The sequence below is a fragment of the Nicotiana tomentosiformis genome, chromosome 12 (genome assembly GCF_000390325.3).
Source record: "Nicotiana tomentosiformis chromosome 12, ASM39032v3, whole genome shotgun sequence".
In the NCBI taxonomy this organism is placed as follows: domain Eukaryota; kingdom Viridiplantae; phylum Streptophyta; class Magnoliopsida; order Solanales; family Solanaceae; genus Nicotiana; species Nicotiana tomentosiformis.
In genome coordinates this window covers 117,610,375-117,682,463 of record NC_090823.1, presented here as the reverse complement: position 1 = coordinate 117,682,463, position 72,089 = coordinate 117,610,375, and the positions used below count along the sequence as shown (strand labels likewise).

At 36.0% G+C, this 72,089-nt stretch overlaps 1 protein-coding gene across 1 annotated transcript; it reads right to left on the bottom strand.

Moving 5' to 3' along the window:
* Positions 1-36,574: 36,574 nt before the first annotated feature.
* LOC104116213 (DEAD-box ATP-dependent RNA helicase 20) lies at positions 36,575-42,868 on the bottom strand. The gene is made up of 10 exons (XM_009627027.4): positions 42,667-42,868; positions 41,552-41,808; positions 40,218-40,397; positions 39,907-40,068; positions 39,607-39,761; positions 38,832-38,924; positions 38,555-38,640; positions 38,208-38,434; positions 37,418-37,648; positions 36,575-36,997 (listed from the first exon to the last, which is right to left on the bottom strand). The coding sequence occupies exons 1-10, from the start codon at positions 42,720-42,722 to the stop codon at positions 36,939-36,941; spliced, it is 1,506 nt and encodes a 501-aa protein (XP_009625322.1). The 5' UTR covers positions 42,723-42,868; the 3' UTR covers positions 36,575-36,938.
* Positions 42,869-72,089: the final 29,221 nt, after the last annotated feature.

Below are 72,089 nucleotides of genomic sequence, written 5' to 3'. Positions count from 1 at the left end.
GAGTTGATTTGATAGGTTCTGACATCGAATGTACAAGTTGAAAACTCTTAGTTTCATTAAGCTTAAATAGGGGTATGATTCATGGTTTTATCGTTGTTTGATGTGATTTAGAGGTTCGACTAAGTTCGTATGATATTTTAGGACTTGTTGGTATATTTGGTTGAGGTCCCGAGGGCCTCGGGTGAGTTTCGGATGGTTAACGGATCAATAATTGGACTTAAACAGTTGCTGCAATTTTTCTCTTCTGCTGGAAATTCTGGGCTGAGATCGAGCTCCCAAGATCGAGCTCCCATGATCGAGCTCCCAAGATCGAGCTCCCATGATCGAACTCCCAAGATCGAGCTCCCAAAAATCGAGCTCCCAAGATCGAGCTCCCATGATCGAGCTTGCAAGATCGAGCTCCCTGAGATCGAGCTCCTTGATCGAACTGGACAGAGCTGTAAGTTATAAAAACAGAGGGCATTCGTCCCATTCGCCATTTTTAACAAATTGGAGCTTGAGCAGAGGCAATTTTTGATAGATTTTCAAGGAAAAGACATTGGGGTAAGTGATTCTAACTTAGATTTGGTCTATAAACGTAAATATATCATTGTTCTCATCATTTAATTAGTGTTTTGAGATTGAAATTTGGAAAATTTTAGAAATCTCATAGAAACGAATTTTTGAGATTTCGGTATCGATTCGGAGTCAGATTTGAGTGAAACTGGTATGGTTGGACTCATAATTGAATGAGTCATCGGATTTCATAATTTTTGCCAGATTCCGAGACGTGGGCCCCATGGATGAATTTTTAATTAATTTTGAAATTTTTATTAAAAATGTAGTATTTTCTTATAGAATTGATTCCTATAATTTTTAGTGATTGTATCGAATTATTTTGGCTAGATTCGAGCCAGACAGAGTTGGATAATCGTGGAAAAGACCTTATAGTGGATTAAATTGGAGCAAGACGAGGTAAATATCTTGTCTAATCTTGTGAGGGGGAAATTACCTCATAGGGGATTAAAATTAAATAATTATTGCTAATTGTGGGGGGCTACGTACGCACGAGATGACGAGAGTCTGTGCGTAGCTACTATTAATGCTAAAGTCCGGGTAGTTTAGGACTCAAAGCATGCATTACTTATGTAAATAGTATTCTTTAATTAATTAATATTAATTGATATTAATTGATATATATATATATATATATATATATATATATATATATATGAATATATTGTGAATTGTTAGATAAAGATATTAAAGGAAGAAAATCTCATAGGATTGATTTTCTGTTTAAATCAATTAATTGTTAAAAGAAATTGTTCTCCTCCCGAATTTACATTATAATAAATATACTCTCCTTCCGGAGGCACATAAGAAAATGTCCTCCTTTCTTGTGGAGCAGGCCGAACGCCTCGACATGATAGATGCATCTATGGATCGCACCGCACGTCCCTCGGCAGTGTACACGACACTCTGGATCGGGCCGTACGTCCTCGGCAGAAATCGTGCTTAATAATAATAATTACACGATACTCTAATAATTTATTTCAGCTTGTGAAGCTAATTGATAAATTAAAAAATCCTTGGAATTTAATGAATTATTATTCTTGCTTGTTAAGGAATTAATTGTTACTCATGTAAATGAGATTTAATTGATAAATTAGAAATTATTTGAATTGAAGGAATTTAATTAATATATTGAGAATTGTTACATTTGTAGGAATTTGATTATTTCCGCTGATTAAATAAATTATTGTAAATTCTGTAAATCATGCTGATTTAAATATTCTAGTTTTATTTCAGTTATTATTATTGACCCATAGTGAGTGTCAAAGTCGGCCATCTCGTCTCTACCACTTCGAGATTAAGCTTGATACTTACTGAGTACACGTTGTTTACGTACTCATACTACACTTGCTGCACTTTTTGTGCAGGATCTAAGACAGGTACTAGTGGAGGACCTATCATCACATACCCACGTCATCCCGAGGCATAGTGGTGAGCTGCCTTTCTGAGCCGTTCTGCAGCTACCAGCATCTCTTCTTATATTTACATTCTGTCTATTTCATTTCAGACAGTATTTGGAGTTTTATATAATCTACTAGATGCTCATGCACTTGTGACACCAGGTCTTGGCACACACATTGGTAGAGTTTGGGTTTTTTTTTAATATTTTCTTGGTTTTAAATTTTATCAATGTATGATTAATTTATTAGTTAGCTTGCCTAGCTGTAGTGTTGTACGCTATCACGACCTACAGGTGAAATTGAGTCGTGACACTTTTCCTCTCGTCTGTTTTCCCAACCCCCTTCCCCTACCCAGTTTCATCACCCCTCCCCCCTATTTCATCTTCTTCCCATACAACTTTATCCCATTTTGCTTTTTCTTTTGGGTGCTCAAGATTTGAAATTTCTTAGAAACAATTCAACCATTTTGTTTGAATTTAAGTTTTCAATTTCTTATTTTGAAATTTTGTTGACAAAGTGGCCTTTGTGGTTCTTTTAATTTTTCCAACAAAAGATTTAAAATTTCCCTTTTTCGTTATTTTCTTTTGGCTCATCATTATCGATCTTTGTGAAAGGAAAAAATAATGAACCAAAAAAAAAAGGGAGGGTCGGAGATGGAGTTTCAGGCAAAATTCCGATCGGTAAAATTTTTTGGGTATGTTGTTTGTGTGCATCTATTTGGGTGTTGCAGCTAGTAGTTTTATGGTAACTGTGGTGGAGTTTTCTTTACAAAGAAGAAGAAGGGGTTGCAATGGTGGAGAAGGCGGTGCAGTGGTGGGGAAGGTGGTTCACTGATTGGTGGGGTATTTTTTATTTGAGCGGGTCAGTTCTGTAAAGATGTCAGTTGATTAAAAGGGTACTTTTTAATTCAGAGATGCATGTGTATACACAACATTGAATATTAACTAGGATGGTCAAAAGTAGTGTGTAATTGACATACATTTGAAAGGTTTGGTATGTAAAATTAAACTCGTAGTCAACATGTGTGTAACAGAAATTTGGGTGCAAGGTGGATGGGAAAACTATGTATTTTGTCATAAAATTATATAAAATTATATTAGAATCAACTTTTCTTTGTAATAAAGTATCAGAGAATTTGAAAAGTTAATCGAATAATGACATTAGTGAAATTCAGACTTTTTGATAATTTACATTTCATTTTCTTAAGAAAAATTCCCAAACCTCACTTGTGGAATTCCACTGAGTTTGTTGTTATTATATTACTAGCCATATGATACGCGCATTGCTCGTGTATTCCGTCTCAATAAATATATTTTTATTTAAATTACATAAATTCTATATTAACTAATTACACCTGAGTTATAAAATAAGTTTAAGAAAAAAAATGTGAGTTCCTAAAATGATAATTGTTGACTTTATTTAGCAACTCAATAATGAAAAACAATGACAATATAGAAGTCATCAATCATCTTAGTTGATATTTTCAATCAAGATTTATTCATTGCTAAAATTTCACAAGTTTTCATGCTTATCTTTTACTTAGGTTATAAAATAAAAATTAAAAAAAATTATAAAATGATGAACATTGATCCTATTTAGCTAGCTCATTATGAAAAATTCTTGTATATAGAAATTCTCATATACCTTATTGTGATTTCTTAGAACTTCTTTTGGAATATCTTACAAAAATTATTACTGTTGTGTAACGTAATATTCGAAACAAACAAGTGACACAAAAATAGTTCATTGCAATTCTCCAAAGATTTTTTTAAATAAAGCAAATTAAAATATTAAATCTTTTGATCTTTCAGACATTTGAGAATGCAGATGTTGGCTCTATAGCTCCGAGGAAAGAAAAAAATAAGTAATAATGTAAAGTCTAAAAATTGACCAATGTTGAATTAATATTTTATAATAAATCACTTAATAAATAAAAAATATAGGAACTTATCATTTGTTGGACAAACGCAAAGGAATAACAAATTAATCATAACTCATTTAGAATATATTTTGTCTTCTACTATTTCATCCTTATTACTTTAAGTTTGTAGTTTTATCAATTTGACTCTCAATACTATATTGTAACTAATTTGTTTTTTATTTATTTCTTCTACTATCAATATTATTATGTACAATACAAGTTTTGGAATTACTTATATGATGAATTTGTAAAATATTTGAATTGAATTTTCTATCTAATTAGTTGATTCAAAAACTTATTTTGTTCAAAATATTTATTTTTCATTCTCAATATTAGAGGAAATAGTTTTTCTTCATTCAAATTCTTAATATTAATTAGATCATCTTAAGTTTAATATTTAACTATAATATATTATTATCCAATAAGCATTCTATGTTCAAAGGATAAAAATATCGATATGACATTTCACGTAGAGAATTTTAGTTATTTTTAAAACTTTAAATATTAGAAAGATAATTAAAGTATAAAGTTTTCTCAATGTAAAATCTTTTTGTACAGGATAAAAATATTGACAAACATATGATTATAATAAATTCTAAAATTTAATTATTTTTAACCTCTTTATTAGAGAGTAAAAACCCAAACCCCTCTATGTTTAAGTAAAATGCCAAAATAAAAAAGTGACTACTACCTGAATCATAATGTTTACACACGTTTAAGACACAAAGTTGGGGTGGGATTAATCTACATAATTAATAAGAAAAAATTTACTAATAAGTAAAGTTTTAGTTGATTTCAAAGTTCTAAATATTAGGAAAATAATTAAATGACTATTCCTAGATAGTAGGGAATTAATTAAATAAATATTTCTAAATATTAAAAAAATAATCAAATAACTATTTTGTCTAGTGTACACTTTAATTTTAAAGGGTAAAAAAGACGGACAATATTTCGTTAATGGAGAATAGGGTTTCAACTTAAATTGGAAGATAGTAGGGTTTTACATTTCAATTGGCCGGCCTTTAGAGTAATGGGCCTCACGGTTGTTTAGTTTGGGTTCATTTTCAATTTTCAATCATAGTGAAACATATAAAGATTTTTTTTGATAAACCAAAATTTTGAGAAATATAAAGTTGATATTTGTCAAATTATAAAGTTGATTAGTGTATGTTAATTAGGGATGAATTGATTAATATTAAGTTACTATCCATGCTACAATACTAATGCTATCCAGGCTAAAATATGAATTAGAGAGAGAGAGGATATATATAGGGAACAATGTAAACATTGATGGTTTTTAGTATCACGTCGAATATACATATATATATATATATATATATATATATATATATATATATATTTATTAGTTTTAGGGTACGTGTTTTGCGCGTGTACCTATATTAATGAGTACATAATTTAAAAACATTATGTAAATTTAGGCATGTCGATCACCCATAGTGAAGTATACATGAGTTTTTTCTTTAAATTAGCCACCAAAATATTTGATCACAAATTAGGACAATGTTAAATTTAGGCATCGATCACCCATGATAAAGCATACATGAGTTGTTTTCTTTAAAAGAGCCACCTTTCATCATTTGCAGTTAGCTCTTTTTTTCTTTAAATTTTATTTTATACCTCCACGCATGTTTTAAATAATACTTATGAAATTTTATTTTCTTTAAATTACTTTTCTTGACGCAACACACATGTACAACATGTACCATAAAAATATCGATATGACATTTCACATAGAGAATTTTAGTTATTTTTAAAACTTTAAATATTAGAAAGATAATTAAAGTATAAAGTTTTCTCAATGTAAAATCTATTTGTACAGGATAAAAATATTGATAAACATATGATTATAATAAATTCTAAAATTTAATTATTTTCAACCACTTTATTAGAGAGTAAAAAATCCAAACCCCTCTATGTTTAAGTAAAATGCCAAAATTAAAAAGTGACTACTACCTGAATCATAATGTTTACACATTTTTAAGATACAAAGTTGGGGTGGGATTAATCTACATAATTAATAAGAAATTATTTACTAATAAGTAAAGTTTTAGTTGATTTCAAAGTCCTAAATATTAGAAAAATAATTAAATGACTATTCCTAGACAGTAGGGAATTAATTAAATAAATATTTCTAAATATTAAAAAAAATAACCAAATGACTATTTTGTCTAGTGTAAACTTTAATTTTAAAGGGTAAAAAAGGCGAACAACATTTCATTAAAGGCTTTCGTGCTTTTAATATAGTACTAGTCTTAGGATACGCGCGTTGTGCATACACCCTATCTTAATAAATACATAACTTTTTAAAAATCACATTAATTTTATATTAATGAATAGTGTTTGAGCAATAAAATAGTTACAACAAAAGAGTAAGTTCCTAAAAATGATTATTGTTGATTCTATGTAGCTAACTTATTAAAGAAAGAAACTCTCCTCAATCATCTTGGTAAATATATTCAACTATAAACTTATTCCATCTTTATAAGTTATTATTATTTTTGTGATGACCCAAAAGGTCATTTTATATTTTAAAACTCGAATCTGCGCTCTTAAGCCTTGAAAATCTCATTTTTACCCTACTCAATTTACGTGCGCAGTCCGGGCATATTTCCGAAAAGCTTTTATGTTGAAAACTAATGAAAATAAGAATTTTTGCCTTAAAAGTTAATTTTTGTTGACTTCGGTCAATATTTTTGGTAAACGAGCTCGGATTCGTATTTTGATGGTCTCGGTGGGTCCGTATTAAATTATGGGACCTGGGCGTATGCTCGGAATCGAATTCGGAGGTTCCTAGCTTGAGTTATGAATTTGTGATGAAAATTAAAAGTCTGAAAATCAATTATTTTTAAGAATTGATTGATGTTTGGCATTGTGAGTACCGGCTCCGTATTTTGATTTCAGAGTCCGGTACAGGTTCATTATGATATTTAAGACTTGTCTGTGAAATTTGGTGAGAAACGGAGTTGATTTGACGTGATTCGGACATTCGATTGAGAAAATAGTAACTTTAAAGTGTTCTTGAGAATTTCATTTGATTTGGTGCTAAATTTAGAGTTCTAGGTGTTATTTTGGTGATTTGATCGCGCGAGTAGGTCCGTATGATATTTTTAGACTTGTGTGCATGTTTGGTTTGGAGCCCCGAGGGCTCGGATAAGTTTCAAATAGGCCACGGGATATTTTTGGACTTTGAAAATCTGGTTTTTTCTGCAGAGTCTAGGTTCTGGCATGTCCTTCGCATTCGCGAAGGTCCTCTCGCGAACGCAAAGAGTAAACTGATGAGGCAGGGATTTCTTCTTCGCGTACGCGAAGCCTTGGTCGCGAACGCGAAGCGATGGGGGCGTTACCCTTCGCGAACGCGACAAGCCTATCGCGAACGCGTAGTGTTAGGCACTGGGGAGGGGGAGTCAGCCTTTTCTTCATCGCGAACACGAACACTGTCTCGCGAACGCGAAGACCAGGGAAGGGTAGCCTACGTGAACTGTCACGACCTAAAATTTCCACCTTCGGATCGTGATGGCGCCTAACATTTTACTTGCTAGGCAAGCCAACGTTAGAATAATATTAACCAATTTTTAAACAATCTTTAAATTATTAATAATCAAAGAAACAAATGCGAAAGCAAAATTTGATTGATAGTAAAATAACCCATAAAAATAATGGTATCTAAATACTATCCCAGAATTGGCGTCACAAGTGCACGAACTTCTAGAATAAATACAAATAAAGGTGTGAATAAAATAAAGCTGTCTGGAAATAAACACACAGCTAAAGTACAATAGACGGGGACTTTAGAACTGCGGACGCCATGCAGTTATACCTCAAGTCTCCTCTGGTAACTGAAATCCAAGCAAGTCTATGGTACGCCGCTGGGACCAACTCCAAAATCTGTACAAGAAGTGCAAAGTGTAGTATCAGTACAACCGACCCTAGGTACTTATGAGTGCTGAGCCTAATCTCGACGAAGTAGTGACGAGGCTAAAGCGGTTCACTTACATTAACATGTACGCAATATTAATAACAATAACAAATAATAGAAATAAATCAGGTAACTCATTTATAATAATTGAAACCAACCCAGCAGTCATAATCCATTATTATTTCAATCAATTCTGTTGCAGCGTGCAACCCGCTCTCACAATATATTCACATTCAATTCTGTTGCAGCGTACAACCCGCTCTCCCAATATTTTCCTTTTAATCAAGTCTGTCATATATTTATTTCAATCAAGTATATATATATATATATATATATATATATATATATATATATATATATATATATATATATATATATATTTAAATAAGTCTGTTGCGGCGTGCAATCTGATCCCCCAATATTGACTTTTCAATAAGTCTATTGTGGTGTGCAATCCGATCCCCCAATATTGACTTTTAATAAGTCTGTTGCGGCGTGCAATCCGATCCTCCAATATATCCATTTCAATCAATTCTTATAGAAGAATTTTCCCCAATAAATGCAACAATTAATATAAAATTATAAGACAACAAGCATACAATAATTATAATTTAATTATGAAACAAACAATGACAAATAGCAAATTATTATAGAAATCAGGGAGAAAATAGGCAGTTTAATATTTAATATGCTATATGTCAAATAACAATTAAAACACATAATTCAAATAGCATGTAACAATTAATGCAGGAATTCAAGAATTAATATTTGACAAAGAATAAGAGAAAAATAATTATTATAATAATTAATTAATGATTAAAAATAATTTATGATTTTTCAAGTAAGCAGGCAAACAATTAATTTGACGACGTATAGACACTCGTCACCTCGCCTATACGCCGTTCACATGCAATTCACATAACAAATAATTTAAGGGTTCTATTCCCTCAAGTCAAGGTTAACCCCGACACTTACCTCGCTTTGCAAATTCCAATCAATTACTCGACCACAACTTTTTCTTTTAAATTTGTCTCCAAAAGCTTCAAATCTATTCACAAACAATTCAATATACTCAATACGAATCATAGGAATTAATTCCATATGAATTTATAAATTTTCCAGATAAAAATCCAAAATTCATTAAAAAATTCGGCAGTGGGACCCACATCTCAAATCTCGGAAAACTTACGAAATCCGAACATTCATTCCGAGACGAGTCCAACTATACAGAAATTATCCAATTCCGATGTCAAATGGACCTTCAAATCTAGATTTTTCGTTTTTGGAAAGTTTTACAAAAATTACAATTTCTTCCATCTAAATCCGAAATAAAAGATGAATATAGGCTTAGGTTTATGAAATACAATCACTATATGATAAAGAACACTTACCCAATTCGAAATCGTGAAAAACTCCTTTGAAATCGCCCCTAAGCCGAGTTATAATTGAGGGTTTGTGAAAAATGAAAAAAATCCCGTTTTGGTTCTGTTTTAAGTCACAGGGGTCAGGCTTTCTTCGCGTTCGCGAAGGGCTTGTCGCGTTCGCGATGAGTAGAAGCCCGTGGCTTTCGCGTTCGCGAGTCCTCCTTCGCGTTCGAGAAGGCGTTTTCCCCCTTGGCCTTCACGTTCACGTGCCAATGCTCGCGTTCGCGTATAAGGACAATTGACCTCTCCCCCACCTCTAATGCTTCGCGTTCGCGTTGAGCTGGTCGTGTTCGCGAAGGGTAAAGTCCCCATAGCTTCGCGTTCGCGGTTCAATCTTCGCATTCGCGAAGAAGGAAAATTCAGCCAGCTCAGTTTGCTCTTCGCGTTCGCGAGAGTACAAAGTTTGCAGAAAACAAGATTTCCTAAGTCCGAAATTATCCCGTAGCCTATCCGAAACTCACCCGAGCCCTCGGGGCTCTAAACCAAACATGCACACAAGTTCTAAAATATCATACGAACTTGCTCGCGTGATCAAATCGCCAAAATAACACCTAGAACTACGAATCGGACAGCAAATCAAAGGAAGTTTTTAAGAAAACTTTAAAACTTATATTTTTACAACCGGACGTCCGAATCATGTCAGATCAACTCCGATTCTCACCAAATTCGGCAAACAAGTCATAAATATTATAGTGGACCTATACCAGGCTTTAAAACCAAAAAACAGACCCGAGGTCAAAACACTGATCCGGGTCCGTTTGCTCAAAATGTTGACTAAAGTCAACTTAGTTGAGTTTTTAAAGCTCTATTTCACATTTTTATCTATTTTTCACATAAAAACTTTCCGAAAAAATTATACGGATTGCACACGCAAGTCGAGGAATGGTAAATGGTGCTTTTTGAGGTCTTAGAACACAGAATTACTTATTAAATTTAAAGATGACATTTTGGGTCATCATATTCTCCACCTCTAAAACAAACATTCGTCCTCGAACGGAGTTAGAAAAAGTACCTGAGCTGGAGAAAAGGTGTGAATATTTACTCCGCATGTCCGACTCAGACTCCCAGGTAGATGCTTCTACCGGCTGACCTCTCCATTGCACCCGAACTGAAGGATAAATCTTAGACCTCAACTGTCAGACCTGCCGGGCTAAAATAGCCACCGGCTCCTCCTCGTAAGTCAATTCTTTGTCCAATTGGACTGAGCTGAAATCTAACACATGGGATGAATCACCATGATATTTTCGGAGCATAGACACATGGAACACCGGATGAACCGCTGATAAACTAGGTGGTAATGCAAGCTTGTAGGCTACTTCACCCACCTTTCAAGAATTTCAAAGGGTCCGATATATCGGACCCAACTTGCCCTTCTTTCCGAACCTCATAACACCTTTCATAGGTGAAACCCGGAGCAATATTCTTTCTCCAACCATGAATGCAATATCATGAACTTTACGGTCGACATAACTCTTTTGCCTAGACTGAGCTGTGCGAAGTCGATCCTGAATAATCTTGACCTTATCCAAGGCATCCTGTACCAAATCGGTACCCAACAACCGAGCCTCTCCCAGTTCAAACCAGCCAACTAGCGAACGACAGTGCCTTCCGTATAATGCCTCATATAGAGCCATCTGAATGCTCGACTGGTAGCTATTATTATAAGCAAACTCCACAAGTGGCAAGAAATGATCCCAAGAACCTCCAAAGTCTATAACACAAGCGAGGAGCATATCTTCCAATATTTGAATAATGCGCTCTGACTGTCCGTCTGTCTGTGGATGAAATGATGTACTCAACTCCACCCGCATGCCTAACTCACGCTGTACAGCCCTCCAGAAATGTGAGGTAAACTGCGTACCTCGATCTGAAATAATAGACACAGGCACACCGTGAAGGCGGACAATCTCACGAATGTAAATTTCAGCTAACCTCTCTGAAGAATTGGTAACTGCCACTGGAATGAAATGTGCTGACTTGGTCAACCTGTCCACAATGACCCAAACTGCGTCAAATTTTCTCTGAGTCCGTGGGAGCCCAACAACAAAATCCATAGTGATATGCTCCCACTTCCACTCAGGAATTTCTAACTTCTGAAGCAAACCACCAAGTCTCTGATGCTCGTACTTAAATTGCTGACAATTCAGATACCGAGCTACATGTGCAACTATATCCTTTTTCATTCTCCTCCACCAATAATGTTGCCACAAATCTTGATATATTTTGGCGGTACCTGGATGAATAGAATACCTGGAACTGTGTGCTTCTTCAAGAATTAATTCACGAAGCCCATCCACATTAGGCACACAAATACGACCCTGCATTCGCAAAACCCTATCTTCCCCCACAACAACCTGTTTAGCATCACCGTGCCACACCGTGTCCTTAAGGACAAGTAAGTGAGGATCATCATACTGCCTCTCTCTGATGCGCTCATATAGAGAAGAACGAGCGACTGTGCAAGCTAGAACCCGACTGGGTTCTGAAACATCTAACCTCACGAACTGATTAGCCAAAGTCTGAACATCTGCAGCTAATGGCCTCTCACCAACTGGAATATACACAAGACTGCCCATACTCATAGCCTTTCTACTCAAAGCATCGGCCAGCACATTGGCCTTTCCGGGGTGATACAAAATGCTGATATCATAGTCTTTCAACAACTCCATCCATCTTCTCTGCCTCAAATTAAGATCTTTTTGTTTGAACAGATATTGAAGGCTGCGATGATCAGTAAATATCTCACACGAGACACCGTAGAGGTAATGCCTCCAAATCTTCAGTGCATGAACAATGGCTGCCAATTCTAAGTCATGAACAGGATAATTCTTCTCGTGAACCTTCAACTGCCGCGACGCATATGCAATTACCTTGCCATCTTGCATTAATATTGCACCAAGCTCAATGTGATATGCGTCACAATATACAGTATACGATCCTGAACCTGTGGGTAATACCAATACTGGCGCCGTAGTCAAAGCGGTCTTGAGCTTCTGAAAGCTCAACTCACATTCGTCTGACCATCTGAATGGGACACCCTTCTGGGTTAGTCTGGTTAATGTGCTTGCTATAGATGAAAATCCTTCTACGAACCGACGATAATAACCTGCCAAACCCAGGAAACTCCGGATCTCTGTAACTAAAGTAGGTCTAGGCCAATTCTGAACAGTCTCAATCTTTTTAGGATCCACCTTTATGCCTTCTGCCGATACAACATGCCCCAAAAAGGCAACTGAGTCTAACAAAAACTCACATTTTGAAAACTTGGGATATAACTGATTATTCTTCAAAGTGTGAAGCACACTTCAAAGATGTTGCTCATGCTCCTCTCGACTGCTGGAGAAAATCAAGATATCATCAATGAATACAACCATAAAAGAATTCAAATAAGGCTTGAACACCCTATTCATCAAATCCATAAATGCTGCTGGGGCATTTGTCAACCCAAATGACATCACTAGGAATTCGTAATGCCCATACAGAGTTCGAAAAGCTGTTTTAGGGACATCAGATGCCCTAATATTCAATTGATGGTAACCAGACCTCATATCGATCTTCGAAAATACCTTGTCACCCTGAAGCTGATCAAATAAGTCATTAATTCTTGGCAGCGGATATTTGTTTTTGATAGTGGCCTTGTTCAACTGCCGATAGTCTATACACATCCGCATAGAGCCATCTTTCTTCTTTACAAATAATACTGGTGCACCCCAGGGCGAGACACTAGGCCTAATGAATCCCTGGTCAAGCAAGTCTTGTAACTGCTCTTTCAATTCTTTCAACTCTGGTGGGCCATAAAGTATAATGGAATAGAAATGGGCTGAGTGCCCAAAGCCAAATCAATACAGAAGTCAATATCTCTGTCGGGTGTCATCCCCGGCAAATCTGCAGGAAATACTTCTGAAAATTCACGAACAACTGCTACTGAGTCCATAGAAGGGACATCCGCACTGGGATCGTGAATATAAGCTAAATAGGCTAGACACCCTTTCTTTACCATACACCGATCTTTCATATAAGAAATAACCTTGCTGGCAGAATGATCAGGAATTCTTTTCCACTCTAACTGAGGTAACCCCGGCATAGCTAGGGTCATTGTCTTGGCATGACAATCCAATATAGCATGATAAGGGGACAGCCAATCCATACCCAAGATGACATCAAAATCTAGCATATCAAGAAGTAGAAGATCCATAATAGTCTCAAGTTTACCAATAGTAACCACACACGAACGATAGACATGATCTACTGCAACAGAGTCTCCCACCGGTGTAGATACACATACAGAAGCACTTAGAGAATCACAAGGCACAACCAAATATGAAGCAAAATAGGAGGACACATAGGAATAGGTAGATCCTGGATCAAATAGAACTGAAGCATCTTTATGGCAAACTGGAATAATACCTGTGATCACAGCATCAGATGACTCGACCTCAGGCCTAGCTGGAAAAGCATAAAATCGGGGTTGGGCCCTACCACTCTAAATTGCGTCTCTGGAACGGCCTCTAACTGGCTAGCCTCCACCTCTAATGGTCTGACCTCCACCTCTAATGGCCTGACCTCCACCTCTAGCTGCCTGACCCCTACCTCTAGCTGGCTGAGCAGGCGGTGAAGCAACCGGTGCCGGTATGATGGCACGAAAATCTTGTCGAGATTTGTTACTCGCCAATCTAGGGCAATACCTCCTGATGTGACCAATGTTTCCACACTCATAATACCCATCCTGATGTCGTGGCTGCTGAAGCTTGAGCTGACCCAAATGGGCCGGATAACCACTGTAGTAACTCTGGAATGGTGGTACACTAATAGGAGCTGAATGTGCACTGAATACTGGCTGCCCAGAGTAAGGCATAATAGGACCGTGACTCCCTGAAGTACCGGGAGATGCATGAAGTGCTGAATGAAATGGTCTGGGAGGATGACCCCCTACCAGAATTACCCCTGCCTCCAGACGAGGCACCACTGAAACCACCGAATTGACGAGGCCTCTTATCAGACCTCTGCCCTCTCTCCTGTGCAAGAACCATCTCGATCCTCCTGGCGACATTAGCAGCCGCCTGAAAAGAAATCTCACTTCCGGTTTCCTTGGCCATCTGAAGTCTGATAGGGTGAGTGAGTCTCTCAATAAACCTTCTCACTCTCTCTCCCTCTGTAGGTAGTAAAAGGAGAGCATGACGGGCCAAATCCACAAAACGGGACTCATACTGAATAACAGTTATACTGCCCTACTGTAGACGCTCAAATTGCTTCCAGAAATAGCTGAGAGAACTGCTCCCATGTAGGTGCAAGCAATCCAACTGGTCTAGTCAATGTATAATCTCTCCACCATCTCTTGGCAGAACCCGTCATCTGAAATACAGCAAAATCAACCCTATTGGTCTCAACTATACCCATGTTCCGCAGCACCTCATGGCAGCGTTCAAGATAATCCTGTGGGTCCTCAGAAGGTGTACCACTGAAGTGAACTGGAAAGAGCTTGGTAAACTTATCCAGTCTCAATAAGGCCTCAAAAGACATGGCGGGCCTATCACCGATCTGTGCCGCAACAACTGGCTGAACTACCCCAACTGGCGGGGCTGCTGGAGCCTGAGTCTGGGGAGCCATCTGCTCCGGAGCGGGAGTAATGGGAGTTTGTGCTCCTCCCCCAGCCTATGAGTCGGCTGGTGCCACTGGAAATGTACCATTCTGGGCCACGCCCTCCATAAGACTTACCAAACGGACTAGAGCGTCCTGAAGTACTGGAGTGGCTATGAATCCTTCCGGGACCTAAACTGGTCCAACTGGTAAATCCTGAACTGGAACTTCCTCCTGAAGGTCCACCTGAGGTTCTACAACAGGTACAGTTACTCGAGCTCTGGACTGAGCTCTATCTCGACCTCTAGCACGACCTCGACCTCGGCCCCTGGCCATAGTTGCCACCGGGGGTTCTGGTCCCTGTCCATCGGTAGAGGTATTATGTGTTCTCACCATCTGCAAGAGAATAAGAGTAGAATGATTCAATCATCGATGATAGAATAAATTCGCATGACAGAATAAGAAAGAAGTGATATTATTCCTAAACTTCATAGCCTCTGAGAAATAAGTACAAACGTCTCCGTACCGATCTTTCAGACTCTACTAAACTTGCTCGTGACTCGTGAGACCTATGTAACCTAGTGCTCTGATACCAACTGTCACGATCCGAAATTTCCATCTTCGGACCGTGATGGCGCCTAACATTTCACTTGCTAGGCAAGCCAACGTTAGAATAATATTAACCAATTTTTAAACAATTTTTAAATTATTAATAATCAAAGAAACAAATGCGGAAGCAAACTTTGATATATAGTGAAATAACCCATAAAAACAACGGTGTCTAAATACCATCCCAAAAAATAAATACAAATAAAGGTCTAAATAAAATAAAGCTGTATGAAAATAAACACACAGCTAAAGTACAATAGACGGGGACTTCAGAACTGCGGACGCCATGCAGTTATATCTCAAGTCTCCTCTGATAACTGAAAATCGAGCAAGTCTATGGTACGCCGCTGGGACCAACTCCAAAATCTGCACAAGAAGTGCAAAGTGTAGTATCAGTATAACCGACCCCATGTATTGATAAGTGCTGAGCCTAACCTCGACGAAGTAGTGACGAGGCTAAGGCGGTTCACCTACATTAACTTGTACGCAATATTAATAACAAGAATAAATAATATAAATAAATCAGGTAACTCATTTATAATAATTGAAACTAACCCAGCAGTCATAATTCATTATTATTTCAATCAATTCTGTTGCAGCGTGCAACCCGCTCTCACAATATATTCACATTCAATTCTGTTGTAGCGTGCAACCCGCTCTCCCAATATTTTTCTTTTAATTAAGTCCGTCATATATTTATTTCAATCAAGTATATATATATAGACTTTTAAATAAGTTTGTTGTAGCGTGCAATCCGATCCCCCAATATTCACTTTTCAATAAGTCTATTGCGGCGTGCAATCCGATCCCCCAATATTGACTTTTAATAAGTCTATTGCGGCGTGCAACCCGATCCTCCAATATATCCATTTCAATCAATTCTTATAGAAGAAATTTCCCCAATAAATGCAACAATTAATATAAAATTATAAGACAACAAGCATACAACAATTATGATTTAATTATGAAACAAACAATGATAAATAGCAAATTATTATAGAAATCAGGGAGAAAATAGGCAGTTTAATATTTAATATGCTATATGTCAAATAACAATTAAAATACATAATTCAAATAGCATGTAACAATTAATGCAGGAATTCAAGAATTAATATTTAACAAAGAATAAGAGAGAAACAATTATTATAATAATTAATTTATGATTAAAAATAATTTATGATTTTTCAAGTAAGCAAGCAAACAATTAATTTGACGACGTATAGACACTCGTCTTCTCGCCTATACGTCGTTCATATGCAATTCACATAACAAATAATTTAAGGGTTCTATTCCCTCAAGTCAAGGTTAACCCCGACACTTACCTCGCTTTGCAAATTTCAATCAATTACTTGACCACAGCTTTTCCTTTTAAATTTGACTCCAAAAGCTTCAAATCTATTCACAAACAATTTGATATACTCAATACGAATCATAGGGAATAGAACTTCGCGTGCCAAGGCTTTCGCGTATAAGGACAACTGACCCCTCCCCCAGGCCTCTAAAACTTCGCGTTCGCGTTGAGCTGGTCACGTTTGCGAAGGGTAAAGTCCCTATTGCTTCGCATTCGCGGTCCAATCTTCGCGTTCGCGAAGAAGAAAAATTCAGCCAGCTCAGTATGCTCTTCGCGTTCGCGAGAGTACATTCGTGAACGCAATGAAGGAAATACCAGAAGTCCAAAGTGTGCAGAAAAACAGATTTCCTAAGTCCGAAATCATCCCGTAGCCTATCCGAAACTCACCCGAGCCCTCGGGGTTCCAAACCAAATATGCACACAAGTTCTAAAATATCATACGAACTTGCTCGCGTGATCAAATCACCAAAATAACACCTAGAACTACGAATCGGACACCAAATCAAAGGAAGTTTTCTAGAAAATTTTAAAACTTATATTTTTACAACCAGACGTTTGAATCACGTCAAATCAACTCCGATTCTCACCAAATTTGGCAGAAAAGTCATAAATATTATAGTGGACCTATACCGGGCTCCAGAACCAAAATACGGATCCGAGGTCAATAAATCCAACATCAGTAATTTCTCAAAAATTATTAAGCTTTCAAGCTTTTAATTTTTTAGCAAAATTCCATATCTCAAGCTAGGGACCTCGGAATTCGATTCCGGGCATACGTCCAAGTCCCAAATCACGATACGGACCTATCGAAATTGTCAAAATACTGATCCGGGTCCATTTGCTCAAAATGTTGACTAAAGTCAACTCAGTTGAGTTTTTAAAACTCTATTTCACATTTTAATCCATTTTTCACATAAAAACTTTCCGAAAAATTATACGGACTGCGCACGCGAGTCGAGAAATGGTAAATAGTGCTTTTCGAGGTCTTAGAATACAGAATTACTTATTAAATTTAAAGATGATATTTTGGGTCATCACACGAACGCAAGCACTGTCTCGCGAACGCGAAGGCTTGACAGCCTATACTCTTCGCGAACGCGACAGTGCTCTCGCAAACGCGATGAACACTGTCGCCCATCACTTAACAGAATCCAAACACGGGATTTAGCCAAAAATTTATTTTTCTCAAAAACCAAACGGTGTGAGGTAATTTTTCAATAGTCATTTCTTCCCCAAAGTATTGGTAAGTGATTCTAAACTATTTTTTTTTTAATTACCCATTATATTTCTTGAATTTTCAACCTAAAATCTAGAGATTTCAAGGTAGAATTAGGGGTTATGGTAGAAACTAGGAATTTCGGGAATTTGGAAATTTAGACCTCAATTTAAGGTCGGATTCCAAAACCAATTATATATTCGGGCTCGGTGATGAATGGGTAAATGGATTTTGGTCCGAACCTCAGGTTTTGACCAAGCGGGCCCGGAGTCAATTTTTTGACTTTTTGGAGAAAAATTTGGGAAATCTGTAATTATTCATTAAAGTTGATTCCTTTAGCAATATTTGATATTATTGAGTCATTTTTGAATAGATACGAGTGGTTTGGAGGTGAATTCCAAAGAAAAAGCTGTGATTGAGAATTAAGTGGCCTTCAGAGCGAGGTAAGTGTCGTGTCTAACTTTGGCTTGAGGAAATAAGTATTATGTGTTCATTTGCTACGTGTTTGGTTGTTAAATACGATGTATAGGTGAGGTGACGAGTATCTATGCGTTGTTGTTAAGTCATAGCATGCGAGTGAAATTCTATTCTTGTCTATCTTGTATCCTTAAATTCTATTATCCATGCTTAGTGGGCTATTTGAAATGTTAGGTAACTTATATCTGGTTTCACTGAGATTTGGTAACTTTCGAATATTGATTCAAGGTTGAGGTTACATTGTGCTATTGATTATGGGTAAAATACTGGTTTCTTTGTGATACTCCTATCTATCCATTGTTATTGATTCTGTGATTTGTGAGGAGGAGAGTAAAAGCACGAAGGGTGATGCCGTGCCGTTCTATTTATTTATTTGGTGAGGTTGAGAGTAAAAGCACAAAGGGTGATGTCGTGTCGTTCTATTTATTTATTTGGTGAGGCTGAGAATACAAGCACGAAGGGTGATGTCGTGCCGTTCTATTTATTTATTCGGTGAGGTTGAGAGTAAAAGCACGAAGGGTGATGCCGTGCAATTTTCCTTTGTTGTTTTATTTGCTCAATTCGTTTAAGGATTTTCGGTTTAATTCTATCTTTTCATTATTCTCACTCTTTATATTGTATTCCCCCACTGTATGTCCCCTTCCTATTATTTCTACGTTATTTCTTTATTTACTGTTATTGCCACTAGTATGATTATATTGTTCAGGTTATATGTGGGTGTCTTATCCTAGCCTCGTCACTACTTCGCCGAGGTTAGGCTCGACACTTACCAGTACATGAGGTCGGTTGTACCGATGCTGCACTCTGCACTTTCTGTGCAGATTTTGGTACCGGCTCAGGTTGATCGAGATTTTGCTATTGGTCCATTGTCCGGAGACTCAAGGTAGATCTATCGGCGTTCACAGACCTTGAAGTCCCGGTCTATCTTTTATGTCCTACTGTTTTCTTTCATTCAGACAGTTGTATTTCTTTCAGACTATTACTTGTAGTAAATTCTAGAATGCTCGTGAATTGTGACTCCAGATCCGGGTGGTAGTAATTAATACAGTTTTATAATATTCCGCACTTATTATATTTTACCTTAGTTAATTATTGTTATTTACTGAATGGAAATAAGGAATTAGTTTAATGATTCTCTAACGTTGGCTTACCTAGCAAGTGAAATGTTAGGCGTCATCACGGTCCCGTCTGTGGGAAATTTCGGATAGTGACAATTTTACAAGTCTTCAAGCTTTTTTTTTTTAATTTAATTTTAGTAAGAACACATAAACTTTTGAAGATTTAAGAGTTTTTTCTGAGTTTTTCCAAAGGTATATATTCTTGAGTTCATTCTATAAACACAATCATGCATGGGTAGCTAACTAACAAAAAAACAATTCTCGCCCGAGGAAAAAATATAAATTCTTCTATTTCTTTAATTGATTGAAATACTATAAGAATTGTAAAATAACTCAAAAATATAAATAGCTCAACGACTTTATTAAGGTGCAGACGTATTTTAGATTCGTATCAATTTATGTTCCACGATTGTAAATATTTTGTGGCATTCATATTCCTAGCATTTCAGTAATGAGGCTAATTATATCTCTTTCGTATTCTTCAGCCATGCACACTATCAGATGTACTAAATTTAGTATATCTTTCTCTAAGAAGTTTAATTGTTCTATTTTTAAATATTTAAGGCTCATTGTTTCTATTTCATGTAATTGCTTTCTATTTTTCATAAAATAGCAAATTACATGTCCACCGAAAACGAACATGCTAATTTGTTATATCTTTCTGTATGAAGTTTGATTGCTCTATGCTTTAATATTTAAGGCTCACTGGTTTCTAATTTTATGTAAGTTACTGTTTTATATAATTTTCTCATAAAATAGCAAATTATATGTTCACGAAAAATAAACATTTTAACTTTTAAATTACATACTTGAATTGATAGCTATGAAGAAAATTACAAGAACTTTTGTTACTACAAAGCTGAAGAATGTCTATTATTAAACTTCAAGAATAATCTAAAAGTCAGAAAGTTAAACTCAAAATAAAAGCAAATTTACCTTCGCAGACCTCGACGCTATCAAGAATTTTTGAAAAGGAATATAAAATATTGGCTTCTTTTATAGAAGTGTCCAACTCCTCCTTTTTCTAAATGACTTTGGTTTCAAAATTCTAAACAATATAGGTTGATGAAAGTATTGTCCAGCCAGAAAACTAAAAGAGAGTGTTTAACTGTTTATGGAGAATAAAAATTAGGTATTAATCGACTTCTTTTTACACACTTTGAAAGGAATATTAAAGAATGTGTTTCCTACTTACTATCTTTTTTTGTCCATTTTAACCTATGAAAATTTACCTCTTTAATATGTATATTAAATAATGAGTTTCTACTTAATGTCTAATAATTTTTCCTTTATAACATACGAAAATTTCGACCAGGAATTTTAAATAATGAGTTTCTTCTTATTGTCTTAATTCTTTTTAACTTTTTACCTTGATAAGTTTTACTTTTCCCGCAAGCTATGGGATGGAAGGACCGTTTTTTACGTTATTAATTAAGAAAGAGTTTCCTTTTTATTTTACCGGCAACCTTTTTTTCAAAAAAAAAATAATTGTATTTACAATTTTATCTAATATAGAATACACTTATAGAGGGTAAAAAAAATGAACGATATTTCGCTAAGGAGTTTCGTGCTTTTAATATAATACTAGATTTAGTGTACGTGTGTTACACGTATTTTTCGTATCTATCAATAATAAAGTATATAAAATTTAGAGTAAAAATAATTATGTGTAATAGCAATTGACATCGAGATAGTGCAACATTTATTTAATTAAAAAATAAATGTTATTTATAAAATAGTTGAATGCAGAGTTATTAGATATCTTCTGAACTTGCAAAGATTAAGAATTTAGGTAGGTTAATTATATAATTTATTATTTCCTTTTCTTTTCTTCACATGCTAGGTTCCTTAAATTTTTAAATTTTAATAAAATTTAGTGGCTTAAAATTGAAGATATTCTTCAGACATGCATCGTCATATATTCAAGTCTTTTCAAGTGAATTATTTGATCATTTACTCGTAAAATGTGGCCAGTGGTACATGATACATATAAAAAGTGACAATCAGACCATACCCTTAAGGGTGGCCTAGTTGATTGAGCAGGAAATCCCCAAATGGGATGTCACGACACAATTTCACCTATAGGTCGTGATGGCGCCCAACACTACAGATAGGTAAGCCAACTAATAAATTAAACATATACCGATAAAATTTTAAATCCAAGAAAAATAATAAGACACCAAATTCTACCAATGTGTGTGCCAAGACCTGGTGTCACAAGTGTATGAACATCTAGTAGATTATACAAAACTTCAAATATTGTCTGAAATGAAAATAGACAGAATTAAAAGAATACAAGAAGAGGCACTCTTAGCTGCAGGACGGCTCAGAAAGGCAGCTCACCACTACACCCCTGGATAACGAGGATGTGCGATGATAGGTCCTCCACTAGTATCTGTCTCAGATCCTACACGAAAAGTGCAGCAAGTGTAGCATGAGTACGTAAACAACGTGTACTCAGTAAGTATCAAGCTTAATCTCGAAGTGGTAGAGACGAGATGGCCGACTTTGACACTCACTAAGGGTCAACAATAATAAATAGAATAAATTATAATTATTCAAATCAGCATGATTCACAGAGTTAATAATAATTTTATTCAATTAGCAGAAATAATAAAAATCCTTCAAATGCAATAATTTTCAATCTATTAATTAAATCCTTCCATTTCAATAAAATTTTCAATTTATCAAATAGCTTTACAAGCTGCAATTCAATTTCAATAAATTTCCAATTTATCAAATAGCTTTACAAGCTGCAATAAACTGTCCAAGTATCGTGTAATTATTATTATTATTATTAAGCACGATTTCTGTCGAGGTCGTACGGCCCGATCCAAAGTGTCGTGTACACTGCCGAGAGACGTGCGGCACGATCCATAGATGCATCTATCCTGCCGAGGCGTTCGGCCCGCTCCACAAGAAAAGAGAACATTTTCTTATGTACCTCCAGAAAGAGAGTATATTCATTATAAGATAAATTCGGGAGGATGAACAAATTCTTTTTAACAATTAATTAATTTACACATATAATTAAGCATATGAGATTTTCATCCTTTAATATTTTTATCTACCAATTCATAATATATATATATATATATATATATATATATATATATATATATATATATATATATATAGAGAGAGAGAGAGAGAGAGAGAGAGAGAGAGAGAGAGAGAAAGAGATCAAATAATATTAATTAAATAAAGAATACAATTTACACAAGTAATTCATGTTTTGAGTCCTAAACTACCCGGACTTTAGCATGTATAGTAGCTACGCACGGACTTTCATCGCCTCGTACGTACCTAGCCCCCACAATTAGCAACAATTATTACTTTAATTACCTATGGGATAATTTCTCCCTCACAAGATTAGACAAGAGACTTACCTTGTCTCAAAGTCCACTTTCCGATTACCGCGTCGCGTAAAATTCTCGATTCGACGCCAAAAAATCCGAAGTTATCCAAATATTATACACAATAATTAATATATATTTAATAATTCAAAATTCATCTATTAAATAAATTACCCTATCCAAAATGGTAAAAATTTAAAAATTTACCCCGGGCCCACGTGCCCGGATTCCGAAAATGTTCGGATGAAAACGTTACCCATAATCTCAAGAACTCAAATATATAATTTCTATCCAATTCCATAACCATTTTTGTGGTTAAAATCTCGTTTTTATATAAATCTAGGTTTTTCACCTAAATCCTTGATTTCTAAGATTTACTAGTTATAATGTCACGACCCAATTTCCCATCCGTGTGACGTCGTGATGGCACCTAGTCTCTACAACTAGGTAAGCCTAATACTTTGCGGAATAATAAAATAAAAATATAAATTTAACCAACTATTCAAAAATACACAACAATCCCCAAAACCCGGAACATCGTAAATCACAAACTACATAAGAAAACGTTTAGTGTCTCTATACATCAGAATCTAACAAGAAAGATACAGAAAATAATGGACATGAGAAAGAGTAGAAGGGGACTCCGAGGTCTGCGGATGCGGCAGATATACCTTGAAGTCTCCAAAGTTGTCCCGGCTCACTGATAGTGCGGCCGATAAGGTGCAGCTGGATCTGCACACGAAAAACATGTGCAGAAAGTAGCATGAGTGCATGAGTACACCACAATCGGTACCCAATAAGTATCAAGCCTAACCTCGGTCGAGTAATAATGAGGTCAGGTCAAGGCCCTACCGGAATAAATATAATAAATTAAACAGTAAAAAAAAAATTATAAGTAAGTTTTACGGTAAACAGTTAAAGAAAATTTTCAAAGAAATTTAACAGTCAAGGGAACCCTCGGCTCAGAACAAGGTATACACAATGTGGAATCTCCCGGGATACTGTCCCGTAGTCCCGAATAAATATGCAGTACAGGGGGATCTCCCTGAATACGTCTGTGGTCCCAAAGTAAATATGCAGTGTTGGAGGATCTTCCGGAATACGTCCGTAGTCCCAAAATAAATATGCAAGACAGGGGGATCTCCCGGAATACGTCCGTAGTCCCAATTTAAATATGCAAGATAGGGGGATCTCCTGAAATACCGTTCCGTAATCCCAAAGTAAATATGCAGCGCGAAAGATAGAAATACAACTACATCACGAACTTTTTACAATTTAGGCTAGGTACCAGTCAGGGAAGGAGCGGAAAATTCACTAAGTATGCTGCACATAATTCACATAAACAATTAAGACACGTAGACATGTTGTAATAGACTAAACATGATATCTACACATATTGAAATAACTTAATCAAGAATAAAATAGATTTGTACTCATTAAAATGGTATAACTCAAAATAAAAGGAAAACACGTTGCTGCTCAGTAAGAAAATCGAGTTTTACCAAAACTAGCTCGTGTACGTACTCGTCACCTCACGTACACGGCGCTCACATATCACAATAGTTTCAAATCTTAAGGGAATTTCCCCCACACAAAGTTAGGCAAGCCACTTACCTCGAACCAAGCTCAATCAATCGGTCACAATGCCTTTCCCACGAATATTCGGCTTCGAATGGCCCAAATCTAGCCAAAAGCAATTACATATCATAAATACAATCATAATAGACTCATCTAATTAATGAAATCAACATTTAACAAAAATTCCGAAATTAACTCAAAAATCGCCCGTGGGGCCCATGTCTCGGAATCGAGTAAAAGTCGCAAAATACGAACACTCATTCACTCCCGAGTTTACTCGTACCAAAATTGTTCAAATCCGATACCAAAATCTCGATCAAAACCTTAAAATTCGGTCTAAGAACTTTTCTCAAATTTTCACCCCAAATCCGAAATTAAACGATAAATTCAAGCATACATTAGTGGAATATAACCATAAAGAAGTTAAGAATCATTACCCAATCGATATCTCTGAAAATCCCTCAATCCCTCGTCCAAAATCCGAGCTCCCAACTCAAGTTTTTCATAAAAATGGCATAACCCCCGTTGTTGGAAACTTTAATACTGCCCAGACGCGTCCTTCTTCGCGAACGCGGCCACACCCTCAGTTTGACCCTTCGCGAACGCGGGATCTCCATCGCGAACGCGAAGCACGAAATCTCGCCTGCCTTCAGTTCTTCTTCGCGAACGCGAGGACCATGTCGCGAACGCGTAGCTTCGAGGTTCCACACCTTCACGAACACGATAGTGACATCGCGGACGCGAAGAGTAATTCAGCTGCCCTTCCCAGATACCTTACGCGAATGCGAGGACTCCCTCGCGAACACGATGAAGAAAATGCCTGCAACAGAATACCAGAAATCTCCTATCTTCCAAAGTCCAAAACTGATCCGTTAAGCATCTGAAACTCACCCGAGGCCCCCGGGACCTCAACCAAACATACCAACAAGTCCTAAAACACCATACAAACTTAGTCGAGCTCTCAAATCACATCAAAAAATGCTAAAATCATGAATTACCTTCCAATTCAAACTTAAAGAACTTGAAACTTCAAAATTCTACAACTGATGCTGAAACCTATCAAACCACGTCCGATTGACCCCAAATTTTGCACGCAAGTCATATTCAACTTTCGCCATTTCAAGCCTAAATGAGCTACGGACCTCCAAAATACAATCCGGATAAGCCCCAAAACCCAAAATCACCTAACGGAGCTAACGGAACCGACAGAATTCCATTCCGAAGTCGTCTTCACATAGTTCTGACTACGGTCCAAATCCTAAGGCTTAAACTCTCATTTAGGGACTAAGTGTCCCAAAACATTCCAAAACTCAAAACCAATCATCCTGGCAAGTCACAATAGCAGAAATAGATATGGGGAAAGCAGTTATAGGGGATCGGGGATATTACTCTCAAAATGACCGGTCGAGTCGTTACATATAATCTACTCATAATCTATGTAATTAACTCGAGGTGTGTAGAATTAACTTACCTCCAAATTGCTAGTTGAAATCTCCTTTCAAAGAGCTCTAAAATCGCCCAAACATGGAAGAAAACTGAATAAAAATGGACTGAGCTTCGTCCATTTTAAGTGTCACGACCCGAAATTCCCTCCTTCGGACTGTGATGGTACCTAACATTTCAATTGCTAGGCAAGCCAACGTTAGAATAATATTAACCAATTTTTAAATTATTAATAATCAAGGAAACAAAAGAGGAAGAAAAGTTTGAAATATAGTGAAATAATCTATAAAAACAACGGTGTCTAAATACCATCCCAGAATTTGGTGTCACAAGTGCACGAGCTTCTAGAATAATACAAATAAAGGTCTGAATAAAATAAAACTGCCTAGAAATAAATACACAGCTAAAGTAAAATAGACGGGAACTTCAGAACTGCGGACGCCATGCAATTATACCTCAAGTCTCCTCTGAATAGCTGAAATCGGAGCAAGTCTATGGCACGCCGATGGGACCAACTCCGAAATGTGCACAAGAAGTGCAGAGTGTAGTATCGGTACAATCGACCCCATGTACTGGTAAGTGTTGAGCCTAACCTCGACGAAGTAGTGACGAGGCTAAGACGGGTCACTTACATTACATGTACGTAATATTAGTAACAACAACGATAGTAGAAATAAATCAGGTAACTCGTTTATAATAATTGAAGCCAACTCAGCAGTCATAACCAATTATCATTTCCATCAATTCTGTTGCAGCGTGCAACCCGCTCTCACAATATATTCACATTCAATTATGTTGCGGCATGCAACCCGCAGACAAGCCATTACGAAGCGCCATCAGCTCACAATATATTCATTTTAATCAAGTTTGTTGCGGCGTGCAACCCGATCTCCATATATATATATATATATATATATATATATATATATATATATATATATATATATATATATATATATATATGTGTCGACTTTTAAACAAGTTTATTGCGGCGTGCAACCCGATCCTCCAATATAGACTTTTTAATAAGTCTGTTGCGGCGTCCCGATTCTCCAATATGGACTTTTAATAAGTCTGTTGCGGCATGCAACCTGATCCTACAATATTGTAATGATCTGACCGGTTATTTTGAGCCCTAGCGTGTCATTCAGCAGTTTGAGGCCACGAGTAGCTTCACTTTAGGTATTATGACTTGCACGCGTGGTCGGAATTAAAATTTTGGAAGTTCAGAGTTGATCTGGAAAGAAAATTCTCATTTCAGAAGCTTTAAATTGGAAGAATTGACTAAAGTTAGATTTTTGAGTAAACGATATCAGAATCGGGATTTGAAGGTTCTAACAGGTTCGTATGATGATTTCGGACTTGGGTGTATGTCCGTATCATATTTTGGATAACCCGTGAGTGTTTCGGCACCTATTGTGGAAGTTAGCATTTTGGAAGAATTCCATAAATTTGGGTTGAAGTGCATTTCAAGGTTATCGATGTCTGTTTGGTATTTCGAGTATAGGTATAGCTCTGTATGGTGATTCTGGAATTGAGAGCGCGTCCGGAAGTGGATTCGGAGGTCCGTAGGTCATTTTGGAGTCATTTGGCTAAGGCTAGAAATTTGAAGTTTTTTAGAAGTTTGACCGGAAGTGGACTTTTTGATATCGGGGTCGGATTCCAATTCTGGAAGTTGGAGTAGGTCCGTAATGTCGAATGTGACTTGTGTGCAAAATTTGAGTTCAATCGGATGTGATTTGATAGGTTCCGGAATCGAATGTAGAAGTTTGAAGTTCTAAAGTTCCTTAAGCTTGCATTGGGGTGCGATTCATGATTTTAATGTTGTTTGATATGATTTGAGGCCTCGAGCAAGTTTTTGTTATGTTATGGGACTGGTTGGCATGATTGGACGGGGTCCCGGGGGCCTTGGGTGTGTTTTGGGGTGGTTTCGGATCATTTCGGGCTGTTTTGCAATAGCTGATGCTGGTGTCTGGTGTTGTTCTTCGCGTTCGCGAGGATCCTCTCATGTTCGTGAAGAAGGATTTGGTTTTTGGGATATTGTTCTTCGCGTTCGCGAAGGGATTCTCGCGTTCGAGAAGAAGAAAATTTCTGTTCTGCTGGTTTGACTTCGGAGGCTCATATCTCACAATCTATAAGGAATTTAGAGATAATCCAAAAATAAAAATTTTAGCTCTTTGTGTCTAGTTTTCAGAAAGGTAAACCATTGAGAATTTGGATTTGTGTACAAAAAGTTATATCTAGTAGACTACAAGCTATCCAGGAAGATGAAGAAATTTGTATTTCACGGGGCTGACTTTGACAGCTTATATCTCAAAATCTATAAGGAATTGGGAGATGATCAACATATAAAAGTTATAGTCCTTGATGTCTAGTTTCCATAAAGTCAAATCATTTGTGATTTGGATTTTTGTACAAAAGGTTATGACTATTATACTAGAGGATGTCTGAGAAAAGTTTGAAAATGGTTTTTGAGAATTTTGTTCATCGCAAACGCGATGAAGGGTCGCCTGGGCAGCGTATAAGTTTAAAAAAAGGGTTTGGATCATTTCATCTCTTTTCCTCCATGGGATCCGACCTAGGAGCGATTTTGGAGCTCCATTTTCATCATTTATGTCAAGGTAAGTGATTCCTACCTATTGCAAGTTAAATACTTGGTTTATATACGAATTTAAGCGTGAAAATTCATGAAAATTAGTAGAAATTTGGGGTTTTGAAGAAAAACCTATAAATTGATATTTTTGGATTTTAACCACGAAAATAGTTATGGAATTGGGTAGAAATTGTATATTTAAGTTCTTGAGATTATGGGTAACATTTTCATCCGAAAATTTCTAGAATCCGAGCACGTGGGCCCGGTGTGAATTTTAGGAATTTTACCATTTTGGATAAGATAATTTATTTAATAGATAAATTTCGAATCATTTAGCATATATTAATTATTTTGTATAATATTTGGATAGTTTTGGATTTTCGGCGTCGAATCGAGAATTCAACGTGACGTGGTAATCGGAAAGTGGACTTTGAGACGAGGTAAGTCTCTTGTCTAATCTTGTGAGGGAAAAATTACCCCATAGGGATTAAATTGAATAATTGTTGCTAATTGCGGGGGCTACGTACGCACGAGGTGACGAGAGTTCGTGCGTAGCTACTATAAATGCTAAAGTTCGGGTAGTTTAGGACTCAAAGCATGAATTACTTGTGTAAATTGTATTCCTTGATTAATTAATATTAATTGATATATATGAATATATTGTAAATTGTTAGATAAAGATATTAAAGGATGGAAATCTCATATGCTTGATTTTCTGTTTAAATCAATTAATTGTTAAAAGAAATTATTCTCCTCCCGAATTTATCTCATAATAAATATACTCTCCTTCCGGAGGTACATAAGAAAATGACCTCCTTTCTTGTGGGGCGGGCCGAACGCCTCGGCAGGATAGATGCATCTATGGATCACGCCGCACGTCCCTTTATAGTATACACGATACTCTGGATCGGGTCGTACGTCCTCGGCAGAAATCGTGCTTAATAATAATAATTATACAATACTTTAATAATTTATTTCAGCTTGCGAAGCTAATTGATAAATTGGAAAATCCTTGGAATTTAATGAATTATTATTCTTGCTTGTTAAGGAATTAATTGTTATTCCTGTAAATAAAATTTAATTGATAAATTAAAATTTTATTGAAATTAAATTGCAGTTTGTAAAGCTATTTGATAAATTGAAAGTTTTATTGAAATTGCATGATTTAAATAAATAAATTGGAAAATTATTGCATTTGAAGGATTTTTATTATTTCTGCTAATTGAATAAAATTATTGTTAACTCTGTGAACCATGCTGATTTGAATAATTATAATTTATTCTAATTATTATTATTGACCCATAGTGAGTGTCAAAGTCGGCTATCTCGTCTCTACCACTTCGAGATTAGGCTTGATACTTACTGGGTACACGTTATTTTCGTACTCATACTGCACTTGCTGCGCATTTTATTGTGCAGGTACATATATGTATAGTGGCCTTGTGGGCGCAGAGGTGTGGTTAATAATTGTGGAGACGTAGGTGAGCTGCATTCTATATTTCGATCTGCAGCTAACAGAGTCTCCTTCAGAGTTATTATATTTTCCTGTCTAATTTATATTCTGGACAGATACTGTATTTTATTTTTAATTTCCTAGTAAATGCTCATGCACTTGTGACACCGGGTTTTGGGAATGGTTGTGAATTGTTTAAAAATTTAGTTGCTAAAAATATTTATCATTTACTCTATGAGTTTTATCTTTACTATTTCATTGAAGAAATTTTTATTTCAAAAATACTAAAAATGGGTATTTAAGTTATTCGAATTATGGTTGTCTTGCCTGACAGTGGTGTCCGGCGCCATCACGGCCTTAATGGATTTTGGGTCGTGACAAATATGGACTTTTTAATAAGTCTGTTGCGGCGTGCAACCCGATCCTCCAATATATTCATTATAATCAATCATATTGCGGCGCGCAACCCGTTCCTCCAACATATTCATTTACCAATTCTTATAGAAGAATTTCTCCAATAAATACAACAATTAATATAAAATTATAAGACAACAAGCATACAATAATTATGATTTAATTACGAAACAAACAAAGGCAATTAGCAAATTATTATAGAAATCAGAGAGAAAATATGCAGTTTAATATTTAATATGCTAAATGTTAAATAACAATTAAGGCACATAATTCAAATAGCATGTAACAATTAATGCAGGAATTCAAGAATTAATATTTGATAAAGAATAGAAGAGAAACAATTATTATAACAATTAATTCATAATTTAAAATAATTTATGATTTTTTAAGTAAATACATAAACAATTAATTTGACAACGTATAGACACTCGTCACCTCGCCTATACGTCGTTCACATGTATTTCACATAACAAATAATTTAAGGGTTCTATTCCCTCAAGTCAAGGTTAACTACGACACTTACCTCGCTTTGAAAATTCCAATCAATTATTCAACCACAGCTTTTCCTTTTAAATTTACCTCTGAAAGCTTCAAATCTATTCACAAACAATTTGATATATTCAATACTAATCATAGAAATTAATTTCCTATGAATTTATAAATTTTTCGGATAAAAATCCAAAATTTATTAAAATATTCGACAGTGGGACCCACGTCTCAAATCTCGGAAAAATATACGAAATCCGAACACTCATTCCAAGACGAGTCCAACCATATAAAAATTATCCAATTCCGATATCAAATGAACTTTCAAATCTTAAATTTTCGTTTTTTAAAGATTTTAGAAAAATCTAATTTTTCTTCCATAAATTCACGGATTCATAATATAAATGAGTATGAAATCATGAAATATAATCAATATAGGATAAGGAACACTTACCCCAATGTTTTTTCGTGAAAATCGCCCAAAATCGCCTCTTGAGGTTCTAGGTTTTGAAGATTTGGGAAATGAATCAAAAATCTCGTCCAAAATTCATTTTGTTCAGCTATAGGTGTCGCAATTGCGACCTGAGCTTCGCAAATGCAAAGAAACACTCGCAATTGCGAGGCCCTTCACAATCCCGCTGCCTTCGCATATGCGAAGATTATGTCGCATTTGCGACAATTGGCCCTTCGCAATTGCGAAGATAAACTCGCAATTGCGAGAATTGCTGGCCTAGGCTTTCTTCGCAATTACGAGAAAAATCTCGCAATTGCCATACTTGCTTGGTTCGCATTTGCGATGCCTAATCTCGCAATTGCGAGATCAGAAGCCTGCAACAGGTTCAGTTATACCAACAAAATTTTCTAAGTTCAAAACATCCTGTGACCTATCCGAAACTCACCCGAGCCCCTCTGAACCTTATCCAAATATCCCAACAAGTCCCGTAACATAATACGGACTTACTCAGGGTCTCAAATCACATCAAATAACATCGAAATTGCAATTCATACCTCGATTCGTACTTTGAGTTTTTTTAAACTTTTTAATTTATAAATTTTGTGCCAAAACATATTAAATGAATCCGGAATGACTTCAAATTTGGCACACAAGTCATAAATGACATAACGGAGCTATTCAAATTTTCAGAATTGGATTCCGGCTCCGATACCTAAAAGTCAACCCGTGGTCAAACTTGGAAGTCTTTAGCCTTTAAATTGCTAGTTCCTTTAAATGACCATAACTTGAGTTAGGGACATCCAAATTAAATTTCGAGCATATGCCCAAGTCCCAAATCACGATACGGAGCTACCGGAACTGTCAAAATACTGATCCGGGTCCGTTTGCTAAAAATGTTGACCAAAGTCAACTCACTTGAGTTTTAAAGCTCTATTTCACATTTTAATCCATTTTTCACATGAAAACTTTTTGGAAAATTTTACGGACTGCGCACGCAAGTCGAGGAATGATAAATGGTGCTTTTCGAGGTCTTAGAATATAGAATTACTTATTAAATTTAAGGATGACATTTTAGGTCATCACATTATGGTTCTACCCAACAGTGATTTTCGCACTTGCGGAGCTATGACAGCATATGCGGTCCCGCTTTTGCGACTACACCCATCGCACCTGCGCCCTTTCCGTTTCTGCGGTCATGGTCTTCGCACCTGCGGGCTCGCAGGTGCGCTCCCTTGGTCGCTTCTGCGGTCAGTGCCAACCTTTCCTTTGTTTCGCATCTGCGGCTTGGAGATCGCTTCTGTGAGCTCGCAACTGCGGCTTCCCAAGCGCAGATGCGGTTGCAGCAGAAACTGGAAGCTTTAGCTTTGGCTCCAAATTTTTAACTTGGTCCGAGTCTCGTCCGGTTAACATTCGGGGGCCCCGGAGCCCCCGTCCGAACATACCAACAAGTTTGAAATCATAAAGCGGACTCGCTCGAACTCTCGGAACGTGTAAAACAACATCAAATCTAAGAATCATACCCCAAACCAAATTGATTCAAACTTAAGAACTTCAAGTTCTTCAATTTACTACCAATGCGCCGAAACATACTTAAACTACTCGTAATGACACGAAACTTTGCGGCCAAGTCTTAAATTACTATACGGAACTATTCTCAAACTCGAAATTCTAAACAGATTTCAATTACTCAAAAACCTACTCCAAACCAAATTTAAAGAACTTTAAACCTTCACATAGTTGATTTTTCACTATTAAGCGCCAAAACGCTCCCGGGTTATCCAAAATTCGATTCGAACATAGGCCCAAGTCCGAAATCATCATACGAACCTATTGGAACCGCCAAATCCCGATTTCGGGGTCGTTTTCTCAAAATGTTAACCGAAGTCAAACTTGGCCTTTTAAGGCTAACTTAAGGAACCAAGTGTTCCGATTTCAACCCAAACACTTTCAAATCCCGAACCAACCATCCCCGTAAGTCATAAATCAATAAAATCACATACGGAAAGTTTTATTTTAGGGAATAAGGTTCTAAAAGTCAAAATAACCGATTGGGTCATTACAGGGAGGCCGTAGGTTCAAACCCCCTGCTTGCTTTCTCGGTGGAGCAATTCCCTAGTTTACAAAAAAAATTCTATATCTCTAAAATAATGTCCACGCTATAAAAGGTTACAAAATGTGATTTAAAATCACATATGAGTTAATATACGTCTAAAATAAAGTTTATTATGAAATAATATAACATATATTACACTAATATTCAAAAAGTTGTCACATTTGGTTTTATATTTGTTGAAGTAATTCTTTCCAAATTTATTTTATACTTGAGGGAGTAATATATCTCTTCGATTTTTTTTTAAAATATATATTATCTAATTTTATTTACTTGTAGGCTATAGAGTATCTGACTTCGTATCCAACATATCTATCTGCACATGGTCATCACCAAGAGGAGTCTTGAATTGTCTATCACACAAATAAGAATTATTAATACGAAAAAGTGGTTTCAAACAAAGAACACAATTCAAAGAAGAAAAAGATTATATAAACTAAAATTTAATCGATTTTAAAGTCCTAAATATTAGGACTTTCAACATAATTCAAATAATTAAGGAAAATTTAATAAATAAAATTTTGGTTGATTTTAAATCCATAAATATTAAAAATAGTTAAATTATAACTTTTTTCCAATGAAATCTATTTATTTTTACCCTTTAAAATAGTTTTCACATAAGATAAAATAATTATTAAATTATTTCTCTAAAAATTACAAATTTAAAATCAACTAAAATTTTGCATATTAAATCCTTCAGTGTTTGAACTTCTATGCCATAAGTCATAATATATAGGGCTCACGCATTCTATAAGCATGAAGAACCGAAACAACATATTTTCTCTTATGAGAAAAAGAAAACTTAAGGCTCAGCAAGATGCAATTTTCTTCGTTGACCAATGAAAAAAGAAAGATGTCATCGTGGGTCCTAATTTTAATTAAAAAACATATCCTAACTTATAGACGAAATATGTTCTTAACGAATTGTCATTATTTTTTAATTATTTCAACAAATGATAATTTTTGATATTTTTATATATTTAATTATTTAGCAAATACTATTTCATATCAAATAGATATCAGTATCGCTCATTCAATTACAAAAAACATTAAGAAAAGAGGAAGAAACTTAAAAACCAAGAAGAAAAATAAAAACTTTAGTACTCATGTAGGTTTAACCAAAAACAATTGTGCAACACACAACAGAAAGGCATACAATAGCAAATACTATTTCAGATTAAATAGATATCAGTACCGCTCATTCAGTTATAAAAAAACATTAAGAAAAGAGGAAAAAACTTAAAAATCAGGTATAAAGAAGAATAAAAACTTGACTACTCATGTAGGTTTAACCCAAAAAGTTTGTGCAACACACAACAGAAAAACATACATTACAAATTTTTTAATTAAACTTCAATGAAAAAGGGTAAACAAATATTTACTGAAGATAAATTTTAAACTGATATTGGTACATGGGATATCATAAATAAAAATCAAAACTGACAAGCACAAAAAAATTATCTCCACATACGTTCACGTTATCAAGGCTTTATGATAAAAAATATGAAATACTGACTCCTTTTATAGAAGTGTTTAGCTCCCTATTTTAAACGGTTATGATTTTAAAATTGTAGAAAACCTAACTTCTTTTGTTGTGTGTATCCTTCGGCAATTTTAGTAAAAGAAGACTAAACCTAAACTAACATTAATTGATGCTTCTTGTTCGATTTTGGCAAAAGAATACCAAGCCTAAAGCAAAAATAAATGCTGCTTCTGATTTCGTTTTGGTTTAAAATTCTAGACAACAAAAAATTAACTTTGTAACCTACGGAAATTATTATAAGTACTAAAAGAATACTAAACCTAGTGTCATTAATTGTTGTTCCTTATTTACTTTTGGTTTAGAATTCTAGAACACCAAAAAGTGGCTTTAATTATGATAAAGCAAACTAAATCCAGACTAACATTAATTGCTCGGCAATTCTAGTTAAAGAATCCTAATCTAAAATGACACTAATTACGGTAGAAAAATATAATGCTAAAACCTAAAGTGACATAAATTGTTGGGCAATTTAATTTTGGTTTTCTCGAAATACCTTTTTGTATTATAATTACGAATTTATCCAACATAAATTGTACTTACAAAGGGCAAAAAAGACGAACGATATTTCGCTAAGGGTCTTCGTGCTTTTAATATAGTATATATATAAATAATTTTATTTTTCTTAACAGAAATGGGTAATGAGCACACTTTCCGGTTTCCACCAGTGCCTATCACCGTCCGCCTCCCACAAAGGCACATGAAGAAGACCGAACTACACATTAAGGGGTTGTTTGGTAATTGATATAAGTAATAATAATCTCAGGATTAGATGCAAAATTATTTTATCATGTATTTAGTTAAACTTTTGAATACGAGATTAATAATCCCTGAATAATTAATCTCACAATTAAGTATTAATCCCGAGATTAATTAATCTTGTAATGCACTAAAATGACAAAGATGCCTTTCTACAAGACTCTTCCCCCAAAATCTTTTAAATGATCTAAGATTGAAATAAAAATAAATATTTATCCCAACTTATCTAGTATACACCACCAAACACATTTACATTATACCTCATATATCTCATTTTTAGTCTAATAAATCAAACATCTTCCAATAAAAATATATTCACCAAATAATCTCATCATTATTTAATCCCTATATTATACCCCAAAATAACTTGCTCTCCTACCAAACGACCCCTAAGAAATATCAAGATGGTGTAAAGGGTGATTGACCGCGGTTATCTAGAAGATATCTGTAAAATTCATGCACTGAATCAAAAAAGAAAAAATCGTGGATCCTGCATATATATAATTTAATACGCAAAATCCATCAGATCATTCATATATGAACAAACAGTGTAATGATTTCTACAAAATGCATAGCACATGCAATAAGAAAATCATAATGCTTATACATCTGGTTAATTATCCTGGAGTATAGATGAACAACATACATAGTATTATCCCACATCGTCGGATCTGAAGAGGATAGTGTGTACGCAGACCTTACCCCTACCTTGTGAAGGTAGAGATGTTTCCAATAGACCCTCGGCTCAGGAAAACATAAGCACCACATCCTGGGAGTATAGATGATGACTAGTAACTCGAGCATTAGAGCTAGTTAAACTTCTATAATTACTCGTAATAGCTATGGACTGATCTTGCAACATACCCTGTGGCATTAGCACAGGATTACTAAAACGCTTAGCTACATTACTATTCTACAGATGAATCAATGTGCATCGATCGTGTGTTGGAGGAATTTGTCAGTTACAAGAAAAAGAAAACAATATCAAATAACGACTGTTAACTTTTTCATCTTCTACTGACATAATTCAAACATATTATACGTGCAAGATAAATAAGGTCCTGGTTTTTGCTAGAAGAGTAGCTTTCCATCAGCTGACCAAAATTACTAGCTTTGAAAGGAAATGCAACATTTGCATGATTTGCCTTCGATGATACCCAGTCTGTTTTAGCTCCATTGCCTATTGCCTCCATAACCCCTTCCACGGTCTCGAAAACCCCCAAGACCTAGTCATAAAAGAAAATCAATAAGATGAAAGCATAGATAGTAAAGCACAGAGATGTTCACAGTCACTATATGGTTCTTTTCATAGCCAATCACGTTATTAACAGCAAACACATCCTACTGGAAAGTCAATTGACCAGGAAACACATCATAAGGCCAACTATCATCTTTTTCTCTTCTTTTGGGTGGGGGGGGGGGGGGGGTTGAGAGGAATTAAGAATAAGTTCAATATTTTATCCATCTCTTCCATAGAAGAACAGACAGCAGAATTTTGTTAACAGTCCATGGGAATTTAGTCTTTTGACACCTCAACCAAATACTAGACATACAGAAATCCCACCTGGCAGGAGATTCTACTAGTGTGTTGCTATGATGAACCACAAAAAATCAAATTTATTTCCATATACAGCCAATAGACTAACCTGGAGGGGGAGGAGCACCACGTCCCATTTTTGCCAGTTCAGGACTGACCTTCTGTCCAGCCTCCTCAAGAATGTTAATAAGGTCCTTCGCGAACCTAGCATTCGCCGCGGTAAAGTAGGTGTATGCTGTCCCTGATGCACCAGCCCTTCCCGTTCTACCAATGCGATGAACATAGTCCTCCAGCGATCCAGGAAAATCATAGTTGATTACAAATTTTACATCCTTCACATCTGTACCAATTCAAATTTTATAATGTCTGTAAAATGTTTCATAGTAGTTCCAACTTGGTTATGGTAAAAATTTACTGCTTTCTCCCTAAGACAATGTTAAAAGGCCTTCAGAGATAGGAGTGCACTCAACTCCCTAATTAAAGTGATATCCATTTTTCTGTACTCCAGAACAATTTATCATGCTAGCCATACCGTTCTAGCACAGAGAATCTTTTTGATATTAGCCTTTGCTCATTGTACCAAAGTATGTGAGGGTATACTAGCAAACAATACATATGGAGCATTCAGACAATACCAAGTGCCAACAAGAGTTATTTCTGTTCATATATTAAAACTGCAAAATTGTCCGTGTTATCCACAAGATGCTGCTACACAGAAAAAGCCTGAATATCTTCTTCGCATCAGATGGCCAAAAAATTAGAGATTGCCGATCTATGAAAATATGATTGCACAATTATAGACGGTAACAATGCCATAGACAGAGAGAAACACGTATAACAATGAGCATTAAATGGTTATATTTATAGAGGCTGATAGAGTTTCCTTGTGCTAGGCATACCTAGACCTCGAGCAGCAACATCTGTAGCTGTCATTATAGGAGACTTTCCAGCTTTGAATTCTGAAAGGACCCAATCTCTTTCTGCCTGACTCTTATCACCATGAATAGAAAGTGCAGGCCAACCATCCATCCGGAGCTGCCGAGTTACTTGGTCACACCCCTTTTTGGTATCCATGAATATTAAAATCCGACTACCATCCATAATATCTTCCAGCAACTTTACTAATCTGAATTTACAAAACAAGTTTAGTTCGATGGGAGAATCTAATCAAATGTGAAGAATGTATGTTAAAAGGTTTTGAGGCCTGCAATACTTGAAATAAAAAAGTAAAGGGTGTTAACCATACTTATTATACTTCTGGCTCTCCGAGACAATTTCCACATGCTGGCGAATAGCATGATTAGCTTTCAGGTCAGCTGAACCAATAACCACCTGAGCAATTTTTCATAGAAAATAGTTAAAAGAGCGTAAAAATCACGTTCAAACTATTAATTCAAGAAAAATAGTGCATTCACTTTTCCTCTAGATGACAATAGAAAGAATTTCGGGCCACAACATAGTGATCAATATCCTCATTTTGTATAGGCTGAGGAACTGGATCAGAACCTTGAAAAGAAACTCACTTTGTATGCGTTTAAAAGGAACTGCCTTGCAAGCTGCTCAACTTCCTTGGGCCATGTGGCACTCCAATACAACGTTTGACGATCTGGACGTATCTGCAGAACCATTGAACCATAGAAACAACATCCCAAGAATGAACAATGTCCAAGTGGGAGGAAAGAGGATAAATATTACACTTATTAACTTGACAGGAATAACATCTCTTCTCTGAATGCTTTGTATTGTCCAGATAAATAGAAAAAATACAAGAAGAAATTTCTTTCAGTATTTTTAGTCCTTCTGAATGTGAGAAATTATCAATCAAACTCCAGAACTAAAAGGTTGGAGGGAGTAACAAGAGCTAAAAGTCAAAGTTCTCTATTTTGTTTTAATCAAGAAGTCAAAGTTGTCTCTTCTGAGAGAGAGTACCTTCTTTACACTGACAAAAGCTAGTTGTTTCATCAGATTTGAACAAGAATATGATGGAATAAACACTATAATGGTAGTAAAATTTAACTGCAGAAGATCCCGGCCAAATCATAGAACCTTGTTGGTAATCACTTGTTCGCGAATCAAACTTTTTGGTTAACAAACCAGACAGCAACCTTATAGAGGACACAGTTGCTTAAACAGCTTAAGAAATCCAATTCAAAGAGAACTTATAATTTATGCTGGGAACAAGAATTTAATCCAGTAAGCGAAGCAAGAACAGCTAGCAATTTAGAGAAATAGAAGACTGAAAATACTAAGACAAGGGAAACTCAATTTTGGATCCAACAGGTAATTACAGAAGCAAACCTGAGAAACAATTTTGCGGATTTGAGGTTCAAAACCCATGTCTAGCATGCGGTCAGCCTCGTCCAGCACGAGATATGTCACCCTTCGCAAATTTGTATTATTAGATTCTAGCATATCAATCAACCTTCCAGGTGTGGCAATAACAATTTCAACACCTATCAAATAAAAGTACATCGATTAGCTCCATTATGAAATGCAAATAATACAACAAAACTGAGAGAAGAAGAAGCTCTAGGATATACCCGATCCATCAACATCACGACACAGTAGTAAAGTCACGCTGAGCATATCACCACCTACCTTTCTGAAGATCACGAACCTGGGGCCCCTTTGGAACCCCACCATAAATGCAGGTATTCTTAATCCGTGACGATGCACCAAATTTAGTGGCTTCTTGTTGAATCTGAACAGCTAGTTCACGAGTTGGGGCTAACACTAAGACGATAGGACCATCTCCAGGAGCTTGAAAATAAGATTTGAACAAAAAAAAAAAAGAAATAGAGAAAGAAGAGTTGCATCAAAAATCACGCTATGCAACAAGAAGAAAGTAATGCTCGACAAGTATGAAGATGTATGTACTCATGAGTGAATGAGCTGCTCTGCACTTATACCTAAAAATGGCTGGGCATTAACGTGCACAATTGCGGGCAACAGATAAGCAAGTGTCTTCCCAGACCCTGTTTCTGCTATACCAATGAGATCACGGCCCTTCAAGGCCATAGGCCAACCTTGAGCTTGAATAGGTGTAGGTTCAGTGAAGCCAGCCTTTTCAATTTCTTGGATGACATAATCTGTAGTGGCACCAAGGAAACATAGAAAGGAGGGAAAAGAAGAACAAAAACGAAGTGCCATTCAACCAAAAGCTTGTGACATGCATAATAGGAAATATCGATGTGTACAAAACCCGTCAAATAGAACAGGAGACCTTTGAAAAATTGAAGATATTATGGAAACAATAATCAAATGGGGAAAAAAGTATCAATTGATGAGTTCAACATTAGAAGTCAGTGAATACCCCTTTTCACTAGATCTGCACAGCTCAATAACTCCGTAATCAAACATATTGATGATTTACAATGTTCAGATAAATCTTCACAACTTTTGCACGCATACTACTGAAACTTACATGCATGACTTCCATTATTCATTAACACTATCCTTCCATCTCCTATAAAATTGATTTAGTTCATATTCATGGGCAATTCCAAGTATCTATAGTTGAAGCCTGCACAAGTAATAAGAGACAACGATCGCCAGTACACTACTGCTACAATACTTCAGGTGTTCTGCATAACAGACCTTTGGACAAGTACCTCATCAGTTCCAAACAATACCAAGAGGATCCCACACTAAATATTCAGGAAATTGTACCAAGTAGCACCAAAACTGAGCTCTTGGAAGAAATTAGAACAATATCCTCTAATTAGAGGATCCCAACCTGTAATTAGGCCTATTGCACTGGCTTAGTGCAAATATTTATATTACATATTTACCCATTAAAAAAAATGAGTATACTCACAATAATGTTTCTGTTTTTGGGGAGTGGAGGACAGTGATATTATGGACGCTGCTTGGTTTAGAATTTAAGGTTTAAGCATAGCAATCAGTCTTATTTCACCAGCTTCAACGGATTACACACCCGCCATTCCAGATTGTGTTAAGCTTTCAAGTGACAGGAATGTGAATTTTTTCACACCATTACTGTATTTTTTTCTTCTTTTTTGATTAAAATACAGAGTATAACTTAAGTTTTTTGTTTTTTAACCGTTAAAGATAATATATTAATTTCAGCAATTACAAAGTGCTGTGGAAGTATTTAAAACAGTAGGCTACATTACGAGCTGAGTAGTGAGCTCAAAAAGTAAACCGTGGCCTCAATGTCACACTAAATTTTTCTGTTGAAGATTGGATAGTGGTATTATAAGGGCTATTTGCTTTAATATACCTGGAAATCCTACGTCATGAAAGGACTTTACAGGCTTGGGCACGTCACGGCCCTCAACAGTGATCTCCCGGCGTCGTCTATACTCTTCCACCTCACTTTCGGTCATTGCCGCGATGGACGGTGATTCAACATAGAAATTCTTCTCGAATGGAGTCAATCCATCCAAATCGACCTTCCGTGGCGAATCCTTACCCTCGTAATCTTTCCTGCTCGATGACGATGATCTATAACTCGAGCCCCCACCAAAGCCCGAGTCACTGCAAAATAATCCAAAATTTAAAAGATTTATATTCAAAGCAGCTAAAACCCTGACCATAATTACAGTCATCAAGAACTGCCGTATAAGAAAAAGTATAGATGAGTATGTCTAGTCTCTCCCGGGACCTAACCCCAACCAAGGGTAGCTAGGTGGGGAAGGATTCAGGAATGAGGAAACAATTCTCAAAGATCCCTTTTCCTTTGGGAGGGTACAAGAAGACAGGGGGAATGTACAGTAAAAGCTACGGGTTCAGTAACTCAAATGGTCAGTGGGTTCAGTGGCATTGCAAACCCATAAATTTCAAATCTTGGACCCGCCTTTGCAAGTAGAGTCATTTCCACTCAGTATTTCTTTTTAAGTAGTGTTCGATCGATTAATCCACAATTAATTACAGTTTATTGGAATCATACCCTAACTATAATTAGGGTCAACAAGAATATCATATATGAAAAGCCTATAATAGTATTATTTACAGGTATAACGGGAGATAATACAAAACTAAATACAGTTTTATTCAAAGCAGCTAAAACCACCATAATTACAGTCAATAAGAACTATCGCATATGAAATGCATACATGAATTTACACGTATAGCCGGAGATAATGCACAACTAAATGCGGTTTACCCAGAGCAGCTAAACCCTAACCATAATTACAGTCAATACAGAACTAAGTATCGCATATGGTCATATATGAGCGTTTGTACGTATAGCCGGAGATAATAAACAGCTAAATACAGTTTATTCAGAGCAGCTAAAACCCTAACCATAATTACAGTCTATAAGAGTTATCCAAATGAAGTGCGTATATTATACTTTATATGTATAGCCGGAGATTGCATAATTAGGGTTTTTACCTGCGACGGTCGCGGTAAGAGCCAGGGTCCGCCGGACGGCTATCATAGCCACTCATTTTCCGGCAACGTCGGAGGAGGATGTTTTAGGCTAGTGAATCGAAAAGGAAGCTTCTAGAAGAAAAATAGTGGTTTTGTATGCCAAAGAAGAATAGGCAATAGTAATGGGGGATATGCAAAATGTGATTTCACCGCCGTTGTTGCTTTGCTTCTGTTTTTGGTCGGTTTTATTTTGGTCCTTATTGACTGATCTACATTCAGTTTGGTCCCTTTCAGTTTTTTATTTATCTCGATTTCGTCCTCAATGTTTCAAATTGTCCATAAAATGGTCCCTTGAGTAAGCTGTCACAATGGGTCCAGGCGTCCAGCCCAGCGCAGCCAAGACTTATGGGCCAAAAAATTTGAACGGGAAAATGGTTAAAAGAAAACAGTTATTCACTCATATTATCCGTTAAAAAATAAGTTGGTTAATAACATTTTTAAAATTGATCAAATATTGATAAAAACTATATTATTCACTTAGGGCATCTCTAATCCTCCATCATTTCTCCATAACGGGGGCAGTTTTTGCCGTAATGGGGCTCCAATGCTCCCCTATTTTTGCCCCCAAAATGGGAATGAATAGTGTTATCTCAAATATGGAGCGACACTATTCATTTCCTCCATTACTATTCATCATTATTTTATTATTATTTTTATTATTTAACCCATTTAATTTATCTCTTTATATATACTTAATTATGTTTATGTAATATCTTTATAATATTAATTTTACATCATAACTTTGGCATTATAATTTTGATAAATTAATTTTTGTGCATTTATTATTTTTATGTAAAATTATAAGTTAATTTTATTATAAGTTATAATTGTACAAAAAATATATAATCATCTCAAAAAATGAATGATGCAAATATAAAATATTAGATGTTGCTAAAATTGAAAGGCGTGAATATAAAATATTAGATGTTGTTAAAATTGAAAAGTGACAATTAAAAATACATTAAAATTGGAAATACATGAAAATTAAAAATACATTAAATTAAAATACATAAAAATTGAAACTACGGTAAATAGCATAATAACTTAGTAAGGAGGTATGTCGTTTCCAGATACACCAAAATCATTATAGTATTGAGTGAATGGGGCCGAGGATTGTTGTGGTTGTGACTGTAAAAATTGTTGACTTCGTTTCGCAATTGTTGCAGTACCATCACATCTTTGGATAAAAGAAGTGTTACATGATATAATATATTAATAACTACATGTATTATACTGCACAACATAATAATGCACCAATTCAAGATAATTGGGAATGTTCACCTCCAACGGTTGAAATGGTAGTAGATAAAAATTACCGATTTGAACAAATTTTAGCTCGACACAAAAAAATTAAGGACAAAGATACTCATTTTGCACTTCGTAATGCATTAATAGATCATTTATGGGAGCATACTAGAGGTGGAAGTTAAATATTTATGTAACATTTAATATGAATTTTACCATAATGTAATATGTATTTAATTATCTTGTATCTCAATGATTTCACTTTTATTTGAATTATCCGTTAATATATATAATCTATAATATTTGATTACAAATTATATTATTTAAAAATTTATGGTATAAAATAATTTTATACCATAATTATATGTGATGAATATGTAAAGAAGAAAAAAAAAAGATAGAATTTCTTTAATAGAAATAAGAAAATAAAATTTAAATAAAAGATAATAATACAATATTAAAGAGAGAGAAGAATATAAAATGGAATATTCTTTTTGGAGTAAAAAATGGAGTAATGGTTGGAGTAACTTTACTCAATTTTGGAGTTTATTCCATTTTGGAGGAGAAAATGGAGGTAAGGGTTGGAGATGACCCTAGAAAGTAGATAATCAATGGATAACTAATGAGTTTAACTTTTACATTTATAAAGCCTCAAATTGGTGGTTCCTCAAGTTTGGGAGAGTAGGTATTCTCCCAAAAGTGATCATATTCAAGAAGTCATGGATATATGGATATCCATATTATCCGTCGATAATCACCTTTTCTATCCGTATTAAATATGGGACGGGTCGGATAATTTATCCATTTTTTATATTATCCGTTTTCGACATGCCCATATCCAACCAGACCCGCCCCGTTTGCCACCCCTAGCTAGGACGATCCCAGTTTCAAAAGGACCTTAACTCAGCCTTAAGCGAGCCGCGAGCTAGGACGGACTAGCCATTCATCTGTTTCTTTTTTCGTAAGAATTGTTTTTTTAATGTAAATTTGAATATAAAATTCTAATATAGTATAAGTAAGCAAAAATTACAAAAGCATAAATTTTTACAAGATAATACGTCAAAATTACATAAAACTTCATAATATTTAAGAAAGTCGACTTTATTTGCAAACATAAAGGTTTAGCTGTTAATAAAACTTTTAAGTTATCAGTTGGATTCCAAAAAATTACTAATCATAATCAAAATAACGGAAAAAATACTTCACAAAAAGAAACCTTAACCCAAACCATGGATACATACAAATCATATATCCCTACCCAATAGTCACATACATATAGAATATGGCTTAACGGAAAAAATAAACCGAAGCTTCCCAATAAACCAAGGTGAACTAGGGATGGCATAATACCGACCGAACTGATAATTTTGATTTATTTTGATCGGTTTGCGATTTATATTTTTTTAAAATTTGGTGTTCGGTTTTAGTATTTCGGTTAACCGAAAAAACAATTTTTTTTTTAAGTACGGGTTCTATTGCCGAAAGACCCCTCTTTAAAAATATGTTAAATGACACAACTACACAACTAAAGCTAATCAGATAACAACTAGTCAACTTCTTGTTAAATTTTCTAAAACAAACTTTCGGTCACTAACTTTTAAAAGTTTAAGTGATTGTTTCACATCAAGTCACTTTAAAAGAAGGGTATCTAAACAATCCAACCAGGAAATATTTTAGGGAGAAACTAAGAGTTTCTTCTACCAATGACCTGTTAGATTTTTCTATGTTCATTAGTGTTTTCTCGACAGATTTGTCGTGTTTGTTTCTCACCATAAAAGGGATATGTCCTTCTTAGCCCTCGTTCCCGTGTTAGTTGCCTTGTCAGTCATTTTGTTAGCTAAAAAAAAAAAGAAAAGAAAAAAGATAAGGAAACTCACGAAGCTTTTCTCAATTTCTAGCTTCAGTTTAACTGTCCGTTTCTTATGCTACCAAATTTATGGGGCATATAAAACTAGAATCCACATATAGAATTAAAACGTTATCATACGTTACAGATTCTCCTCCAATTGGCCATATTTGACAGCACCACGTAGGATAAATTACAACTGTTAGAATGGTCACAAAACAGAGATGGATTAGCATACCACTAGGGCAATGCAAAACTAGTTCAGTACAAAGATGGCATCACTTGTTAATAGTGAAGTAAAATGTCTCATTGAATAACAGAATAATTAGGAATCTAATGTACAATAACAAATTGGATGGAGGATAACACCACATAAATGGATGTGGCACATATTGTCACACTAGCACCGAAAAATAAAACCAAAAATAAAAAAGCGATAAATAAAACCGAAAATAACCGCATCAAACTGCAAGAAAATCGCACCGCACCGAAAATACTTTGGTTCGATTTTAGTTATTAAAATCGCAAACCGAAAAAATCGAGCCGAACTTCTACAAAACCGAACCGAACCGACGCCCACCCCTTAGGTGAACTGAATTCTTTTATTTTGCTGAAATAAATTTCGTTCTGCCAACAAAGTGCTGAGATTGTACAAAAATACAATAACAAATTCTAACTATGAGATAAAAAAAATATATAATTCAAGCATATTTGTTGAAATTATGTTCGAGCAACTCAACTCAAAAGACTGATTTGGTTAAGTGTTATGTGCTAGTCATACTAGTCTCTTTGACTCCTTCTTATTTTTTTAATTTTAAATTCAAATTTTAAAAAATCGGTCCACGGGCCGAACCCGACCTTGACTCATTCGAGCCTCAAAGGTTGATGGACTAACTTAGATCGAACCTATAAGCCTCACTTTTAAATGGGTTAGAAAATTTTTAACCTAATCATGCTTAAGTAACAAATTTGGTTGGGGTGACTTTATGGACCAAGTCATTTTGACAGCTCTATCTTGACCAAGTTAGCAATGAGCTATGACCTATGAGTGTCAAATTAAACTCACAAAAATATAACCCGTTTAAGCCGCTCAGAATTGAACGTGGACTAAAAGTGAAGGCCAATTTGTGACACATATATAAACCCACATCGATTTATTATAAAACTTATCAGAACATAGAAAAATAAGTCTTTTAAAGTTTAATTGCTTGATATAATCGTATTAAATTAAAAAAAATTACACAAATTATAAAAGACTGGAAAAGATGAAAGTAGAATATTATCATTTTTAGAGAGAAGAGCCTCCAAACTTTAATCAACGAGCCGAGCGAGATGAATAATCGATCTATTATTTAGTTCAAATCGTGTATACATACTTTGAAAATTTTAAAGACCTGCATATCTAATCCATTTTGATTATTTGTAAAAGAAATACTTAGAAGATACCAAAAATCACGGTGATTCCTATACGGAAGAAAAAGTGTTTATCAATGTGAGCCTAAAGATATTATTTATATAGCTTTTAAGCTCAAATATCTACGAGTTGCCAACGAGCCCAATTTATTGAATAAATCAGCAGAGTACGTAAGGCAAAAGAGGAATTTCAGAAACCATTATTGTTTAGTGGCTATTAATTTCTTATAACTACCAAATATATAATTACTTTCTATAGTTACTATTTAATTATTACGATAGTGTATTCGCGCTACTGTATTCATACAGTAGCAAAAGTCGCCTAAAAACAGGGGGTTACAGTTATATGCGACTGTATTCACATGTATTCGCGTCATATATTTAGTAACGACAATCACCTTAAAATTGGCATGTCCAACTGTCTAATAACAGAAATAGGATCAATTAGAGTGATACACTCCTAATATAACTCAACAAAATCAATTCTAACACGCCTCGTTATCAACCCAATTAATTAAAATAATTTTTTAGTTGTATATAACTGTTGTATTTAGTATGTTTCAATATTTATTTTTTATTGTTGCATTCAGTAGATTCAATGTTTGTAATTACTGTATTCACTATTTTATATTTAGTGTATTCAAATGTATTTGTATTAACAATATTTTAGTTATTCTTAATACATATTATTATCATTGTATTCAGTATATTTCATTAGTTGTATTCACTGTATTTCTATTTGTATTCAGTGAATTTTACTGTATTTCACAGTATTTTAAAATTAAGTGTATTCAATGTTTATATTTTGTTCTATTTCAATATTTGTATTCAGTGTATTTCAATGTTTATATCTTGTATTCATGCATTATATATGTACACTATGCTATGCATGAATACATGTGTATTCAGCTATATTAAAAAGATACAGACCTTCGAAATACATAAATACATACAAAAAAAATATAGTTATACAAAAATACAATGTGTTTTAGTGAATTTGTACAGAATATAATATATTTGTATCATTGTATGTGACTAAATAGCAAAGAAGAGAAGAAAGTTCGTCGGAGATAGCATTTTCCGGCCAAGCAAAATATTATATACATTATATTAAAATTAAAAATGGAGACGAATAAAAATTTCGGCCCTCAAATCTTCTCTAACGTAGAAAATACAGCAGTATCCGTCGTTCATGTTACAATACTCATGCTCTACTCGGATTATTCCAATATTGTTTTTGCTCCCCGCGCAGTGGCCCTAGCCTCAAAGCGACGAGCCCCTCCTTGCTATGGAGGACTCTGATTTTGAAGAAAAGGTTCGTCTTTCCCCTCTTTCTCCCAACAGTTTAGAAGTATCTTCAATTGCAGTAACCCTAGAGGATTCGACCAGAGAATTCACGATTAGAAGCAAGTATTTTGCTCGAAGAGAGATAAAAGGAAGAGAGAGAGAAAGAAGAGAAATTATGAGAGAGAATCGTGTGTTAATTGAAAGAAAGAGAGGAAAAACATAAATAGTGTATTTCACGCCTCAATGATAGTATATACCATAAATACCTATTTTGCTATAAAATATAAAAGGTAGTTATAGAAAATAATATTTTAAAATAATTTTAGTTTATAATAAATAGGGTGTATACCTTTGCTATAGGAGATAAAATTTTCTTGCAAAAATTATGATTAGTAGTGGCAAAATAGTTAAAAGAATACAGTTATTCACCCATATTATCCATTAAAAATTGGTTGGATAAAGAACTTTTTAAAAATGGGTCTAATATGGATAAGAACCATATTATCCACTTATAAAATGGATAACTAATAAGTTTTACTTTTATATTTGTAAAGCCTCAAATTGGGGATTTCTCAAGATTGGGATACTAGGAATTATACCAATGTGATCATATTCAAGAAGTCGTGGATAATATGGATATTCATATTATCCGCCAGTTAATTTATTTTTTTTATCCGTATTAAATATGTATCGGATGAATAATATATATATTTTTGTATTATCTATTTTCGACCCGATCATATACGTCCCGACACGCCTGTTTACCTCCCCCAATTATGAATATTGACAACTCTAGTATGCAACTTGATCATTCAACATGACCCACACATTCTCTGCGCTAAGCATTAATAATAGCCACAACATGACCCACGAAATAAAGAACCAAAAAATGTGGGAGAATTGCATTATGTATGTTAACTTTTGTCTTTATTAAAGGAATTTGTGCAAAAATAGTTTCGGGGCATAATTTTGGTACAGAAATCTACCATTTTTTTCAAGTTTCAACGTTTAATATTCGTGTGATAAATCTAAGATTATTTTACTATGAAAACTGCATGCGGCAAGCATGAAAAAGGATCCAACAAACTGTGTGTATGTAATTATTAGTGGAGCTCGATAGGAGACTGAAGATTATGATATTTCACTCTCTTTGCAATATTTTAAACGATATTTCATTTTAATGTACTGAATATTTCATTATCTTCTAGTTTTTACCTGTGTTTATCCTAAAATCGAATAACAATTGAATTTATATGCGGTTTTAAGGATACGTGATATAACTTAATACAAATTGGAATAACAGATTAATATTGAAATTAATGAGAAGAAAATAAATGCAAACCACCCAAATTGGATAGCCTTAGCCTTGAAGGTTGGTCATTCCCAAGTCAAGAAATGCCTGAATCGATGTCGGAATAAAAAGACAAGATAATAAGAACTAGAAATAACAGTATATTGCTTTAGGATGCGTCTTTACAATCTGTTTTACAAATAATCAGACCCCTATTATATAGTAGGGGAGTCCTATTTTAGGTACAACTCTATATAAGATAAAAAAATCTCATGATTTGCTAATTAATCGGTTTCATTGATACGTGTCGAGATTCCCGCCGTGATGTGCGACTGGTTACAGATATTTCGACCTTCCGTTATTTTGGTTCGATGATGTTATCTCGAGCTAATTCGGAGTCAGAGTCAGTTCCGGGTTCACACACTCGATAATCTTGTTCTAACCTCGTACCTAGGTTCGATGGAATCGAGGGTCGATTTTCAATCTATTATGTTTCATTCCCGGTACGTCATGCAATAGGTGGGCTCGATTTCTACCGTATACAGATAGTTCCCTTATTTTTCGGAGAGTAAATAACGAGAAATGATATGAACGTCAGATTCTCACTATACGATCTTCCGATTCTCACTCTGATAAATGACGATAAATTCATGACGTAAGTGATAAGAATAGTTGAAATGTCCCGTCAGTCCAGTCTTCGAGGCATTGAATGTGTGTCAGTTAACGGTCTGTCGCTTCAGGATATGAACCGCCGTTTGAGAAAACTATAAATACCATTTTCATCCATTCATTAGAACTTTTACATTCAAATATTTGCACTTGTGTTTTAAGGAAACTTCATCACTCTCATCTTCAAACTTCTTTCTTTCTGGTTTTCTAAAAGCTTTCATAAGTTATCTGCTAATTACACCTCCTCTTTTATCAGCACCCTCTTTTCTCCTCTATTTAGAAGCAATGGCAAAGATTTCAAAATCCGTTCCTAAAAAAAAACCCCTCTTCCTCGAAACCGACTGAGAACGTTTTGCCTGTTGTTACTGAGGAAACGATACCGGAACCCCTTCTAAAGATATTTGTCCCTATGGGGTGTCCAATCGGAGCCGATTTCAAGGTTGAGAAAACCTCCTCGGTACAAGTCCGGTGCGAATCGATCTCGAGATATATATATTCGGTCACCGACAGTATTCTCGACAAGGTCAAGGAGGACTGCAACTGGGTCGGTAAGCACGTAGTGGTTCTTACGCTCGAGGAAGCAATCACCACCCACATGGAGGTTTTTTTTTTAAGTATTTACACTTATCCCTTCATGTTGGGCCTTTTAGACCCGGTCATCATCGCCTTTTGTAAGAGGTACGAGGTGACCCTAGGCCAAATTCATCCCTCCTTCTAGAGAATAGTCATCCTCCTCTTCTTTTTTGTAAACAAGATCGAGGGGTGCCCCTTCACCATCGATCACCTCATGCATCTATACAATCCCCGTCTCTATCGAAGGGGGCTAATAAAACTTGCCTGTCGGGCCAGTAAGGCCCCGTTCTCGAGCACCGACAAGGATTGGGATCGAGGCTGGTTGGGCCGATTTGTTCGAGTGAAGACCTCAGCCTTAATCCTGGCCGAAGACATGCTATTTTCTGAGTAATGAAACATGAAACGTAAGTATAACCATGCCTCTAAGAATTTGTTTATCATTTTCCTTTTGTCCTTCTTCTTATCGGTTCTTTATGATGCAGTTGTTGCTCGGATGCCGAATACAATTCCTCGATTCAAGGAGTAGGTCGAGGGCATCCTGTCGCAAAAACCTTATTTCGAGCGCGCGTGGCGTGAGCTTTCAAAGGGCCGATGGGAGTCCCGTTCTCATGGTGAGATTCTTTCTTTAAGTTATATTCGACTTTACTTCCACATCGTTGATTTCTAACTTGTTTCACTTTCCTTTTGCAGGTTTACCAAAAGATGTTGAAATGAGGCTCCCATCCAGTGATGATGACGTCTTCATCGAGCCCCCTCCTTCGAAGCAGGATAAAGAGAATAAAATAACAAAGGCTCCGAGTTCTCCGAGTCCTGGAAAGGATAAACCGAAAAGGTGATTGGTGCAAAAACCCAAGGAAGGCACCAGTGCTCGAGCGCCGTCTCCAGATTCACTTTACCGATTAAAAGATGAGTTCGATGGGGAAGAAGGGGCCTTTGACGTGATGGATAGCGTGCCGCCTCAGCCCGAAGGTCAAGGAGCTTCCGAGTCGGAGGGGGGGTGAGGCCGCCCCTCATCAAGTTAGAGAAATAGAGGAGGCCGGGGCCGGATCCTCGCGAGCCGTGGGCAATGCCTCGAAGGAGGCACTTGGCGTAATAGAGGTTTCCGAGTCGCCCTCATTCACATAATCGATGTTTAACGAGGCGCAAGCTGCTAAAGAATGTCCCGGCCGAAGGGACTCATGGAACACATGACCTTTTCCGCTGTATCTTCGATGGCGTGGACTCGACGGCCACAAAAGACGCTACCGGTTTGGAAGATTTAGATATACCAAGGAAAAGCCAAACCCAGAAGTAAGCGGGCCCTCTTCGAGCCCGAGATTGGTCAATAAATTTCATGCTCCGAGTGCGTATCCCGATCGAAAACGTACTATTATTTTTTCTCTTCTGGAGGACGCTCAGATTCTTTCTCCCCGTATGGGTGGCCAGTTATCTTCGATGCCTGGTGACCGAAGATGATCAAGATAAGATGAACGAGGTGAATGCACCTTGCCTTTTCAACGAAGCGCAACATGCGTTGAACCGGGTAACTTAGTGCTTCCCTAAGTGAATTATTTTACCTACACTTAGAGTTTTTCACAGATGACTTAGCATTTCTTTTCTTGCTTGTAGGCTTCGGTGCTTCATTACGAGGCTTTTTTGAGGCACCGAGATGACCCGAAACAACTTGAAGCCAAAGTTTGAGAGCTTACTGAGACGAGATATGCCTTTAAAATTCTTAGTGAGCAGCTCGAAGGGGAGGCTAAGAACCTCAGTTACGAGCTGGAGGTTGCTCAAAAGGATCGTAAAAGTTTTCGAAGTAAGTAATGATGAATTTGATTCAGTGACTGATGGTCAAAATCCGCAGGTCCAACAAAAACTCGATCGGATTAATCAGCTTCAAACTGAGATGGATGTAGTCAAAGCTGAGACTGATGAATGGAGAGGCAAGATGGATCATCTGGCCTCGAAAAAAGAGGTTGTTCGGGCACAACTAATTTCAGCCGAAATCTAACTAAGAGAGGCAAAAGAAAGGGTCGAGATCCAGACAAAAAAGGTCGAGGAGCTTCAATCTCGGCTAGGTTCGGCCGTCTCAGATCGAGATAATCTGGCCAAGGAGCTTAAAACGGCCAAGTCGGAAGTCGCCGTGGTCAAGGCCGAAGCTGATGAAATGGTGGCCCAGTACAAGGCTAATGTCAAAGCAGCTCAAGACCGATCGAAAAATATACTCGAGCATATGAAGTGGCAATCCCGTAGGCAGGCCCTCGAGGAAGTTCACGCTCGAGGTTTTGACTTATTTGCAGAAATTGAGGATGCTAAGGTGTTTGAAGCTGAGGCCAGGAAGTTGGCCTATCCCGAGGAGGATGATTCTGAGGGCTCAGTTGGGTCCGAGGATGGAGAAGACCCCGAAAATCTCGATGACGAGGCTGGCTCCGGCCAAGATTTGGTCGCTTTTGTTCGATTTTATTCCTTTTTGTACTTAATACTATATGTCAAGGCTGCTCAGCCTTTGTAAAGATAATACTTCGTAAATACAACTTTTCTATTTCTTTTTTGGTGATTCTCGAGTTCTTTCCTTTGATTTTCTTTTTATCTTTTGCAAAGATTGAAATGCCTTAGCATTAAGTAGTCATGTCCGGAATCTTGAATAGGCTTGGCTTTTGATTTCGTTATCTCTAAAGCATCGTGGGACCCGGTATGTCCAAGAACATTTTCCATGAAATACTTATGCTTTTTAGAATATGACTTGCCGAGAGTGTGTTTTTCGCAAGCTTTTGTTTTCTCGGGTTTTGTTAACCCAGAATGGCCTTAGCCTTTTGTTTTTTATGTCATCTTTTTGTTGAGGCCATTTTTGGCCATTGTAAAAAGTTTCATCGGGCAGTTTAGCCCTTGTAAAAGGAATTTTTTATTATGAATATAAGGCTTTTCCCTTCAACAACTTTCAAATTTTCTCTTTGCCTTGTTTATTTTTACTTGCAAAGATCTACATGCCTTGGCATAAAATAGTTGATTTTCGTTTAGAGACTCGAAGAAACCTTGCCTTCAACTATTTCGTTTTAAGGCATCGTGGGGGTTCGGTGTGACCGAAAGTTTTCTTTCCCCAAAGTACATAGACTTTTAGTCACAATCTGTCGAGGATAGCCCTTGGAATCGGTTAAGAAAATTTTAAAGCCTTATTGTTTTTATGACGGGCTTTGGACATCTCCGAGCCGAGTTTATATGGATATAGCCTTTATAGTTCGGGTCCTGTACCGTGTTAATATCATTATCCTGAGTTATCCGGGTTTGCCTAAGATGGCAGTCCCCGAGTGGGGTGGCCTTAGCCTATAAATTCAGGGGTTGCCTAATAGGTCTTATACCCCCGAGGTCTAATAGCTTGGACCGTCCGGGTTTGTTTCCGGACGGCAGTCCCTGAGTGAGAAAGTGATTATTCGAACTCAAGTTAAGGTGGCCCTTGGGCTCATTTCCTTTAGGGGATTAGAAGCACGGAAGCAGAGAATTCCTTAATAAATGTAAAGGAAAACTTTTAAAAGACAAGATGTTTGCAATGAAGAGACTTCTCTTAATCTTGTGCATAATAGTAACGTATGTGTACATGCTTTATGTCAGGGTTCGAGCAGTCTATGCGGGTACGGTTCATTTGACCGTTTGACCCTTACATCGAATCCTATCAATCGAGACCCTTCAATCCTGAAGTCTCTTTCCATGCTAAAGTTGGTATCGGAGGGTAATGCCCCCCAGTGTTCGAGGTTGATCGAAGAAAGATCTCGAATACTGTTTTGATCACCGTTACCGGTTCACTGCCGGCCTTCGATTCTAAGTTAGCACGATTTTTTTGTTGCCTCGTTAAAAACCTTGCCGGAAAACCCATTGGGACAAAACCGATTCAAGGGAAAAAGAGTGCAATGCGTGCTTTCAGACTTAAAATCTCGTAATTTTCCTTGTCGATCACCTGCAAGAGTTAGTCCAAAACATAAGTAAAAGGAAATGGATGGGGTCGTACCTTAGCAGTAATATCATTTCAGGTGAGCTATATTCCTGTTGTTCGATAGTTGCTCGCCGTTCATTGTTCCGACCTTGTAGGATCCTTTTCCGGTGATCTCGATAATTTGGTACGGTCCTTCCCAATTTGACCTAATTTCCCTTCATTCAGGTTTTATGCGCTTAGCGTGACCTTTATTAGTACCAAGTCCCCAGTATTGAAGTGTCGAAGGTTGGACCTTCGATTATAATATCTTTCGATCCGCTATTTTTGGGCGGCCAACTGGACAAGAGAGGCCTCACACCTTTCATCTAATAGCTCCAGGTTCGTACTCATAGCTTCGTCGTTCGATTCCTTTTCTGCATATCGAAATCTGATGCTCGGTTCCCTGACCTCGATCAGTATCAAAGCTTCAGCGCCATAAACCAAAGAAAATGAGGTAGCCCCGGTATTGAACTTCGAGGTTGTACGGTATGCCCACAGAAATTCGGGTAATATTTCTTTCCATCTTCCTTTGGCGTCGATTAACCTCTTTTTAAGGTTTTGGAGTATGGTTTTGTTGGTAGATTTAGCTTGTCCATTCCCACTAGGGTGATAGGGTGTCGATAAGATTCTTTTGATCTTGTGATCTTCGAGGAATTTGGACTTTGCTACTGTTGAACTGTTTTCCATTATCGCACACGATCTCGGCTGGCATTCCAAATCGACATACGATATGGTCCCAAATGAAATCGATGACTTCCTTCTCCCTGACCTTTTCGTACACCTGAGCTTCCACCCACTTAGAAAATAGTCAGTCATAAACAATATAAATTAGGCCTTACCGGGTGCCAATGGAAGGGGGACGACGATGTCCATTCCCTCACTTCATGAATGGCCATGGCGATAAAACCGAATGTAGTAGCTCCCCAGGTTGGTGTATCATCGGAGCATTTCTTTGGCATCCATCATATTTTTGTACGAACTCCTTCGCGTCCTTTTCCACGTCGATCCAGTAGTAACCCACCCTGATCACCTTTCGAACCAATGATTCGGCGCCCGAATGGTTTTCACAAGTACCCTTGTGAATTTCTCTCAGAATGTAATCAATATATCCTGGACCTAGACATATTACTAGTGGGCCATCAAACCTTCTTCTGAATAAAGTTCCATCCTCGGATGATCACGCGAGCAGGTTCGTATGGTATTTTTATACTTGTGTGCATGTTTGGTTTGAAGCCCCGAGGGCTCGGGTGAGTTTCGGATAGCCCATGAGATGTTTTGGACTTTTGAAATCTGGTTTTTTCTGCAGAGTCTGGGTTCTGGCATGTCCTTCTTCACGTTCGCGAAGGTACTCTCGTGAACGCGAAGAGTAAACTGATGAGGCAGGGATTTCTTCTTTGCGAACGCGAAGGCTTGTTCGTGAACGCGAAGCGATGGGGGCGTTATCCTTCACGAACGCAACAATCCCATCGCGAACGCGTAGTGTTAGGCACTAGGGAGGGAGAGCCAGCCTTTTCTTCATCGCGAATACGAACACTGTCTCGCGAACGCGAAGACCAGGGAAGGGTAGCCTATGTGAACGCGAGCACTGTCTCGCGAACACGAAGGCTTGGCAGCCTATACTCTTCGCGAACGCGATGAACACTGTCTCCCAACACTTAACAGAATCCAAACACGGGATTTAGCCAAAAATTCATTTTTCTCAAAAACCAAACGGTGTGAGGCAATTTTTCAAGAGTTATTTCTTCCCCAAAGTGTTGGTAAGTGATTCTAAACCATTTTCTTTCAATTACCCATTACATTTCTTGAATTTTCAACCTAAAATCTAGAGTTTTCATGGTAGAATTAGGGGTTAGGGTAGAAACTAGGAATTTCGGGAATTTGGGGATTTAGACCTCAATTTGAGGTCGGATTCCAAAACCAATTATATATTCGGGCTCGGGGATGGATGGGTAAATGAATTTTGGTCCGAACCTCGGGTTTTGACCAAGCGGTCCCGGGGTCAATGTTTCGACTATTTTTTTGAGGAAAATTTGAGAAATTTAACTTATGCAATATAATTGATTACTTTAGCAATATTTGATATTATTGAGTCATATTTGAATAGATACGAGTGGTTTGGTGGTGAATTCTAAAGAAAAAGCTGTGATTGAGAATTAAGTGGCCTTCGGAGCGAGGTAAGTATTGTGTCTAACCCTGACTTGAGGGAATTAGGAACCTTTGATTACTTGGTAAGTAAAATCCATGTGAGCGGCGTATATGTGAGGTGACGAGTACTTATGCGCCGCCAATTTACCTGTTTTTCATGTTTCTCTATTTTTCTTATATTGTCTCTTTCCTATGCCAAATTGCTACGTGTTATACTAGTGTTGTTCAATTTATCGTTCTTATCATGTTTACGGATTTTCTAGTGATAATTGAGTTTTTATTTCAAAGTTGAGATTGATATTATGGAACCAAATATTGAAGTAAGGTTTGTACTTGTTAATCTATCTCCCTGTTGTTATTTATGCATTGCATTATAGTAAGGGAGAGTGTTAATGCACGAAGGGTGATACCGTGCCATATTGTGAGTGTTAATGCACGAAGGGTGAGGTCGTGCCATATTGTGAGTGTTAATGCACAAAGGGTGATGCCGTACCATGATATGAGAGTTAATGCACGAAGGGTGATGCCGTGTCGTTTCTATTAATTTTATGGTGAGATTGAGAGTAAAAGCACGAAGGGTGATGCCGTGCATTTTTTCTTACTGTATTCACTATTCCTGTTAATTCATGGTATATTGACTGCTCCGATGATCATTCTGTTGTAGTTCTTTATCTTGTATTCCCCTCAGTATGTTCCCCTCCCGACAATTCCTGTTTAGTTCTTCATTTATGTTATTTGTATGTACACTGTTAAATTGTATATGTTGAGTTATAGGTGCCTGTAACGACTCGACTTGTCGTTTTAAGAATTAACGTCTCGTTTAGAGACTTAGGTCTCGATCAACTTCGTAATAAGTATTATGACCCACGGGTGTGGTCGAGTTTGATTTTTTGGAAGATTCGAATTATTAAAATAAATAATCCTTAATTCGAAGCTTAAATGGAAAGAGTTGACCGGAGAGTTGACTATTGAGCAAACGACTCCGAAATAGAATTTTGATGATGTCAATAGCTTCGTATGGTGATTTTGGACTTAGGAGCGTGTCCGAAAAATTATTTGGAGGCCCGTAGTGGAATTAGGCTTGAAATGCCAAAAGTTGATTTTTTGGGAAGTTTGACCGGGGGGTTGACTTTTTGATATCGAAGTCGGAATCCGATTCTGGAAATTGGAATAGGTCCGTTATGTTATTTATGACTTGTGTGAAAAATTTGAAGTCATTCCGAATTGATTTGTTTTATTTCGGCACAAGATATAGAATTTGAAAGTTCAAAGTTCATAGATTTTGATTTGAGATGCGATTCGTCGTTTTGATGTTATTTGATGTGGTTTGAAGCCTCGACTAAGTACGTACTGTATTTTGGGATATGTTGGTAGAATTGGTTAAGGTCCCGAGGGCCTCGGGTGGATTTCGGAAGGTTAACGGAATGGATTCGGACAAAAAGGAGCTGCTGGAATGTTTCTGCTGCAGAAGCTGTTTTTGGACAGCAACTGGAACAATCGCAGAGCCGATTTTGAAAGCTTATATCTCGAAATGTATAAGGAATCAGAAAATTATCAAAACATAAAAGTTGTATTATTTTGATTCTAGTTTGCTGAATGTTAAACCACTTATCATTTGGATATTTGTACCAAAAGTTATGATATATTGAATGAAGACTGGTAGGGCAGTTTCGCCAGATATTTCTGATGCGTGGAGCCGATTTGGAATCTTATATCTCGCAATTCATAAGGAATCAGAAAATTATCTAAACATGAAAGTTGTAGTATTTTGATTCTAGTTTTCAAAATGTTAAATCACTCATTATTTGGATATTTGTACAGAAAGTTATGATGGATTGAATGAAGGTTAGTAGCGCAGTTTCGCAAGAAATTTCTGATGCATGAATATGACTTTGGAAGCTTATATCTTGCAATTCATAAGGAATAAGAAAATTATCAAAACATAAAAGTTGTAGTATTTTGATTCTATTTTTCAGAAAGTTAAACCATTCATCATTTGAACATTTATACAGAAAGTTATGATTGATTGAAAGAAGGCTGGTGCAAGCAAGTTCTGGTGTGGACTTTTAGTGACAGATGTGCATAAACTTAAGGACCAAAAATTGTCATTTCCTTCATTTCGTTTTGGATTTTTGGAGCACGGTTCTTGGGCGATTTTTGGGCGATTTTTACGGGAAAATATTGGGGTAAGTGTTCCTTATCTTATATTGATTATATTTCATGATTTTATACTCATTTACATCATGAATCCGTGAATTTATGGAAGAAAAATCAAGATTTTTGCAAAATCTTCCAAAAACGAAAATTTGAGATTTGGAGGTGGAGTTTTTATCGAAATTTGATAAAATTGGTATGGGTAGACTTGTAATTGAATGGGTTATCGGATTTTGTGAGTTTCGTTGGATTCCGAGACATGGGCCCCACAGACGATTTTTGAGTTAAATTTCGAATTTTGTTGGAAAATTAGTATTTTCATATGAAATTAATTCCTATAATTAGTATTGACTAAATTGAATTAATTTGAATAGATTTGAGCTGTCCGTAGGATTCATTCAAGCTAGACGACTATTTTGGAATATCGGCATAACTTCAAAAAGATAAGTATCTTGTCTAACCTTGAGTGGGTGAAATTACCCTTAGGCATTGAGTCTTATGTGAAAATTGTGTAATTGAAAACCATGTACGCGAGGTGACGGGTACGTACTTGGTTTATATGTGCATATTATATCGGTTGAAATTCGTAGACGCCCTTAAGTATTAAATTGGAAAATTGTTGTAACTTATTAAATACCTTATTTGTCATGCCTCATTCCTTGTTTGTCGAGGTTGTTTTTATATGATAATTTCGTGTTATTGTCACTTGACTTTTACGTGAACTCTGTGTTTGTTTGAGTTGCCATTTTTATGGAAAACACTTTCATTATTGATTTTACCTATAGATAATTTAAATAAAAAATTTAGTTAATAAGATGAATAAATCTATTTATTTCTTGAAGTTGTGATTTAAAAGAGGTGTTGTTCCTTGATGAATCACTTTTTAATTCACGTTGTTGAAAATTTGGTATTGAATTAAAAAGGTCGTGAATCATATTGAGGCAAAGTGCCAAATTGTGAAATATTATTCGGTTGAGTTGTTCACTCCCGAACATTTTGTTAAGATGTTGTACACATTATGATCGATTCGTGGGCTCCTTATTGTGAAAAAAATATGTATTGTTGATTTCTGTGGAAAGTTATAATATTTGAGCACTTGATGTGCAATTTGTGATATGTTATAATATTTGAGCACTTGATGTGCAATTTGTGATATGTTGTAATATTTGAGTACTTGATGTGCAATTTGTGATATGTTATAATATTTGGGCACTTGAGGTGCAAGTTGTATTATGCTGTGATATTTGGGAACTTGAGGTGCGATTTATGAAATATTGTGATATTGATACGTATGCGGTGAGATAAGGGTTGCTTGAAATGCGTGGCGAGTAGGGAAACTACTAGAAGTCATGCGGTGATATAAGGTCAGGGTGTTGAAACGCATGCGGTGAGATAAGAGTGGCTTGAAACGCGTGGCTAGTAGGGAAACTACTAGAAGTCATGCGGTGTGATAAGGGTGGCTAAAATGCGGGATGCTATTTCGGGAAAAATAATTTCTTTACAATTAAATGTGAAGGATCCCGCGATGATATAAGGAAATGAGATATTGTGAATTTATTTATGATTTGGGACTACGAGGCGGTACCTCGGGAGTGACCTGATGATATTTCTTTATTTATGTTCTTGTTTTGGGTGATTTTGTTTCATCTAATATGTAAATTCTTGTCTTCTTCCGTGATGTACTAGTTGTCTGTATTATTATGTGTTTTGTGCTCCTAGTTGTATTGTGTTGGCTTTGGCTTTTTAGCACGAGACTCTGAAGAAGTATATTTCTGGTTTTTCTTACTAATTTTCGATGATTGAGTTAATTTAAATAAAAGAAATTATTATTATATTTTATATTAAATAGTTTTACATCCAAATCAGTAGTTTATCTGATGCTTTAATTTAGGTACAATGTTATTTTCTTCACCCAAATAATTTCTAAAATAAATTCATTTCTTTGTTGATTTCTTACTTGATTTAAAAATTATAAACTCACTTTAGTGGAAATAAATTGATCATGTGGATCTTATATACATTGATATTATTGGCACGTGAGTTATCCGTGCAGTTGTGATAGAAATATGGGCACGAGGTGCCGTGAAAATATAGAAATGGGTTGGGACCCGTATTTTTTATGATTATGAAATGAAGTATCACACGATGACTTTTATTTGAAGGAATTATATTCCAAAAATATTATTTGAAAGAATTATAGGTGAAAGAAATTTATTTGAAGGGAGTATATTTAAAATATATATTTATTTGACAAGGTCATATTCTAAGGATTTATATTGAAAAACTTATATTTGAAAGATTTATACTTGAAGTACTTACATTGGAAAGACGTATATTTGAGGGACTTGATTGATTGGTTGTATTTGTGTTCCTTATTCGTTTGAGCAATATTTATGGTGTTCTTGTTGCCTTGTGGTTTACATCATTTATTTATTCTTGTTGTCATCATTGCCATTTGTTTCTATTATTATTATTATTATTATTATTATTATTATTATTATTATTATTATTATTATTATTATTATTATTATTATTATTATTATTATTATTATTATTATTATTATTATTATATACTACTACATTGCACAAGTTAATTGATTAGTGAATGTCTTGACTGTATCTCGTCACTACTCTACCGGGGTTAGTCTTGATACTTACTGGGTACCGACCGTGGTGTACTCATACTACACTTCTGCATATTTTTTGTGCAGAGCCAGGTATTGAAGCTATCGGACTCGGACAGAGTTAAAGTGTGATTGCAAGGATTCAAGGTAGAACTGCTTTGTCGTCGAAGTCCCTTGAAATCTTTTTATTTTATTGTACTGTTAATTATTAATCAAACAGTATTGAGTATTCAATCCTTGAGATCATTTCATGTATTCAGTTAAAGTTTGTGACTCAGTTCTACTAGTCTTGGGAGGTTGCTATATTCATGTTTGTTCTGCTGTTGGTTTTGATTATCTATTTAATTCAGTTTCGTTAAAAAAAAAAAGGCTTCGAAATGTAATGGAAATCGACTTACCTAGTCTTAGAGACTAGGTGTCATCACGACGCCTGTGGTGGGATTTTGGGTCGTGACAAGTTGGTATCAAAGCTCTAGGTTCATAGGTTCTACGAGTCACGAACAAGTTTAGTAGAGTTTTGCGGATCGGTACGGAGACATTTGTACTTATCTTCGAGAGGCTACAGAGCTAGTAGGAAAATTTCCACTTCTTTCATTCCTTATCGTGCAACATTTATTTAGCTTGAAACATATATCTTATGTTCTTTTGCATCCACTCGTATATGAAATTGCGCACTCGGTATCAACTATGCGCCAACGATTCGTGATACTACATAGGGGTTATAAGGGAGCCAGGGTTGCTCAACCTTTGTTACCATGTATCGTCTAGATCGAGGATGACATGCGCCAAATAAATGGCTTAAGGTGTCTTATGACTGGTGTCGTACGAGTGGTGAAGGTTAGTATTGGGGATCATCGGACTGTGTCCTATGGCTTCATGCCAAGTGAAGGGATTCCACTATCAACGATCAGATTGCGGGGTCATGTGTTATATGAGTTTTGGCCTGAGATGTATATATGTGGTATTGAAAGGTTCTCCGAAACTTATATATGATTAAGAGTTGAGATTCATATGGGATGATGCTGGGACTTGTGGTATTCCTACGTCCTTAATAATTCTACATTTCAGTCTCAACGGGGTCATGAAAACAATTTCAGAATACTCGGGGTGTTCTAGTAAGTTCTTTTAATGCACCATCGGCACGTGGTTCCTATAATAGTTATTCCAGTTAACTGGCACAGACTCAGTATGAGCAGCCGAACCCACAGAGGGGTTGTTATGAGTGTGGTGATACTAGACACATCAAGAGAAATTGTCCCACACTTGGGAGGGGTGGATTTCATCAGAGCACTCAAGCTACAAGCTTTATTCCAGTTAATACTCCATGTGCACAGCTAGTTAGGGGTGGAGGACAGGTGGGTAGAGGGCGCCTAAGAGGTGGAGGCCCGACCCGTTGATATAATTGCTATGATATGGCCGAGGCCGATACACCAGATAGTGTCGTTATAGGTATGAATCAATTTACAATAAAACTATTCTTATTTTGATTCGATTCCAATTATCGAGGTGAGAACTCCTTTCATGCTCCTTATATAGTAGATTAGTGAATTTGTACTCCACTCTCGTGTTTATCCCCGTTAGGAGATTTTAATGGTGTTAACCCGTGTCTAACATTTTGTTTTGTACACTATTGAGGGCTAAGAGTCCAAAAGTGACTTTCTGTTACTCACTACAGTGAGTTTTGATATAAATCCGGGATAGTTTGGTTAAAATTTATGAATTTTATGCCCTACCGGTATGGGGTTCATTATGTGATGCGAAATTTTATTTTTATCAGAATTTATGAGAATAAAGAAAAAAAAACCAGTTGGCACAATGTGTACAATATTTGTGATTTAGAGTTGAGGACGAGATCATTGCATTTTTATATGATGTGAAATATTTAAATCGGGATACAAGCCGCGGTGGAAGTTATATAAGGACGAGGTCCTTATGATGAAATATTTATGAGTTTAAATTCTCCCTTTGTGAAATTTAATTGTACAATAGTATTAATAGAGAGTCATGCATGTTAGGCTTATTTGATAATTCTTGTATATTTTCTGTGCATATTCAGCCATTTTCGTCCTGTAAACATTGAGTTTTAACTTATGAGATGAGTGCCTAGGTGGCGTTAAATGTGACTCATTAATCCGAGTAAGTAATCATGAGGTCTTCATGCCTCATATTTTGTTGTCAGTGTTGAGAAAAAAAATATTCAAAATGAGGTGGTGGTTAATATGAGATTAATTACTGATGCTGGAATTAATTATGAACAGCTTTTAAGACCAGAGATGTGGTGATGAGCATATATATGATGTGCTTCATATCGTGATATCATTATGATAATGTAGCGCTTGTAACGCTTAGATTAGTGTTATTGATATATACATTGTGGTATTTTGTTGGGTTGTGGATGTGTTGTTAGGAGTTATTTTGGTGTTACTTTGGCAGGTGGATAGGCCTAATTACAGGGGTGACTCTGCCGAAATTTCAGAAAAATTTGGGAGTTAGAAGAAAAAAAAAATTGGGAGATTGATATGTACGACAAAAGAGTTAAATTATGTTATGTGTTTGAGGGCGAATGATCCTAAGCAGGGAAGAATATAACACCCTAGAGAAATTTTGAAGTACTTCAATACTATCAAGAAAGTTGATGTGTGCGTAGGCACGAGTTGCTATAGCCGGTTGAGACTAAAACCGTGCGTTGTGAAAATCAAGCCTTTTGAAAAGGTTTAGAGTGTAAGAAATTAGTCTTAAAGTTTACAAATATAGATAAAAGAAATAATCTCAAATGAGATGGTGTTGTCGGGCTTATCTCAAATGCAGTAGCGTGGAATCAACCGTGAGTATATGTGTAAAAGTAAAATCATCAATTTGGTAACCTCAGAATAATTCTTAGAACGTTCGAGGACGAACGTTTGTTTAAGAGACGGAGAATGTAACGATTCGACTTGTTGTTTTAAGAATTAATGCCTCGTTCAGCGACTTAGGTATCGAGCAACTTCGCAATAAGAATTATGACCCGCGGGTGTGGTCGAGTTTAATTTTTCGGAAGATTTGAATTATTAAAATAAACAATCCTTAATTCGAAGCCTAAATGAAAAGAGTTGACCGAAGAGTTGACTTTTGAGAAACGACTCCGTAATGGAATTTTGATGATGTCAATAGCTCCGTATGGTGATTTTGGATTTAGGAGCATGCCCGGAAAATTATTTGGAGGTCCGTAGTGAAATTAGGCTTGAAATGCCAAAAGTTGATTTTTTGGGAAGTTTGACCGGGGGGCTGACTTTTTGATATCCAGGTCGGAATCCGATTCTAGAAATTGGAATAGGTCTGTTATGTCATTTATGACATGTGTGAAAAATTTGAAGTCATTCCGAATGGATTTGATGTGTTTCGGCACAAGATATAGAATTTGAAAGTTCAAAGTTCATAAATTTTGATTTGAGGTGCGATTCATCGTTTTGATGTTGTTTGATGTGGTTTAAAGTCTCGACTAAGTTCGTATTGTATTTTGGGACATGTTGGTATAATTGGTTAAGGTCCCGAGGGCCTCGGGTGGATTTCGGAAGGTTAACAGAATGGATTCGGACAAAAAGGAGCTGCTGGAATTTTTCTGCTGCAGAAGCTGTTTTTGGACAGCAACTGGTGTAATCACAGAGCCGATTTTGGAAGCTTATATCTCGAAATGTATAAAGAATCAGAAAATTATCAAAACATGAAAGTTGTATTATTTTGATTCTAGTTTCCAGAATGTTAAACCACTCATCATTTGGACATTTGTACAGAAAATTATGATAGATTGAATGAAGGCTGGTATGGCAGTTTCGCCAGAAATATCTGATGCGTGGAGCCGATTTGGAAGCTTATATCTCACAATTCATAAGGAATCAGAAAATTATCTAAACATGAAAGTTGTAGTATTTTAATTCTAGTTTCCAGAATGTTAAATCACTCATAATTTGGATATTTGTACAGAAAGTTATGATGGATTGAATGAAGGCTGGTAGGGCAGTTTAGCTAGAAATTTCTGATGCGTGGAGCCGACTTTGGAAGCTTATATCTCACAATTCTTAAGGAATCGGAAAATTATCAAAACATAAAAGTTGTAGCATTTTGATTCTAGTTTTCAGAAACTTAAACTATTCATCATTTGGACATATGTACAGAAAGTTATGATTGATTGAAAGAAGGCTAGTGCAAGCAAGTTCTGGTGTGGACTTTTAGTGATGGAAATGGACTTTTAGTGACAGATGACCAGAAACTTAAGGACAAAAAATTGTCATTTCCTTTATTTCGTCTTGGATTTTTGGAGCACAGTTCTTGGGTGATTATTGGGCGATTTTCACGGGAAAACATTGGGGTAAGTGTTCATTATCCTATATTGATTATATTTCATGATTTCAGACTCATTTACATCATTAATCCATGAATTTATGGAAGAAAAATCAAGATTTTTGCAAAATCTTCCAAAAACGAAAATTTGAGATTTGGAGGTGGAGTTGTTATCGGAATTTGATAAAATTTGTATGGGTGAACTCGTAATTGAATGGGTTGTCAAATTTTGTGAGTTTCATCGAATTTCGAGACATGGGCCCCACGGATGATTTTTGAGTTAAATTTCGGATTTTGTTGAAAAATTAGTATTTTCATATGGAATTAATTTCTATAATTAGTATTGACTAAATTGAATTAATTTGAATAGATTTGTGGTGTCCGGAGGATTTATTCAAGCAAGACGTCTATTTTGGAATATCGGCATAACTTCAAAAAGATAAGTATCTTACTTAACCTTAAGTAGGGGAAATTAACCCTTAGGCATTGAGTCTTATATGAAAATCGTGTAATTAAAAACCATGTACGCGAGGTGACGAGTACGTACTTGGTTTATATGTGCATATTATATCGGTTGAAATTCGTAGACACCCTTAAGTATTAAATTGAAAATTTGTTGTAATTTATTAAATATCTTATTTGTCATGCCTCATTCCTTGTTTGCCGAGGTTGTTCTTATATGATAATTTGGTGTGATTGTCACTTGACTTTTACGTGAAATTTGTGTTTGTTTGAGTTGCCATTTTTATGAAAAATACTTTCATTATTTATTTTACCTATAGATAATTTAAATGAAAAATTTAGTTAATAAGATGAATAAATCTATTTATTTCTTGAAGTTGTGATTTAAAAGAGGTGTTGTTCCTTGATGAATTACTTTTCAATTCACGTTGTTGAAAATTTGGTATTGAATTAAAAAGGTCGTGAATCATATTGAGGCAAAGTGCCAAATTGTAAAATATTATTCGGTTGAGTTGTTCACTCCCGAACATTTTGTTAAGATGTTGTACACATTATAATCGAGCCGTGGGCTCCTTATTGTGAAAAAATAATGTATTGTTGATTTCTGTGAAAAGTTATAATATTTGAGCACTTGATGTGCAATTTGTGATATGTTGTAATATTTGAGCACTTGATGTGCAATTTGTGATATGTTATAAGATTTGATCACTTGATGTGCAATTTGTGATATGTTGTAATATTTGAGTACTTGATGTGCAATTTGTGATATGTTGTAATATTTGGGCACTTGAGGTGCAAGTTGTATTATGTTGTGATATTTGAGAACTTGAGGTGCGATTTGTGAAATATTATGATATTGATACGCATGCGGTGAGATAAGGGTGGCTTGAAATGCGTGGCTAGTATGGGAACTACTAGAAGTCATGCAGTGATATAAGGTCAAGGTGTTGAAATGCATGCGGTGAGATAAGGGTGGCTTGAAACGCATGGCTAGTAGGGGAACTACTAGAAGTCATGCGGTGTGATAAGGGTGGCTAAAACGCGGGATGCTATTTTGGAAAAAATAATTTCTTTACAATTAAATGTGAAGGATCCCGCGATGATATAAGGAAATGAGATATTGTGAATTTATTTATGATTTGGGACTATGAGGCAGTACCTCGGGAGTGCCCTGTTGATATTTCTTTATTTATGTTCTTGTCTTGGGTGATTTTGTTTCATCTAATATGTAAATTCCTGTCTTCTTCCGTGATGTACTAGTTGACACTATTATTATGTGTTTTGTGCTCCTAGTTGTATTGTGTTTGCTTTGGCTTTTTAGCACGAGACTCTGAAGAAGTATATTTCTGGTATTTCTTACTAATTTTCGATGATTGGGTTGATTTAAATAAAAGAAATTATTATTATATTTTACATTAAATAGTTTTACATCAAAATCAGTAGTTTATCTGATGCTTTAATTTAGGTACAATGTTATTTTTTTCAGCCAAATGATTTCTAAAATAAATTTATTTCTTTGTTGGTTTCTTACTTGATTTAAAAATTGTAAACTCACTTTAGTGAAAATAAATTGATCATGTGGATCTTATATACATTGATATTATTGGCACGTGAGTTGTCCGTACAGTTGTGATAGAAATATGGGCACGAGGTGCCGTAGAAATATGGAAGTGGGTTGAGACCAGTATTTTTTATGATTATGAAATGAGGTTTCACACGATGACTTTTATTGTGATGACCCAAAATGTCATCTTTAAATTTAATAATTAATTATGTGTTCTAAGACATCAAAAAGTACTATTTATCATTTCTCGACTTACGTGCGCAATCCGTAAAAAAAATATTTCTAGAAAGTTTTTATGTGAAAAATGGATTAAAATGTGAATTAGAGCTTTAAAACTCAATTGAGTTGACTTTGGTCAATATTTTGAGCAAACGGACTCGGATCAGTATTTTCATAGTTCCGGTAGGTCCGTATCGTGATTTAGGACTCAGGCGTATGTCCGGAATCAAATTCCGAGGTCCCTAGCCCGAGATATGGAATTTTGATGAAAAATTAAAAGTTTAAGTTCAAATAGTGACCGGATGTCGAATTATGTGCAAACGACCCCGGAATAGAATTTTAATGATTCCAACAGTTTCATATGTTGATTTTTGACTTAGGAGCATGATCGGAATTTTATTTGGAAGTCCGTAGTGAAATTAGGTTTAAAATGGCTAAAATAGGAATTTAAAGTTTGGAAGTTTGACCGGGGAGTTGACTTTTTGATATCGGGGTCGGAATTCAGTTCTAAAAATTTTCACAGCTTCATTATGTCAATTATGACTTGTGTGCAAAATTTGATGTCAATCGGACTTGATTTGATAGGTTCCGGCATCGAATGTAGAAGTTGAAAATTCTTAGATTCATTAAGCTTGAATTGGGGTATGATTCGTAGTTTTAGCGTTGTTTGATGTGATTTATAGGTTCGACTAAGTTCGTATGATGTTTTAAGAATTGTTGGTATATTTGGTTGAAGTCCCGAGGACCTCGGGTGAGTTTCAGATGGTTAACGGATCAAAAATTGGACTTAAACAGTTGCTGTAATTTTTCTCTTCTGCTGTAAATTCTGGGCTGTGATCGAGCCCAAGATCGAGCCCAAAATCGAGGCCCAAAATCGAGCTTCCAAAATCAAGCTCACAAGATCGAGCTCCCAAGATCGAACTGGACAGATCTGTAAGTTATAAAAAAACAAAGGCATTCGACCCATTTGCCCTTTTTTGACAAACTTGAGCTTGAACAAAGGCGACTTTTGACAGATTTTCTAGGAAAGACATTTGGGGTAAGTGATTCCAACTCGGATTTGGTCTATATACACAAATATATCATTGTTTTCACCATTTTAAATAGTGTTTTGAGATTGAAATTTGAAAAATTTTAGAAATCTCATAGAAACGAATTTTTGAGATTTCGGTATCGATTCGGAGTCGGATTTGAGTGAAACTGGTATGATTGGACTCGTAATTGAATGGGTTATCGGATTTTATATCATTCACCGAATTCCGAGATGAGGGCCCCACGGGCGAATTTTTAATTAATTTCGGGATCTTTTCTTAAAAATATAGTATTTTCTTATAGAATTGATTCCTATAATATTTAGTGATTGTATAGAATTATTTTGGCTAGATTCGAGCCAGACAGAGTTGAATAATCATGGAAAAGGCCTTATAGTAGATTAAATTGGAGCAAGACGAGGTAAGTCTCTTGTCTAATCTTGTGAGGGGGAAATTACCTCATAAGTGATTAAAATTAATTAATTGTTGCTAATTGTGGGGACTACGTACGCACGAGGTGACGAGAGTCCGTGCGTAGTTACTGTTAATGCTAAAGTCCGGGTATTTTAGGATTCAAAACATGAATAAATTGTGTAAATTGTATTCTTTGTTTAATTAATATTATTTGATATATATATATATATATATATATATATATATATATATATTGTGAATTGTTAGTTAAAAATATTAAAGGATGAAAATCTCATATACTTGATTTTCTGTTTAAATTAATTCATTGTTAAAAGAAACTGTTCATTCTACCGAATTTATATTATAATAAATATACTCTTCTTCCGGAGGTACATAAGAAAATGTCCTCCTTTTTTGTGGAGCAAGCCGAACGCCTCGGCAGGATACGAGTATCTATGGATCGTGCCGCACGTCCCTCGGCAGTGTACACAATATTCTAGATCGGGCCGAACGACCTTGGCAGAAATCGTGCTTAATAATAATAATTACACCATACTTTAATAATTTATTTCAGCTTGTGAAGCTTATTAATAAATTAAAAAATACTTGAAATTTAATGAATTATTATTTTTGCCTGTTAAGGAATTAATTGATACTCCTATAAATGAGATTTAATTGATAAATTAGAAATTATTTGAATTGAAGGAATTTAATTAATATATTGAGAATTGTTACATTTGAAGGAATTTGATTATTTTCGCTGATTAAATAAATTATTGTAAATTCTGTAAATCATGCTGATTTAAATATCCTAGTTTTATTTCAGTTATTATTATTGACCCATAGTGAGTGTCAAAGTCGGCCATCTCGTCTCTACCACTTCGAGATTAGGCTTGATACTTACTGGGTACACGTTGTTTACGTACTCATACTATACTTGCTACACTTTTTGTGCAGGATCTGAGACAAGTACTAGTGGAGGACCTATCATCACATACCCACGTCATCCCGAGGCATAGTGGTGAGCTGCCTTTCTGAGCCGTTCTGCAGCTACCAGTGTCTCTTCTTATATTTACATTCTGTTTATTTCATTTTAGACAGTATTTGGAGTTTATTTCAGTGCTATACCAGATAGTTCTTATCGCCCACCTGCTATTCAGGGTTCTTTCCGTGGGTATTCAGGTCCCCAGGGCCAGACACTTAGTCAACAACCTATCGCACCCAAGAGTTGTTACGAGTGCGGGGATCCCAGTCACATGCGGAGGTTTTGCCCCAGGCTTCGGGGTAGACCAGTACAGCAGGGTCAGCAACCTATGCTTACCGAACCAGTTGCTCCACCTGTAGTCCGACCACCCAGAGGTGGAGGACAGGTGGGTAGGGTCGTCCTAGAGGTGGAGGTCAGCCAGGCGGAGGCCAGACAGTTGGCGCTCCATCTCGGTTCTATGCTTTTCCGGCTAGACCAGATGTAGAGGCCTCAGATGCAGTGATTACAGGTATTATTTCTATTTGTGGCAAAGATGCCTCAGTATTATGTGATCCAGGATCTACGTATTTATATGTGTCATCTCTATTTGCTCCATTCCTGGGTGTTTCTCGTGAGTCCTTGAGTACTCCTGTTTATGTGTCCACTCCTATGGGCGATTCTGTTGTTGTGAACCGGATCTACCGGTCTTGTATTATTACATTCTGTGGTTATGAAACTAGAGCAGATCTCATATTGCTTGGGATGATCGATTTTGAAATTATTCTGGGTATGGACTGGTTATCTCCATATCATGCTATTCTAGATTGTCATGCCAAGACTGTTACCTTGGCTATTCTAGCATTGCCTAAGCTGGAGTGGAATAGTTTGTCTGTTAGTTCATTTAATCGAGTTATTTCTTTTATAAAGGCTCAACACATGGTTGAGAAGGGTTGTTTGGCTTGTCTAGCCTATATTCGGGATACTACTGCAGAGACTCCGGCTATTGATTCAGTGCCTGTAGTTCGGGAGTTCCCTGATGTATTTCCGTCAGATCTTCCAGGTATGCCACCTGATCGTGATATTGATTTCTGTATTGACTTGGCTTTAGATACCCATCCTATATCTATCCCACCGTATCGTATGGCTCCGAAAGAATTGAAAGAACAACTTGAAGAGTTACTAGCCAAAGGGTTCATCAGACCGAGTGTATCGCCTTGGGGTGC

Bases quoted from the DNA above. Each gene is read 5' to 3' on its own strand.
- LOC104116213 (XM_009627027.4), bottom strand. From the start codon at position 42,722: ATGAGTGGCTATGATAGCCGTCCGGCGGACCCTGGCTCTTACCGCGAC. The intron at 41,809-42,666 runs GTAAAAACCCTA...ATTATTTTGCAG, and splicing joins TCTTACCGCGACCGTCGCAG to TGACTCGGGCTTTGGTGGGG. The intron at 37,649-38,207 runs GTATGCCTAGCA...GAATTGGTACAG, and splicing joins TGTTGCTGCTCGAGGTCTAG to ATGTGAAGGATGTAAAATTT.